Raw genomic sequence first — 60,948 nt, 5'->3', positions numbered from 1 at the left:
GTGAACTATGTCAGCATGCAGAGTATGAAGAATCGGGAGTGAGCAGAGATGAGTGTGATCATGCAAATGTGACCATGACTCTATGTAGGCTAGAGACAGACTAGGGTAGCCCAGAGACTCGAGCGACTAGCAGCAATTCCAGAGCAAGAACCCAAGCCACCCCACCACAAAGACTACTCCGGACCCACTCCAAGGGCGGCAGAGGGAGCCACCCCCAGGCACCAGAGCCCAAAACCCCCACCCAGCCCACTACAGAACAGTGCGGCCACCCGGCCAAGGGCTACCGACCCAGACCCCACCAGTGGCCATGCCCCACCGCCACAAAGCAGCCCCAACCGCAGACCCTCCCACAACCCCACAGGGCCGGACATAGAGCTGTCCCCACAGTGGAGCAGTCCAGATAGACACCACAGGAAAACACCAGGGACCTGCAGCCAGAAGGCAGCCCCCGCCAATATCCTACCCCCAAAACAACAAGGTCACAATCTTCCACCTACACTAAGTTTAAGCTCAACCTTTTAAGCTTAAAACTTAAGCTCTGTCCAAATGTTTCCAAAGGACTTCTTATTGCCCAGTTCTAAACCGTCCATGTTTTCCTTTTCAAAGTTTTCCTTTTTTTTTTTTTTTTTTTTTTTTGTGATGTTGGATATTGATCTTCATCTCAACCTTAGTTTTTTTCCCTCATGTATCTATAAGATTAGATAGGTGTATGGCATTCTGATAATACATTGCTGCAGTTCCATCAGAAAAAAAAACTTGAAAGCTATTAGATTACACTGGCAAAACAAAAATAATCAATAATGAACATTTTCAGTCCTTGGGACTTCTTATGACAGGACACTTATGATGCATCTGCAATTAATTTGCTATTCTAGGCCCATTTAACAGTGTATTTATTCATAAGACAAAAAAGAGGCTACAAAAATGTGTTGTTTTTTTATGGCAGAATTTGTCTACATTATTCAAAATCATGATCTTGTGTTAACTTCCTTAGAAAGTCAAACTACTGGTGTGGTTGTTTCATGCACCATGTGGGAGACCAGTGAAGAATGGAGACCAGAAATTCACAAAGTCCCTGTCCATATGCTTGAGTTTAGGGCACAACCAATCTTGCTTTCTGTCAATCCTGGTTTATGAAGAAAAAGATGATTTTGGAAGGAAGATGCTTTTGGTAAACCAGGCACGGTTCCATGGCCTTGTGTCTGTCAGGAGACTCCGAAGAGACTGCAGACAGATTGTAAAAATGGCAGCTGTTCTCACGATCAGTTTGATATCTAATCTGCATGGTACTGCCAGGCTGACAGCTGACACATCATTCACTATAAGCGGGACTCCTGTAGGGGCGGCACTCAGATGTAGTTCTGTATAATTTTTTTTAGAGCAGGAAAAAGTGTGTAAAGTAATCATGTACTCCCCCCAGCATTAGTTCGTCTTTTCCGAGAACCTTATGGATCATTCAACCATTTAAAAAAAGTGTGATCCTTTACTATGCCCCATTCTCTGTTCTCCTCCCTCCAGACAATGAACAGCCACTATTGGTGGTCTAAGTTCTCAATGATATTTTCCAAATATAGACTAAAGAGTAACAAACAGCTAATGTTTCTTCTTAGCTTATGAAAAACAGTTAAAGCATAGTATAAATGAAGCCCTTTGGTTGTAAATAGCAGGCATAGGTGTTGACCACAGACAAGTTAGAAGAGGATATCACATCTCTAACAACAAGATACAAAGGATGCACTTAACCTCTTGGAAGCCTGTACTCTTAATCAATACTTGTTTCTTTGGGTGTGGAAAATTTGTATGGTTGCAGTGGTTGAAGTGGGATTGAACTCTGATGTTTATTATCGATCTCAAAGACAAGCACAGAACGCTCCAAATACATTCTTGTTGGAACCGTTAAATCTAGTTCTGATTCAGATGGGGGTGATGTAGTGAGTAGTAGGAGTCCGTTTAATGATGCATGCTGCAGACTTTTGGAGGAACTGTAGTTTCTGGAGGGATTTGTTGGGGATACCAAAAAGAAGTGAGTTGCAGTAGACAATCCGGGAGGTAACAAGGCTGTAGACGAGAATGGCAGGGGTGTGGGGGGGTGTGAGAGGGGCGGAGACGAGAAATGTTTCTCAAATGAAAGTATGCAGACCGGGTGATACTGTTAATGTGGGAGTGAAAAGAAAGTGTGTTGTCGGGGACGACCCCCAGACTCTTTACCTGAGGGGACGGAAGGACAGTTGAGTTGTTTATGGAAATGGGAAAGCTGTTGGATTTGGAGAGAGTGTGGGGCGTGCCTACCAGGAAGACATCTCTTTTAGAACTGTTGAGTTTGAGGAAGTTGGACGAAAACCAAGAATGAATTTCTTGTAGACAGGTAATAAGAGAGGTTGGAGGAAGTGAAGAGGATGTTTTGGTAGAGAGGTAGAGCTGGGTGTCGTCCGCGTAGCAATGGAAATTAATATTGTGTCTGCGAAAAATGTAACGAAGTGGAAGAATGTAGATAATGAAAAGGAGGGGCCCCAGGACAGAGCCCTGGGGCACACCAGCAGTGACAGTGAAAGAGTTTGATACATGGGATTTCAGTCGAATGAATTGTGTGCGGCCAGAAAGGTAAGAAGTGAACCAGGTGAGGGGGGTGTGAGTGATGCCAATGGATGACAGTCTGTCGAGGAGAGTGCTGTGAGAGATGGTGTCAAATGCTGCTGTGAGGTCAAGAAGGATGAGAATGGATAGTAAACCAGAAGCTGAAGCTATGAGAAGGTTGTTGGAGAGTGCTGTTTCAATACTGTGTAGAGGACGGAAACTGGATTGAAACGGCTCATAAATATTGTCAGTGATAAGATGGTTATGAAGTTGAGAAGCAACAGACTTTTCGCAGATTTTGGAAATGAAGAGTAAATTGGAAATTGGACGACAGTTATTAAAATTAGTGGGGTCCAAGCCAGGTTTTTTCAAAATAGGTGTGACTGTAGAGGTTTTGGTGATAAGGGGAGCAAGTGAGGAGAGGCAGGTTTTAACAAGAGCTGTAGGGATTGGATGCAGCTGACAAGTAGAGGGTTTGGATTTGAGGATAAATACAGAGATGGCTTGGACGAAGGGGAGAATAAAACTGGAGAATGTGGTTATGGGGGATGAGTAGGGGGCGGTGAAGTCCACTCCAGAGACTGCAGCTCCCCACTTGGCCAGGTGCTGGTGAATGTCAGAGATTTTGGAGACAAAGGAAGACATGAGTGAGTTGCATGAGTATTTTACTGATGAATACAGTCTGAAAAGATACAAAGTGACAAACGGTCCAAATGTCAGTAATCTTACATATCAAGCTCAGTGAGATGTTCATTCGATCAGGAGCAAGTCAAGAAAAAAATGATTAGAAACAAATAGATGGCATTAAAAAAAAACCATGCAACTCATTAATATTTTTTTTTATTTTTCTAAAAAGCACTTATATATTCAGTCTCCACAGGACACTAACATTTTATTACAAAACACTGATAAAGATAAATCTGCAATGGCAAGATCATGTAAAGCACAGAGACTGCTGGCCATAAGTCGTAGATCCTGTAAGAAATCATCACTCCTGTATCCATATAAAGAAGAATCATCAGCAACTCCCTTTATTTCCTCCGAACGACCACAGAAAATGAACAATAATAAAGATACTGCAAGTACAAAGAGAAGTATTAAAGAGGGAAGGGTATTGCTGTAGATGGAATCAGATATTGAACCCTTGGTGATTTGGGGCTGAACTGAATAAAACAGAAGCGGAGTGCGTCCAGAAACTGAGAAGTTGATGATGGCTTAAAATGGTGAAATTGTTTAAAGAAGTTATCAAATGAGACAACAGGCCATTAATCAGTTAGTTAGAGAGAAAATGTGAGTTTATGTGAGAGCAGAACAAATACTGAAATAGTTGTCATTGTTAAAGAATTCACAGATAGCATTTGAAATTGATATTCAGTGCATAAATCTTGACCTAATTGCCTTTTTTGTCTGCATTTTGTTATTACACTGTTTATAAAGTATTCCATCCTAATTAGGCATTAATGACATTATATTATTATAATTGGCTTTCAGATGAGTCTCCAGCAATAAAAGATCATTGCTTGCATAATAATTGCAAACAACATACATGAAGATGATTTTAATGATAATAATAATAGCTATTTATAATATAAACTACTTGAGGCATTATTAGATTATAGGCTATATTCAGCATGAGTATTACTAGAGGGGACAGGTGCATCACTGTTATTCAGATTTTTGGATAATTAGATTATTAATTGGCTCTGCTGTAGTTTTGTTGTTTATGTATGTGTGTGTGTGTGTTTGCGATTTGCATTGGCATATTCAACCAAGACCTTTTGACCGTGTTAAAGAGATTACATGAAATATTGTATTATTTGTTAAATATGACTTCAACAATAAACCAACATTTTAATTAATTGTTTTTTGACAATATCAACATGGAACAATATGTCTTTTGGAATGTAGAATTGGATATTGCCAGAAGTTTTTTTTTATTAAATTAGGCATATGCAAAAATTCAGTAAGTATCAAGGATCTTTATATAATGGAGATATTTTCCTTCACATGTGTGTTTGCAATCTTCTGTTTAGTCTTTTTATCCTGCTATGATTTCTCACACTTTCCTGCACTGCCCAACTCGCCTCATTCAAACCCAAAATAGGGCAGGAGTAGGCAGTTTGATCCTAGAGAGCCGCAGCCCTGCAGGTCTTGGGTGTTACATTGCTCTAACACATCTGATTCACATCTGCCTATGGCAGCATAACTAAGGGATGGCTAACCACCCCATATGACTATAAGATTTATTTAAAAGGAAGATTTTAAGCCTGTCTTAAAAGGTAAAGATGATCTCTGCCTCCCAAAACCCATACTGGGAGCTGGTTCCATAAGAGAGGGGCCTGATAGCCAAAGGCTCTGCCTGGGAACCACAAATAAACCTGCAGTCTGAGAGTGAAGTGCTCTGTTGGGAATATATAGAACAATGAGATCTTTGATTTACAATGGAGCTTGGTCATGAAGAACTTTATATGTGAGGAGAAGAATCTTAAATTCTATCCTAGATTTAACAGGAAGTCAATGAAGAAAGGTTTTCATCAGAACTCTCGCTGCAGCATTTTGGATCAGATGGAGGTCATATTTGGGACAGCCCATTAATAAGGAATTACAGTTGTTCAATCTGGAAGTAATGAAAGCATGGACAAGTTTTTCTGCATCACTCTGAGATAGGATGCCCCTAATTTTAGCAATGTTACATAGGTGGAAGAAGGTGGTTTTAAAAACCTGTTTTATATGCCAAAGGACAAATCCTGGTCAAAAATATCTCCACTCACTTCAGTAATGGAAGCCAAATTAATGCTGTCCAGATTAATTAAATAGCTAGACAATTTTGTCCTGAGTTTGTCAGGTCCAAAGACAACAACCTCAGTCTTGTCAGAAATTTAGAAGGATAAAATTAAGAGTCATCCAGGTCTTTATGTCTTTAAAGTATCTTTGTAATCTAACAAACTGATTGGTTTCATCAGGCTTCGTGGATAAGGAAATCTGAGCAGAGAAAGTTTATATCATGCCAGGATATGAAATTGTGAACAGATGCCTAAACAATAGGTGCATGGTTTCCATTTCTATCTCCTTCCTTAATCATTGGTCCACCAAGATGAGGTGTTCTGGTGAAGTCGTTGTTTCAAATTAATCTTTACTACATCAGCAATTTTGGTTACTTCTATTAAAGTGATCTCTCCTTATTGAAATTGCACAAAATTATATAACTGTATTTATATTTTAGTTGGCTGGGTCCTGGAACGGGTTCTCCTTGATTCAACTTCTAACTAAGTGAGCCAGGAGCTTGATTCTACTCAGGGTTCTAGCCAGATACATGATTATGGTATTGCAAAAGCATGCTCACAGAAAATTTATAACAAAGTCCTCAACACATTTGCCAGGTTATTTCAGGGACCTCTTCACAGAGTTAGAACAACATATATGGGTAAAATATTTAACCCTTTGATTCAATATTTTTTGGCTGAAGTAACTCAAGTACACCTTCTCTGTTTCCACTTAACTTCTGAGTTACTTACACTTTACTTCAAAGTATATACTGTATAGTCATTTTCACCTATATTTATAAGACAGGTTTACAAGTTTCAATTCAAATCTATATTTCCTGTTAAAAATATAATGTAATGTTTAATAAGGTTCTAAATTAGATTACATCAAGTTCTTTTGGCATAAGAACTCTCAGAAAGACGTCGGACCTTATTCAACAGATGATTGATGTTTATCTGTTGATAATATCCATCAAACTGACATTTACCCTCTAAACTTTTCAGATGATGTCATTCTGAGTACAGAAGGAAACTGCTACAACGTTTGAACAACAGTTTAAAAGTAATGAGTAACTTATTAGCCTAAACCCTAATGCAATAATGTGCAGTGTGGGGCCACACTACAAGTGCATGTGGAGTTTTTATTTTTATTTAAAAAAAATTTTGAATTTGGCAAAAAATAAAACAAAATAAAATAAAAAATAACAGATCCTTTTATGCTCATGTTTTTAACCCTTAGCCTACCTTTTCAACTTTACAGTTAGTTTAGTTACAGCAGGGTAATATTACACATGTCCAGCAGAGGGCGCGCTGCACTAAACCCTGCCATGCTGTCCGGAAGACCACTGTAAATATTTTTGTGACGTTTCACACACATCCACCCATTAATAAGGCGAACATCAGCAGCTCTGCCCCTTCAGTCCGTGACAGTACTGCTGTTTAACTAACCTGAAAGTGTCCATCTGACAACACAGCTCCTACATCTTCTCTTCCGCCCAGACTGCCGCGTCTCGTTTGGCTCGGTTCTTGCGAGTAACATGCAGAAAAAGAAGAAGCCACAACCGATCCAGCTTAACCCGATTCCTGATGGAAACACATTCAACGGCACCGGAGCCTCAGAGTGAGTGTCGACAATCATATGATCTTTAAATCGGTGATTTTAAATCTGTAACCCAGATTATGTTGGATTAGTGACAACTGCTAAAAGAAAAAGAAAAAAGTGTGCGTGCAAACTCTAATTAGAGATTCTGTACCAGGCGTGCGTGTTAAGTGTGTGTGATGTTGCTGAACAACCTTAGAGCTTCATCTAAAAATCACTATCTTCATTCATACAGAATAATTCATTAAAACATAGTTTGATCCAGTGTTGAAGAAGAAAAATGCCCATTATTATTCCCAGAGCCGATACGCGTTGAGTTGTATCATTTGTTTATAGCTGCATCTACTATTTAAAAGGATGGATTCGTTTAGTTATTTTATTAGGTATTGATAAATGGATTGATCTGTGAGATATCCCAGAATAGTTAGCTAGAATAGTTACTGGCAGTGAGCTTAACAGATTTATTTATTTATTTATTTACATCCATCCATCCATCCATCCATCCATCCCTCAGAAATGGTTTAAATTTGTGACAGTAGGCATTTTTAAAAATCTGCCAGTCCCGATTTTTACATAGGATTTTTGCTACTTGTGATGGATCAGTGGTGGTCAACCGTTTATAGACAGTCATCTTTTTTCTTTAGCAAGTCACTACAAGGACAGCTAATGTAATTCTTGGCTATATAGAGTATTTTCACACTCATTTCCATAATTTATGTCAGTTGTGAGTCACAAATTACTGTTACTAAAGTGCTTCCCTCCATCACCGATCTGGCTGTAAAGTGTGGCTCTTCAATGCTTTTCAGACTGGCCTGTAATAAAATTTCTGTGAGGTTTAGAAGTTTGATGTATAGGCCTGCTTACACCAGTTTAACCTAGTAATGGAGATATAAAACTGTTGTGACACCATGCTCGAGTCTAGTTCAGAGCAAAGAGTCGTACAACAAGCTGGATCAACTGAGATGAGAATTACATAACATGTCACGCTCTGTGAGGGCTACCTCTGTAATGTGTTGTAGAAGCAAAATGGTTCATAGTTTAAACTACATCTGAGGACAAAGCCTGAAGACAAAGAGACAGAGAGTGTGTGTCCAAGAGCAAGTTGCTTCCCTTATATATATATATATATATATGTATATATATATATATATTAATCCACTCTTAACAATTTAACAAATTAATACGTAATCAACATCCTAACTTCAGGATAGAAAACCTCTTAACTTCATCACAAATTCCATTTTATTAACTTTACCTGAGAGCTGTTTTCAAGACGTTGTGTATGACGACAATGTTTGGCGAGCGTCGTTCACATTCCTGCCGTTGCTGCTGAGGGCTGTTATGGGAAGAGGAGCAGTTTGTTTTAGTGAGGCAACAGTCAGGAACTCAGGCATTTGGAATACATGTGTGTGCATGTATGTGTCTAAAAGTACTGCTGTATTAACAATATTGTGTGTTTCATCAGACATGTGTTGTTAACACTACGTATACATTAAATCTTTAATGCCTCCAGAATAAATTTATAAGATTAGTTGTATGGCAGAGGCCAAGGATAGCAGAGAAGAGGGAGGGATCCAGCCTTAGACCCAGTAAACCTAAAAAGAGTATGTTTTATGGGATTATATGCAATGTTGATAGAAGGGATGTAGAGTCATTTTGGAGGTTGCAGTTTGAGATGGTGTTAAATCAAACTCTTGTGTTCACAGGTTTTTTTTTTTCTGTGTGTTTTTTCCTTCACCCCATTGATATCAATGTGGGCTAGCCAACCTTCCTGTACATTCATACACCACAACAACAGCACTGTGAACTACAGCATGAAAATGATTCAGCAGGTGAATCAATGCTTCCAAACACAAACTGTTTACAGCCTTCATGAATCTACAGTAGGATTTTAATGCAGCAAGTGTATTTTAATCTTCAAGATGGGATTATATTATGATGAATCACTGAATGAATGTTTCCGTGACAATGGCTGTGATGGCCCATTAAAAGTCTGGAGCTTTTAAATAACTGCAGATTGATGAGCACTAAGGAACTTCCTCATACTTCATCATATCACCTCCTCTATCATCCACATTTATCAGCTACAGCAGATGCAAAATGTGTTTTAATCCAGCTTCAAGTATGAGCTAAAAGGAATTTGAACTTTTAAGAGTTATGAAGTAGAACATTGCGTTCCATATGTCAGATGTTCTGACATATGGAACGCAAACATCCTAACATTGATTCTATAAGGACATCAAGGAACTACAAAACGGATTCATTTGTGCAGAGCTACAAACTTGCTAGTTTTTTACAAGTTAGAGAATATGAGGATTAAACTGGAAGAACAAACCTTTAATTGCTCCATGTGTGACATAATGGAACAAGCATTATTTTTATTTGGAGTGTTATCTATCACACTGGTAATGTCAAACCTAACCAGCTCAGACAAACCTCTGAATATTCTTTTCTCTCTGGCATGCTTTGCCATCCCTTTAAAATACTTTCAGAGTAATTCCACACCAGATTTTGAAAGGAAGAAAATCATAACCGAGTCATGACTTTTGTTTGGTTGTGTTTCAGGCATTAGAGCAGGTCACATGATAACTGGAGGGTTGACGGGTCAAACCACTCATTCACATGTTGTGTCCTTGGGCAAACATTTCACCCACCTTGTCTCCAGTGAATGAATGTTTGGTGGTGGTCTTAGAGACCGCTGGCATGGATTAGCAGCCATGTTTCTGTAAGTCTGCCCCAAGGCAGCTGTGGCTACACATGTAGCTCACCACCATCACTATGTGAATGAATAATGGACTCAATGCTACATAAATACTGTCTATTATTATTATTATTTTAATTATTATTAACTGCACAACCAAACAGACCTTGATCACTTCAAAGTAATGTGTCTCTCTACTAAACAATACAGTCTGTAGTATTTTTTTAATAACCTTTATTGCAAGTATAAGAGCAGTGTGTGGCTGTACTCTCTTTGTTGCCTAAGGCTATTTTCTTTCACCGGGTGTAAATTTCTCATTCAAGATGCGCCTTGTTACGAGATAGTGAGAAACAACAGTTAAAGCTCCAGGGTGAAGTCCTGCTTTGTAGTCAATCCATTTTCTATATCCACTTATTCTAATGTAGAGTCGTGGGGGGCTCGACCCTATCGCAGCAGCTACTAGGTGAGAGGCTGGAGACACCCTCAACAGGTCGAATTCATTTACGAGTTTTCACTTTGTTGTTTCTCATCAGACTCTTTGCAGGTTTCTCTTATTTAGGGTGATTAGGCCTCTTCTCATCTCTATCACAGCCCTTTTTCCTACTGTTCTGGATTGTCACAGCAAAAAAAAAGTGTTAAGTTATTTACAGAATCCGTTTTGGCCCAGGTCCTTAAAACATTCAGTCAAGCAAAGGAAACATGCATGCACAGTCACAGCACCTCCCCTAACCAGAATCCTGCCATCATTAGTACACCTGTGTGTTTCCTGCTGAAAGCAAATAATTGTCTTTAAAATAAAAACTTAACACACTGGTACTCTTTGTGTGATGACCTCAAGTAATTCAAGGGATAGTATCACCCATCTGGGCAAAGGACACAAGTTTTTAGCAATAACATGATACGGAGCTCCAGTTTAATACCCTAATAAGCAGTCACAGTGAGCCTGCGTGCACGAAGACATTCGGGTATCAATTTCATCACTATTCATGTGAAAATTTGATATTAATAGATTCAGCGTAGTGGTAAAAATCATAGCTGAAATTATAATCAATTTTGAAAAGATAAGGATTAAATTGCTCGTGTTTTAAAACATGATTTTGGATGAGTACATTGTTTGGAGTAATCTGTGCCACTACACAAGATGACTGGATGCTGACACTTCCTTGCAAATGTGTTGCATAATGGTCGTGGATGAGCTTAATCCAATCAACAAGCCTCTTACTGAAACCAGACTGTTGTAGACTGGTGCAAAAGAATTGCCAGTTCAGCTTGCCAAATGCTTTCACAGTGTGAAATGGCTGGCGGCCTTTGGAAAAGTGCACAAAGTGGACCACATAATGCCAGCTACGTCTCAAATATCGAGGATATGAGAGGAAAAAAAAAAAAAGAAAACAACGTGATCTATGTACACTTACATAGGAAAATATTTGGGGGAGTCTTGTCATCCCACACAGTATGTCCAGCTTTATTAATGTTAGATTAATTAATGAATACTGACCTTTTTTTTCTTTCCGTTAAGGTACAAATGCTTATCTATTTCACTTGCGATCCATCTTAACACATGCACATAGAAAGTTATGCAATCAAATCCTGAATCAAAACCTTTTTGGGGCTCTATTCTGTTAGATATGCTGTTCACAAACATGTATCCAAACACATGCCTCCTTCCCTGAGGTGCTCGAAGGCAAGCAGCAGAGATATTATCTTGTTACTGTTGTGTTCTGCTGTATGTGTCCTCGTATATTGTGTGGATGGAGCACAAAAGGCCGGCGTCGTGCTCACTTCCTCCTGCACCTGAATGGGTGGGGGTGTGTGTGTTTTAGGTTGCTCTTCTTCCAAGTATCTCTCGCCTCCTCCACCTCCAGCTCTCGTCGACAAAACGCCCACGCCACCCACATCCAGCTGAAACTCAGCACTTCGTCTCCATGGATATGCAGGCCTGCTGTCAAAAATAAAACCACTTAACCCTCTCTTTGCTGTGTGAAGCTGAGTGGAGAGGAGAGTGCCTTGCTCCAGTTGCTCTCCAGTGAGTTGTGATTAAGTGGCAAAGGAAAAACAAAACAAAAATAAAAGACATTACCAATAAGCTAGATGAAAGCCATAATGTCACCTGGTAATTTTATTATAATGCAAATATAGCAGATGACTTGTAGGCCTTTTGAAAATAATCCCTCTTTAGCAGGTGACGATAGAAGAGACATCCTTTCATTTGATTCAGTGATTGTTGGCGGCTCAGGAAAATGCAAACAGTAAGACTGAACATGAAATTTCACAGAGCAGCTAATTGCTGGTATTTTTGGGTAAAGGTGCAAACTGGCTTTATGAGTCTGTGTGGTTTGTATTTTGAGGCACTGCAGAGGGTATGCAAAAAGTAGAAGGTCAGCAGAAGTCGCTCCAGCATTAACTTCTCCATGAAATGCATTGCCATGACAACAGTGTTCATTTCAGATACATTCTGCCTGTTCTGTCTTTCTGCCGAGGCACATGCTGTCACACTAAGTTTTATCTCATTTCGAAGGATGATGTAATATCTAAAAGCCTCCTCAGAGGAGTCCTTTTGTAAATAACATCTGCAAACTGCTGGATTCAGATACCTTTTTGTCTGAGGAAAATGCATAAAAAGATACAGAAATTGCTGATCTGTCTCTACTTTTTTATCACTTTCTGTGTAAGAACAAACTTGGAGGCGTTGCAGAAAAAGCTAGAGGAGCTCGAGTTGGATGAACAGCAGCGGAAGCGCTTGGAGGCCTTTCTGACACAGAAGCAGAAAGTGGGAGAGCTGAAGGACGATGACTTTGAGAAGATATGTGAGCTTGGGGCAGGCAACGGAGGCGTTGTCTTTAAGGTCTCACATCGACCCTCTGGTCTGATTATGGCAAGGAAGGTAAGCTGTGTATACAGTTTTCAAGATAAAACTACACTTTCCAGCAGAGCTTGTTTAAGCTCCAGTTAGATGTTGACATACAAACAACTTGTCAATGACATGAATGTCATAGCAAACTGAAATTTTAGTAGTTTCTTGGAGTTGTTTTCATACTGATGCAGAATGGTTTTACAGCATACTTCATTTGAAGGGAAAAAAATGCTGCAGATCTTAAAAAGTGAAAATGAAGTGCATCTGATTCAATTGGCTGTCATTCAGTAGGTTATACTTGTACCATGTGCAGGTTTTTGGATACTATTGACAAGCTTCTGGCAAATTTCAGGTGGATTATGTGCAGAAATCCAGCAGATGGTCTTACTATTTCAACATTCAACAAAAATAACCACCACCCTCTTTCATAATGTATATTTTTTTATTAACACGGGCTGACATGTTAAATGCTGCAGTTTTCTGAATCTTGTACTCCAAGGTGATCATGTTATAAAGGTTTGATTGAAAAGCATAGTAACATAAAGTCTTAAAGCGATGATGCCTCATAAATACAGCTTCTTGCATTGAATTTCACAAGGTCGAAACCCAGCGGCAATTCTGTAACGGAATCACAACCTGGAGCTGATTCTGTTCGACTGATTCGGTTCTTTTTCTCATGAATGTGTAGCTCTGTGACAAGCTGCAAATATGTATATATATATATATATATATATATATATATATATATATTATCTCTGTGTTCTGCTGATGGCCTTGGGCATTATGAAGATAAAGCAGTGTTGTGCTCATTGAGGGCTCTTTGAGTTAGCTATTAGCTGCATCATGTTCACTAACAGAAGGCCTTTGCAGTACATAAATATTTTTTACATGTTGAATGTCTTTTTTTTTTATCTGATGCCTAATGTTCTAAATACTAAGTTTTATACTTTAGATGTCCTCACTATGTTGAAAGGTTTTAAGAAAATTAGAAACAAACCAAAATGTCCACAAGAATGCATCATCTGGCATTTTTCTCAAGTGTAAATTTGTTATATGAATAAAAAGTGGAGGTGTCCTGTGTTCCAGCTGATCCACCTGGAGATTAAACCAGCCATCAGGAATCAGATCATTCGGGAGCTGCAGGTGCTACACGAGTGTAACTCCCCTTACATTGTGGGTTTCTATGGGGCTTTTTACAGTGATGGAGAAATCAGCATCTGCATGGAGCATATGGTACATCTTTGTTATGATAGGCCTATCTGTATTTTCCCATCTGCATTCACTAGGGGCTTAAAAAGGAGCTTAAAAAGTTTTTTTTTCCCTCCATTTTGGATGTAGGACGGAGGTTCTCTGGACCAGTCACTGAAGAAAGCAGGGAAGATCCCCGAGCAAATCCTTGGCAAAGTCAGCATTGCTGTGCGTAGTTCCAACACATCTCTCGCCTATTTCACAATAACTTGGTATGGCAGAATATTTCTGTTGCAGTGTCACATAATCTGTCCTCACTATGCAATATCTGTTTTCACAGGTAATTAAAGGACTTTCCTACCTGCGGGAGAAGCACAAGATCATGCACAGAGGTCAGTAACTATTCAATTTACCAATAAATTTCCAAAACAGGAATGAAAATAGTACACAGAGAACATCAAATGCTGACATTTTTAAAAAGATTTTATTTATTCTAATGTGACAAAAACACATTTTAAAAAATATTGGTGCAACAAAAGCTGAATTATGTATTTAAAAACACACACACACACCTGCTGGATAATCTCATTTTAATTGGAAATAAGTTTGTAACTTCCAAGAGATACTGAGTTTCATAGACTTTAATCATCTGCAGTACATAATATATTCCTATACTCCTACACCAAACTGACAATAAGAACCAACATAGATGAATAAGCCCCTGTTGTGTCTCATCACATCACCAGCGTTTGGGCAAAAACTCAATGCAAACAAATTCTTAGTATTTATCACAGTCATAACTCAGGTGTTTAAATGAGTCTGAGCTACTCAGAAATGTCAGAATTTCCATTAATGCCATATTCACATAAAGAGCTCATTCAAAAATAATAAATTAAAATGAAGCTTAATCCTTTGTTAAATTGTCCTTGTACTTTATTTTTATTATTTAAACAGGATTTGAATCTTGCTTATTTTTAATTTTACACCCTTTTTCAAGAAGCTGCCGATTACAAGACTTGAAAAATTGTGCAACTTGTCCTTTTGATCAATTTTTAATGAATAATCTCACAGAGATCCCCACCTTCTAATTATTCACAACATGAGATGCATGTAAATCTTTGTTGCCAGTAATAACATGTTAGCAGACAAGAATTTGCTCTTTGCAGCTTATTGGCCGCTGTTAAAGGTTTGCTGAGTGTTTCTACGTTACACGGTATGCTCGTTTTCAGATGTCAAGCCTTCTAACATCCTGGTGAATTCCCGAGGTGAGATCAAGCTGTGTGACTTTGGAGTGAGCGGACAGCTCATAGACTCCATGGCCAATTCCTTTGTGGGTACTCGGTCTTACATGTCGGTGAGTTAAAGAAGCTCATATAGGTTTTCATATTTCTGCAAGACTCAAAATCATTCAACAACCAAATCACCCGTCTGCACCTTTATAACCGGTATATGTTATAAACTGCCGTTGTAGCAACTGATCAAATCTTTGTTGTACAGCCAGAGCGTTTGCAGGGGACCCACTACTCGGTTCAGTCAGACATCTGGAGTATGGGACTGTCTCTAGTTGAAATGGCCATCGGACGCTTCCCTATTCCTCCGCCTGATTCTAAAGAGCTGGAACAGATTTTCGGATTCCCAGTGGAAGGGGAGGCAGCCTCAGGCGAGTCTTCCCCCAAGCCACGGCCTCCTGGCAGTTGTAAGTTTGTGATGACAGATTTATCCTGAAGGATCTTTTTTTTTTTGTTTTATCATTAACAGATTTAACACTCATGTAATTTCATCACTCCCCTAGCATGCGGACCAGACAGCAGACCTCCAATGGCTATATTTGAGCTGCTTGATTACATTGTGAATGAAGTAAGTTTGGCAAGTATATTCGTTGTACTTTTGTTTTTACATAGCTGTGCCAATGCTACATTAAGTGCTGACCCAAATATTTATTTTCAGCCTCCACCGAAGCTGCCTGCAATATTTAGCTCTGAATTCCAAGACTTTGTTAATAAATGGTAAGAGCAATATTTTCACATATGCTGGCATAAAAATCAGGTTGTTACATAATCTATTTAAAAAAAGACTGCGCTTTCAAAGATTTTGTTTCCACTGCAGCTTGATTAAGAACCCTGCAGAGAGGGCCGACTTGAAGCAGCTGATGGTGGGTATGCCCATTTTACTGCATTTATGCAATCTGAATTCCTTGTTTTAACCACAGTAAGCTTTTCTTTTCAGGTGCACCCTTTTATCAAACAGTCTGAGGCCGAGGAGGTGGACTTTGCTGGCTGGTTATGCAGCACCATTGGGCTCAGTCAACCTGCAACACCCACCCATGGTACCGCAATGTGAGATCCCTCATCTACTGCAAAGCTCATATCACAAGGTCCACTGAAGACCAATTTGTATTGTTCTTAAGATGTTTATACAGAGTAATGTGTTTCAAATTGCACAACCAATAATTGTACATTAAGTGTACAAACTTAAATGCCAAGTTTTATTATATCAGACTATTCTTTGGGCTATCTCGCAGGCCTGCCTAAAAAGCCATCTTTTTCTAATCAAATTTTGAGAAGTGCTGCTAAACTTGTGCTTGATATCGTTTATCCCCTTCCCTCAAATCCTTTTGTTCGCCATATGTTTAAGCTTTGGTCAGTTTATGTGATAACAGTATTGTGAATTAAAAGTCTGAATGACACCGACTCATTTGAAAGAACTTTTATTGAAATCCAGTCTTTGTACTGATTTACAACTTCGACATATAGATTTATGCCTTGGGTTTAGCAGGTGCTCCCTTCTTTACAGGCCTTTTCTTGGGTTTCAGCATCTTGGCCTTGATCTATGGAAAAACCAAATAAGAACTCAGCATCAACAATCATGCTTACAGATTTACATTTTATTCTTAAAGTCTTTCAGAACTACAAGTTACTTACAGCAGGGTCGTGTTTCAGGATGGCAAGACGTCTTGCTGTCTTGGCATAAGGGTTCAGCTTGAGCATTATCTTCAAATTCTTCAGAGGATTCTTCTTCAGTACCCTGCGGTTGATCTTCTTGCTGCAACAACAAAAAAACAATATTTAATAATGTAAACACCTGCTATACACCCACACAAACGATTAACTTCATGGGTTGCTCAGAACTTCCATTATTATCAGGGTTCAGAAACACGGACCTGAAGTGGAAATCATCATAGTTAAGAACAAGTTTTTGTACATAAAAATAAGGGATGATACGCACTTGGGTGCACGAAGTGCTTTCTGGATCTCCTCACTCTTCAAAATCCTGCTCAGGTCTGTGTTTGTCATCTTGTGCATTGGAAGGCTAAAAAAAAAGAAAAAAAAAAAAAAAAAAAAATCAACTTTAATTCCTTAGGAATGATAACAAAAGCAGTAACTATCAACGCAGTGTTGCTCAAGCTCAGAACTTCGTTAAATATCATGTGGTTCAAAAACACGGACCATGAAGTGGAAGCTCATCATTGTGACAGATATGAAACTCAGCGTATTGTACATGTGCTTCACAATAATACCAATACTCACTTGTAGCCCACCTTCATGGTGGCAGGTTTACGCCAGGTGCCGTACAGTTCATCCAGCTTACGGAAAGCACTTTCTGTCCAGATACAGAACCGCCCAACATGACCACCAGGAGCGAGCCTCAGGAGGTTCAGTTTGTTCACGTTCTGAAGAGTGATGCCTGAATCACACCATGCAACATAAAAAAAATATACAAACTTATGAACATAAGTATGTGAGCCATTACTGTGTCATTGTGCAGAACTTAATAGGCTGTTCGATCCATTTAAATTGAGTCAGGTGTGCTGGAGCAGGGAAACATTGAAAACCTACAGGACCAAACTGAGTAGCCCTGATGTAAGCCACACATATTAAGGCATGTTACCAGATCACATCATGATATCCATTTGCTTTCCATTTTACTACATTTCGTGTGAACAGATATTTCACCTGGAATATTCCTGAAAGCTTTGGTTAGACCGGCATCCTGGTTGTAGACAATGCACGGACCTTTACGCTGGATGCGTCTACGATTCCTCATCTTACCCTTACCAGCACGCATGCGCTGAGAGGCATAGACCTGAGAAAACATTTATATCAGTTTAAAGAACGAACTAGAAATAGCTTATAAGAACGAGCAAAAAAAAAAAAGTAACATAAGTTAAAACGATTTGCAATTAATTTCAAAGTAGGCAATATTATTTTTTAAGACTTAATTCCACAAGGCACCAAAATTGGGTGCAAAAGGTAGCAATTTACCTTTTACTGAGCATGTGCTGTTTCTACTTTAAATGTTTGTTAGTCTTTTAGGTGGATGAAACAGCTTAACTGAAGTTACTATGTACAGAATGAGCTGCAACTACTTTCATGTAACCTATAAATTTCCCTCGAGTGATTAATTTTTATTCATTTAGTTTGAAAAATACATAAGTGTTTTATACCAATATTTTAGACCCACTTATTTCACCTTTTTGATGTCATTCCAGGCTTTAAGCTTCTTCAGCAGAAGCACTGCTTCCTTGGTCCTCTTGTACCCCTCAACTTTATCTTCAACAACCAATGGGACCTCAGGGATTTCCTCAATGCGGTGTCCTGAAAAGCACATGGATATCACACAGATATCTACACACAAACTGAGGAGGTGCCCATTACCTGAGCCTGCTCAGAATTTAACACACATCAATTCTCTACGACAGCTTTATGACAGCAGGCAACTGTCACTGTTCATAGAATCAGACGCAAATTACACCATCAAAGCAAGTCAAACTTCAGATAAATAAAATCAGCTTAAGAATTTGACTACACACATTTTTTGTGCTTACCCTTGGACATCACAAGAGCAGGAATAGCCGAGGCAGCCAGGGCAGAGCAGATTGCATAACGCTTCTGGGGTGTGTTGATCCTGCGGTGCCAACGGCGCCAAGTTTTAGTCGGGGCAAACATGCGACCACCACGACACATCTAAACCTAAGTCAAGGAAGTTTGACAATGAAGTAAATGTATACTAATGGACTTGATACCTGCTCAGACTCCATGTTCAACAACCAACTGTGCCAGTATATGACAGTAGGCATTCTGTCACTAGTCACAGAGTCAGACGCAAATTACACCATCACAGCAAGCCTGCTTCTTTCATTTCTAAGTAAATCATAAACAGAAAATATGGAGCTTCAACTCTGACGAAAAGGATACATTTCCAAAGGCACCCTGGCCAGAGCGGTGAGTACCGCCACCTCTCACACGAGGAATACGGGCCACAGCTCTTCCTGTTCCCCAAGACTCTGCACTTGTCTGGTGACCTGAAATACACACAATAATGCACCTCTACTACATTTATCCAAGACTAGATTTAAAGACAAGTGACCTTATTACCATTAAATTATGAGACACACTGATCAAGTAGGCTAGACAAATGTACTCACCTGCCAGCTCGCTGACTGCATATGGCTGGCGACTGTTCTTGCGCATGTTGGTGTGCACAAAATTCACAACATCAGGGCGTATTGGGGCCTTGAACACAGCTGGCATTACTACATTTTTGCCTGAGGATTCTCCTTTCTCGGAGTAAACCGAGATCAGGGGTCGGGCACAGGCCTAAAGAAAAAAATAAATAAAAAGGAATCCACAAATCAATTTTCTATACATCACACATTGCAGAGTTCTCAAGATAATACATGTAATCAACAGCATGTCTGTAACCAAAAGAAAAATGACTTAGGTACGTCATGTGTAACATAAACTGCTAAAAGGGGAGATTTAAAAAAAAAAAGCCAGGTAGAATTCACTAATGTGAACTAAATTCTACAGGTTAAGGGGGTCATTTGTTCAAATGATGTGACCCTGGACGTTTTTAATTAAAATCAGCATCAAATAGGAGCATCTCGGCATTAGCTTAGCGAGATTCTGTCTTTATGGCTTAGCAAGCCCTTATTAAAATTAAAATTAAAATAGCTTCAGGAAGAAACAAACTAAATTAACTCCGCCATATAAAACATATATCAGCTCCGAGTATAATTTAGCCACTATCACAACACTCCACCTAATCTTTTGTGAGCAACCGCTACAGCGGCAGCTACACGTGTAACTGCTGGTTAACACTACTTATACTACTCGTCCAAAATGGCTCCTCGTGTTAGCTTCGCTAGCCAGGAGCACTCCTTTCAATGCTCAACTGAATTTAGACATGAGGTTTCTATAGAGAGAAATTACAGACGTATCAGTGATCTAGATGGACTACAGTAAACCTGTGAATGTTACAAAGGACAAAAACAATGATCGATGTGTGATTTCTCACCATTTTCGGTGTTTAGTTTTCGGCTCGCCGGGAACCACGCTCCACACGCTATGGCGGCCACAGTGAAAAGGAAGTTGGTGGGTCACCCGTAACACTTTATGCCTCCGCCTTTGAAGAGATCACTTCCGGTAAAGACATAATTTCATTTTGCTTAACATCTTATAACTACAGATTATATCACTTGAATTAATGTAAAATTTAACTAATAAATATTGGGAAAATATCCATGACTAAGCTTAAAATTTAAAACTGGTTGATGTAGTTGGGACTATTTCTTTACTCCATGATGGCGCAACGTACATGGAAGAACCGAAATACTTTTCTCTTATTTTATTTATTTATTTATTTATTTCTAATGTATGTATTTTAAAATGAAAATATATTGTCGTCGTAATAAATATAATCCATACAACCTTTATGAATAAATAAATTAATTATGTTTTATCAAGATTTGGTTTGTATATAAAACGACCTATGAACTCATGTCGTCACCGTCTGTGTGAGCGCGGGACTGTCAAAACATAACAGGAGAGTAAATTTTAATCCATCCTTCAAAGTTATTTCAGTCTGCATATTTTGCACTATTTTATCTACACACTTTGCGCTGTACCCGACTGGCCTACATCTATATTTGCCATGGGCTCAAAGTTGATATCGAGTGCAAGGGAGTTTACCACTATTCTTCGGTAAGTTGTATAGCGTTTGTATATTACGTAACGTTAGCCCTTTTTAGCTTACGTGCGTGTATGTGGGATAAGTTAATAAAAATGGAAAGTACTTCATTAATCGACCTATCTTCCTAAAGTTGAGTTATGTTCTGCTGCGTTGTTGGTCTTGTTTTGGTTTCAGATCTCTACAAGATGAGGAAAGCAGGGATTTATGCACATATAGGGTAATTTAATTTTCCTTCAAATAATTTGTTACGAGCAGTTATATCTGTTTTATTGCCTTTTTTTCTTTTTCTTTTGTATGATATGGTAACATTATGGCGTCGACAACTTTTGTCTATAGGAAAACATCCAAATCTTAAAGATGAATGGAGCCAAATTCACAGCGGTGAATATGTATTCTAGCTGCCAGACGATTTTCATCTGTGAAAAAGCTGTGAGTAACATATAATCCTATCACACATTAACACCACGAGGATGTCTAAATATGCTATGGAAACATACACTTGAGACCAACCACATATGACCATTTTTTTGTACACCATAATATTTATATATGCAGTGTGTCAACATATAGCTAGGACAAATAATATTTTCAGACAATTTGTGATCTGATTATTTACAAAAAACAGATTCAAATTCTAATAATAGGAACTGTATGACGAATGTAGGCTTTGTATAAAATATTCCATCTAAATTGGAGACATAGTTTAGGAACTGATGATGCTCATTACTGTATGTAGATCCTTCTTTTTAAAGGTGTATATGCAAGTGGAATAAGTTAAGTTAAGTTTATTTTTAATGAATTTTTGAGAGAATTGTTGGACGTTAGTGAAAGAGACCTTGAACTAGTGGATATTGCTAAAGAATGGCATTCCCCCTTTGTGACTCTTTGCTGAATTATTGGTGCAGAAAGCTAATGTTGTTATTTTTGGGGCTGTTGTCTTCAGCAGGTGAAGTGCTGAGCCATTGGGCTGAGATCAAGTGATTTACTTGAATATGGCACTTGTTAAATAAATTAAAAAAAAATCACAAGGGCATTATAAGCAATCATAAGCTATTTATGTATATTGAGCCTATTATCTTTATTTTAAAAAAACTCAAGACTTTTACATGCTACACTGATTAAGAAATAATAAAGGATTAACCAACAACTGTACATGAAATTGCTTTTGAATGAATTGAACAATACTCTACTCACTATTACAGTTGTTTCAGTTTGTATTATTTCTTTATTTTGAACAGTAAGAAACAACAATGATCACCATCTAGTATTCAAAAAGAAGTGGGAAGAAGACTAAGCTTGTTGATTCCCACCCCTTATCCCTGTCAATGTCTTTTTCTTTTAATTATCCTGCTTCTCTACATTTAATGCATTTTCTATACGTGTACAACAAGAACAATAATATTATCAATCCTTTTTGCTTTATAGCAGACAAGATGAATCGGAATTAACAAATTAACATAGCCAAAGGTAGAGCAATATAATTAATACTAGTAATAACAATAACAAAACATCAAAACCTCAATAATAATAATAATACTTATATCATTATTATGAATAATAATAATAATACCAACAACAAAAATAATAGAAATTGGCGTTATAAACAAGTGCCATTCAAAATCCCTTTTCAGCCCTGTACCCTGTGAATATATATATATATATATATATATATATATATATATATATATATATATATATATATATATATATATATATATATATATATATATATATATATATATATATATATATATATTCTTTTAGTCATTCTTAAATTGTTTTATGTTTTTTAGATTGTTTTAACTTACCTACACTGTTCCACAAAAAGAAACACAAAACCTTTTTCTGTTTGTATGAATACTTTTCTTTTTAAAGTTATTCTTCCCTCTTAATGTATAACCTCCCTACCTGTTCATAAACATGTTCTGTATGTTGTGTATTGCCAGCTTGTACATAATCAGCACATATGGTCCCTGATTTACTTTTCAAGTTTGCCTCTTTTGTGCTGACCACTGTGATATGTTTTTATTTTAGGTTCCAAAAATAAGTGAACCAGCTGATCAGTCAGTGTCTGACACATCCAACTGTTCGGCCGATGAGGCTGATAATAGTGCTGATATTCTGCAAACAGAACTGGGACCACAGCCACTAACAGTCACAAAAGCAAGGTGATCAATAACAAGATGCTTTAACATTTTATCCAAATAAAGCACATGCTATATGCCAGCAGTGTGTCCAATTAACCTGTTTTTTTTTCTTTGCATAGGGAATTGCTGTCTTTATATACATTATCTCAAAATGCTGGTGTGTCAGAGGTGGACAACAGCTCAGTTTTACACCCTCTGTGGGTACGATGTGACATGTCTGACCCAGCTGGAACAACTTGGTTTGGAGCTGAACCAGTGTGCGCAAGCAATAAAATAATTGGTGTCAAATTGTACTCTATTACCTGTAAAGGTACTACCTCGATACTTCATTCTGCTTTAAATTATTATTAGTAGTAATAATTAACTGAAATTGTCTGTTTTGGCACATTTATCTTTACTAATGGTTTTATGGTATTAGGTTCAACTGTAGACAAAAGGTCTCTCATAACCTTAGAGGAACTAAAACAAGAGCATAAGAAAAGGCACCACCCATCCTCGGTAAGTGAGCGTGTATCTCCTCTTGCTCGTTTGTATTGATGTATACTTTTATGCACTTACATTTTTTAATATTTCCAGATGGGGATTAAATGCAGTGCTAGGTTCAACTTGTTTGGCTCCACTGTTGTTGAAAACACCACCATCGAGTCAAAGAGCAGTGTGTCGGTTGATTTCAAGTGGAATCACGTGGAGAGTGTCCTTGAGATACCACCTCTGTCTTCCACAGCAATGCTTGTATGTAGAAATCATCCACATTCAATTTTTGTTTTCTACAGTGTACTTTGTATATTTTTAAAATTAATTTTGAATATAAAATGAAATACTGAACTTTTATAAATTGTAATAGTGCAGTTATTCAAAATTTAGAGGTTGTGTTATTTTCATTAATTGTGATTGTTACTTTGTTTTTCTCTGATCACGTACAGAATATCAAAGTTGCCAGTGGAGACAGGAGAAGTCCAATGTTTAAGATGTACAGGGAGATAGAGTTTCTTCAGGTTTGTAATTTACTGAAATCTGACATTACAGCAACAATCAGAACGATTAACTAGAAATATCAGATCCCTGTCATTTCAGACTCTTGCTGATGGTTTGAGAACTGGTGAGACTGAGTGGATAGAACCGCTGGAAAGCACATCAGCTGTAAATCTGACGAAGACCTACCTTGAAGGTATCTGCATTCAGTAAAAATCAGTACACTTTAAATATGCTTAGAATTTAACTATTATAGTTACCATCTCGTTCTGTTCTTCTTTCAGAACTTCAAAGCACGACAAAAACAACTGAGGTATGATGGTAAGTGATTTATCACAAATCCATTTCATTCCGGATACATGGCACAGGCGTCTTCTGATTTCTCTTTGAAGACACCGAAAATGAAACCTGAGACAGAAACTCCCATTTTCAACCTTTTCTTGGAAAGAGGTGATTTGGATTTTGTGGAACAGCTGTGGGTTCGGATGAGAAAAAGTAAGTCAGGTTTTCTGTAAAGAAAACTCAGTTTTTTTTTTGTTTTTTTTTTGTGGTGTAACAAGCAGAGGCAACAATGTTTCTTTCTGTTACAGGCGTGACTTCATACCAGGACATTGGAGACTGCCTGAAGATGGTCATCGAAGCCCTAAGATATGGTGACATCAAGCCCTGGGTATGGAATGATGTGTCTTTGGAAAACTATTTATTGCAAATAAAACATGACATTTTGTGGAGTAATTTTGCTTTTTGTTTTTTTTACTTCCTCTAGATTCACAGAGACAGCAGCAGCTCCCTTAGCAAACTCATTCTGCAGTCTTACCACCAGCCGATCGGGCGCGTGTCTCTTACAGGTGTCACCCCCGTAAACATGCTGCTAGAAATGGGTCTGGACAAGATAAGAAAAGACTATATCAACTACCTCATTGGTAAATTTTCAATTAATTCTTAAAAGCTGTGTATAACTTTTACACCCCTATGTATGGGGTTTTTGTGTAACACTGACCTCTGATCATGAATACAAAGCCTGACGTAAAAGGTAAATTATCTTTTTGCAATCTGTTTGTTTCTTAGGTCAGGAATTGACAACTCTGAACCACTTGGTGAGTTTAAAGTATTTTGTAGATATCACTCACAATTTTTCAGCAAAGGACTTGGTTTGTACGGTGGCCGGGAAGAGCAAATTTTACATCTCTGCGAAACAGATTTACATCCACTGCAACACTTTTATATTTCTTTTATATTTTCACGATGTACATTTACATCATAGAAATATTTACATTTACGAAACATAAGTACAATGGCGAAACACTTACCAAGGGCTAGACAACTTTATATTTTAGAAAAAAAACAACTGTACAAAACATGAAACATTTTTACAATCCTTGATGTAAACTTACATGTGCAACTCCAAAACATTTTTACAAAGTTCTGAATACATTGCTGAAACACTTTTACCAACGACAAAGCAACTTTACATGAACGCGAAACACTTTTACAAGTTTACAGAAACACCTAGACAATTTCAGGAAACTCAATTACAAAGATGGGTGTTTCACCAAAATCTGTGACCCATCAGAATCTGTTACCCTGCAGTACGCCTTAGAAGACGAGCAAAGTCTTGAAAACTCTTTTATTGAAGTCTGAGGTCATCTTAATGCAGGTACCGTCACACATTCGGATAGCTATCAGAAATGTGTTTTCAATGAATGTGTTTTCAAGACTTTGCTCATCTTCTAAGATGTACATTCAGAGAAATGAACACTATCGCCCCCTTGTGGTCACAGATTCTGATGGATCACAGATTTTGGTGAAACACCTATCTAGGTGTAGGTGTGTTTCGGTAAACTTGTAAAAGTTTTTCACATAAATGTAAAGTTGTTTTGTCATTGGTAAAAGTGTTTCAGCAATGTATTCATAACTTTGTAAAAATGTTTTACAGTTGCACATGTAAGTTTGCATCAAGGATTGTAAAAGTATTTCCCGTTTTGTACAGTTGTTTTTTTCAAGAATGTAAAGTTTGGCATTTTACTTCTGTTTTGTAAATGTAAATTTGGTTTCTATTATATAAATATGTATCGCAAGAATGACAAAGTCTTTCACTTGATGTAAAATTGTTTTGTACTTCCTGGCCACCGTAAGTTTGAGTGATTTATTCCACAGTGTTACTACCTGAGCACTGAGGTGGATCTGCAGGAGCAAGTGATCCGACTGAGAAAACTGCACCATCTGCTGGAAATCATTGTGACCTGCAGTACATTCCTGGGTTTGCCCTACGACCGGCTCTTCCTTCTCACACAGTACATTGCTTGCCTTTTTTTTTGTTTGTTTGTTTGTTTTAAATGCAGTTCCTCAAACTAACTTTGAAGGACTCAAATAAATGTTTTCATTTTTCGTTTTTATAGATCGTGTTTGCAGCATTATAAAACATCCCCGTATGATGAGGAGCATGAATTCAAACTCCAAATCACACCTGCTCTGATCAGCCATTTCTATCAGAAGTAAGGAAGCCTATTTTTTTTTTCCTTTATGTTAAAAAAAATTAAATCTACTAAAATCTATTTAAATGATGGTCTGAACATAAATTTGCAGTCTCTGTTTCACAAACTCAAGTCTTTGTATAGCATTTGCTGCCACTTGGGGGTAGTCAGAACAACCTCAACTGTGTCGGTCTTTAGCTTTACAATCTCTTAGAAAAGACTTTGGCCAAGTTGACAAATATCTTCTTTGCAGTGGAGTAAAACTTAATAAAATAATAAATTATGTCCAATGCAAGACAGTTTGTCAAATTCTGTTTCTATCATTTAAATGAGGTTTTAAAGGGGAAAAATCCACTATTATTCAGAAAAATACCCCTGTCTTTACTATACTTTCTACATGGCTGTTAAATGAAGAAATGAGTAAGTTGGCATTTTTCTGTCCTTGTATTTTAGCATAGTGTAAGTCATTCAGCAGTAGGTAGTTTGTCTTGTGATCAGATCATATAATACACCGGCAATTATAATCTTTTGCATGTCCACAAGGGGCCATGTGGACCTCTCGGCAGAGGATTTTATGCACTGAAAGTACAGCGTCTGCAACCATTAAAACAAAATAGTTGTATTAATTAAAATTTTTAAAAGAATTTGTGTGGTTAATGATGATTCTATGAGATGCTGAGTTTGGGGTTTAATCATTTTTTTCCAAGATTGTAGTCGCTATCATTGTATTCTGGTTACATTAAAATAATGTGTGAAAAGTCTCGTCTGTGTTTTTATTTTTTCTTTCTTTCTAAGCGAGCATCCACAGCTGTGGAGGGTTGAGTTATTCAGTGGCCACGGTCCTCGTGAGGTGAGGTCAACCTTACAGCTCAGCAGCAGACCGTTGGTGGATCATGTCATCTTTGAAACGGGTGACCTTTTTTTTTAAAAAAAATATATATGAACAATAAATTCCTCAATACAATATAAATGACTTTTTTACATATACCTGCTTTTGTCGTTTAGATTACCCAAAGGAGGACAGCGAGGAACCTGCTTTCTTTTCCACTGTGGTATACTGCAGCCTTGTCATCTTTGCATGAATTTACAATCCACAACAATAAAGGGTGTATAACAGTGAGTGTTGTTAGTTACATTAGCAATGAACAAACATGCCCACTGGACTTAGACTGCTTTATCTGTCAAATATTTCTGTTAGATGTTTTCAGTGAGCCTTTATGTTTGTGTTACTTAACTATTCTTTATCAACATATTAACTACTCAAGATGAAAGTTAAAAGAAATGGAAGACAGTTTCTGCTAAACAACTTGGTTTTATCTCAGTAAAAACACAAATTACAATAGATATATGAGATGTTTAAAGGACAGTACTCCACCGCAGCATTCTAATAAGAACTTGTGATATGTTGCAGGTGTATTCACACTGCTTAAGTGTCTGCTTACAAATTAAATATTATAGTCTAGACCAATGTTTTTTTCTAACACTGTATGCACATCAAATGAATAAAGTTGATAATCTTTAAATTCAGTTCAAAAAATTATTTATCTTCACACATAATCCATTAAATAAATGATGCACTTTTGATGCTTGTGTGTACAGATTGTTTGTATATATGTGTTGCTGTTTGTGATTGTAAACACGCACACTTTCTAGTTCCGCCTCCGCAGCAGGAACATAAGGAGGATGGCACTGAGCAAAATGGAGAGTGTGCACACAGTGGGAACAACGATCTCAGTTACCATCTCCATATGGCTGGTCAAAGGGTCTGCAAAGCACACACATACACACATTAAAAACTCACTAGAATGACCATATAGCTCAGACTCTGAAGCTAGTAATGATGCTCAAGCACAGCACTCAAAGGGTTAATATTTCTCCCCAAAATCAAATAAAATTTGATCTGATTCATTGTGAACACAAGGGATTCCTTACCATGTATAAGTCTTAGAATATTGGCAGCAGTACTCCGCTGTTCCTCTAATAAAAAAAAGAGAAAATACTTAGAGTTGATTAATGATGTTTTAACCCTTTGAGAACTGCATGCACATGCTGGGGAATATTTCAGAAAGCAGCATTTGCAAAGGAACTATCAAACTCCAATCTCCTCAAAATATACGCTATCATGAGGCATCAGCAGACATGGCTCAAAGCCAAGCCAACTTTATTTATAAAGCACTTTAAAACAGTAAGTACTGAGCAAAATGCTGAACATTAAGAATACATAAAATATTTAAAAAGACATCATTTTAATTTCAAATTTCAGCTAAGATATCCATTGATATGATGCTATCTGGCTACATTCATAACTGCTTTATGAAATACTTTGTGGGCAAAAGTTTACTGATGCTCTACATGCTTATCATGGGGTCAAAGCTGTGACATAAAAAAAACGCAGGGTTAATTTTGAGCATGCCAGCAAGATTCAACAGACTGTAAAGAAAGGAACTGATGCACACTGTTTGCAAGAAGCTTTTCATTTTTTTTTTTTTTTTTTTTTTTTAAAGATTTTTAGTGTTAAACTGCAGAAGCTTCAGTTTGTTAGTGACATGTTAAACCACACAATCACCAAGCCACAGAAGAGAAAGCAGTTACATTAAAGGGAGACACGTATCCTCAAGTTCTAAACTTCATCATGCACTGGCCAAACCTTTGGCATTTCTGCATGTTCCTTGGATTTTCTTCTAGCTGGAGGGGCAAACAAAAAAGATACCTTAGATGTTCTGCGAGAGATTCTGGGGACCAGATTTGTATTTTCACCATTTTCCTTTCAACTTATAATTTATTTATGTGTTCTTAAGTGAACACAGAATCATTATCCAAGAGATATGTATCTTTTGTTTACCCCAGCTAGTAGTTTACCTTTTATTACTGACAAATTTCATTTGGGATTTTAAAAGACAAACTGACCTGCGGCTAATAGCTGATTGCTAGAAGAGCAGGTCTCCACTGCGTTCCTCTTCCAGTTTTCAACCTGTTGATGTTTACAAAACAGTTAGAAAGGGAGTGTTGTTTATTGGGCACAGGGAAACAGGTCTCTGAAGCATCTCTCACCTCTCTTTGATTTGGAAATCCGTTGGAGCTGATAATGCGTTTGTAAAACTGAACAGAGGCTTTTGGATAACGAGGCTTGTTTTTGTTCCTGAAGTCCACATAGTACAAACCAAATCTCTCAGAGTAACCCTCATCCCACTCAAATTTGTCCAGCAGGGACCATGCAGTGTAGCCCTTCACATTAGCTCCATCTTTGATTGCTGAGTGGCACACAGAGCAGAGAAAAATGTGATTAGACTTTGAGAAAATTTCTTTTTTTCTATAGTGAGCTCATTCACCTTTCAGCAGCTCATTGATGTAGTCTTTATAATACTGTATTCTCCACTCATCACACAGTTCTGTGCATAACATCTTCTCAGAAACTCCGTTCTCAGTCACATAAATCATTGGGTTTCCATACTGAGTCTAGAAGGGGAAACAAAGCAGTCAGGATGCTAAGATCATTTCAGGTGCAGCTAAAATGTTGACATGTTTGCTCTGACAAATTTGGTCACCTTGACAAAGTTTAGCAGACGTCTGAATCCCCAGGGCACAGAGTAGAGCCACTCTGATCCAGGATCAGGCCACCGTGGGTCAACCAGCTCAGCCAGGTCACGGTCAGTGAAGTAGCTGCTGCTGCTGCTGCTGCTGTGGCCTGATGGGTTGTTTCGCTGGGTGATGTAACGAGTGGTGAAATGACCGATGCCAAGAAAGTCACAGGTCCCCTTAATGTAGCTCTTTTCTTGGGGGGAAAATGTGGGGAGTCGAGACGTTCCCAGTCCCTGCTGAGCACTCTTCCTTCCTATACACACAGTTACAAACAGCAATTAGATAATTAGACTATGTTTAATGCTACATCCGTTATAAGTGTTGAAAATGTAACCTACCAACGAAGTCTTTCATTACTTGAGGGTAATCCCCGTGAAAGATCGGTGTGGCAAACCAGCCCAGGTAGAACTGGACGTATCTCTCAGCTGCTTCAATGTCTTTCTGGTTGCTCATGTCCACCGGCTCACCCCAGTCTCCCGACAGAGAGATACCAACTAGCCCTGCAGATGTGAACAACACACTTTCAGGAAAAAAAAATTGAGCCATCGTTTTTTAATATTTATTTCCAAACTTTTTTTTCTCTTTTACCTTTTTGTTTTGCCCTCCATTGTGTATCATAAGTATGCCAAACTTTAGCATGTGCCTACATTAAAAAAAAAAAAAGATTTACATTTCAGTTAAAAAAAATGTTTCCAAACTTTAATGTGATTCCACTTTTGCAGCTGCCTACCTTAATAATGTGATGTGCAGCTCTGTATGCACCTGTTCCTCTTAACCTCAGTCCAGGAGCATGTTCACCTGTCTCATAGCCCTCAACTGCTACAGACTGTAGTTGGGTATGAAATGGATCATATTATACATTTAGGAGTTTATGTCATTGTGTTGAATAGTTTTTTTTTCTCCTTTCTCTTTTTCTTTGTGTATGTAAATGTTTCTATATTACATTCACAAAGATGTAAACCTGCATCAAGTGTAATTATTCTCTCCCACAGAAAACACTGCTCATGAAGTGCATTAAATGCATCATTTGTAGTATAATTAGTTGCGCTGTACTCAGTTTTAACTTTAAAAATGAACCCCTAGACAAAATTCTGATTCTGTAAATATCGTGTTAAGAGCTAGTTTTATTGTAATATATGGCTGTCTTCTTTATGAGTTTTTTTTTTTTTTAAAGGAAGTGTTAAATGCTGATTGTGAACATACCCATGGATTGTTGAAAGTGATCCAGTACTTTACTCGGTTACCAAATCTCTCAAAGCATAGGTTGGCAAATTCATTGAAATGATTGACTATGCTTATATTCTGCCAGCCACCATACTTCTCTTGTAAAACCTAGAGAGGCAAACAATACAGTATATTATTCTAAAGGCATCAAGGTTAAAGTTGTGGTGGTCAGTAATAATAAGCATACCAACCTGTGGAAGATCCCAATGATACAGTGTAACAATGGGAGTGATTTTGTTCTCCAAAAGGTGGTCAATTAGTTGATCGTAGTACTGTATTCCCTTTTCGTTTATATGGTCGGCTGCAAATGAATGTAGATGATTAACAAATTAAATCACATCTGCTTGTTCGGCTTCCAAAATTCTTGAATTAACAGCAGCCACTCACACTTTATGCCAGTGGGAATGACTCTGGGCCAGGAGATGGAGAAGCGATAATGGTTAAGCTTCAGCTCCTTCATCAAAGAAACATCATCCTGCACAAAACGTACACAGTGAAATTAATTTTTTATTTTTCTGTGTCCCCACCCAACTCCTGCTCTCTGTATGGCTTTCAAACACCCCACCTTGATTTTGTAGTAGCCCTCGCAGGAAGAATCTCCAGTTTCATTTAGTTGGATTTTGCCTTTCTTGTGACTAAACACGTCCCAGATGCTCAGTCCTTTTCCATCTTTGTCCCAGGCTCCTTCTGTTTGATAGGCTGAACTTCCGGCACCCCATGAAAATCCTAAGAAATACAATATCAGCCTGATCAGATAAGGAGGCAAATTTGATACAAGTTCCAAATTTTGCAAGTGTTGTATACCAGCTGGAAAAGTGCCATAATAGAAGGAGCCGTGGTTGTTCTTTGTCCAGTCGAAGTCCTCAGCCGCAGACAGACACAGCACCAACATAAGCACATGGCACGCACTGACTGCACAGCGGGGCAGCATGGTACACCTGAACCTGCAGCACAGTTGCTGTCTCGTTCTGCTCCAGTCCTTCACTGATGTCTGAACACACAAAAAACCATCAGCATCCAAGTTTAATCACAACAAATATGTTACATCCAAGTTAATTAACCCAGATACTTGTAAACAGAGCAGACGAGATATGAAAAAATAGGTGTATTATGTTGAATAAACTGTCATCAGAAATTCTGGAAGCATCCAGTGTGACAGACTGTGGGGGGTCCCATGTCCCAAAAGCAAAGCCAAATGCCTCTTTTCAAACTCAATGAAGTGCAAGCTCATCTTGCTGAGGCAGGCAGATCCTATACAAACTGTGGTTTTACCTCTGTAAGCAAAGCTAATGCCAGAGAGGTGGATATATTTACAGTCCACAATCACATGACAATGTTTTCAATAAACAGAAAATTATGATTATGAAAATCAAATAATTTAACAATAAGAAGGAATTTAAAGCTACTTTCAGCTTTATGTTATCACACTTCAGTCTTATTCTTAAATGTGCATGCAATTAGCTATTATGAGACTCAAATCAGAATATGACAAAAGCATGAAATTATAACCTTACAAACATAACATGCCTGCAGTTATTTATACATTTTAGGCTATGTTGTTTCTCTCATATATGCAAGTTCCTTACGTAAGCATTATTTTCAGTAGTCATCCTGCAAATAACTTTACATGACTCCTGTCAAATTCAGAAACATCCATATCCAGTTACCTGTAAACTTTATGAAGAATGCATATGCTGCACACTTGCAAGCTGAGCCAAAGTCCGTAGGGGAACGGGAGCTCTCCTGGAGCAGCACAGCATGTAGAAAGCTGGATATATCTAATGCAGCAGTCTCTATTGTACATTCCCTGTTGTAGCACCACCCTTCTCCAGAGTTGTCCCTGCTGTCAGTGTTAAAGCTGGTCTTATTGTGAGGCTCACTGTATTGTTTTAACTGTTTAGAAAATGCTGAATGGTTTTCTAGTGGAAAGTGTTTGCACTGCATTACCCATTTGCTTGGGTCAGATTGGGACAAGACCTTAGTATAGATATTGCCCTACTTGAATATTACATCAATTACATCTGAAAATAGAACCGTATCTGGAAAAGCAAGCTACAAAAGAGCACTGATGTCAAACTCAGTCAAGTGAAACATGTACAAAACATTTATTTTGTGCTTTTCATTTCTTTCATTACATTACATACATAGAATCTTCTCATATGGCCCAGCCATACATTTTAAACACATCTCAACATTGGATTTTTTTTTTCCTAAGGTAAACCGTTACTCACCTTCATATCTCCATAATGTACAATATGTCAAGGAAGCTACTTTATCAACACCTGATAACACTTGTCCACTGTGTATCAGTGAGAAATTACCTACTAAATTTGACACATGACTAAGATGGTGAGAAATAGATTACATGCCTTAAATCAGGCAAAGAGAGGGTATTGCAAGCACCGCACATCATTACACTGTAACTGTTACTCCATTTAAATAAACTTAACCCATAATACAAACATGTGTCTGTTTACTTATAAATCACACTCCTCTTCATTAGTGCAAATACAGATACCCCAACATTTTTAGTAATCATCTTCCTCCTCATCCTCCTCAGGCACAAATCCAAGCTCGTCACCATTCTCCTCTTCATCATCTTCATCGTCCTCATCCTCTTCTTCCTCTTCCATTTCATAATCTACGGCTGAATTCAGACGGAGTTTGGTTCGATTGATCTCGCTCTCATCATCAAGATTAACTGGAACCTGGGTAAATGAAAATAAATGCAGAGTACAAGCTCAGCATGTGAATCAAAACGTCACAACCTTGTTAAATGTTACTACACAGTAGTGTGAATTCAAGTGCTGAGCAGTCGATGACACAATGATCTCTTCACACACACAAGTGACATGTTTCAGCAGAGAATATAAATGTATTTGTGACTTTAAAATAAAATAAAATAATAAATAATAATAAAATAAAAATCTGGCTTGACGCTGCTGTGAGGAAACGATGTCTTGGGGATCCGACCACCCCAGGAGCCAGCCCATCCATGGCCACGAAGGGCGCCGCCACAGGAACCGTCCAAATAAGGGCAGGTTGGAGCCCACACCGCAGCTGTAGGGCTGCAGCGCAAGACCTCCAGCCACCCGGACAAGGACGATCCCCAAGGCAACAGTCTCCACTGTGGAGGATCCCCATGAGGAAAAACACTGGAGTTAAAAATGTTAAAAACAGGGACCAAATAAACCTAAAAACAATAAGAACAGATAAAAGAGACAAGAATAAAAATTAATTAATTAAAATACTAAAGTACAAAAAAAAAAAAAAAAAAAAATTGCTAGTGACCCTGTTTATTGTGCACCTAGAAATGTAGTGACTGCCGTTTTATCAGGCATAAAACATGACAATGTCATAGTATAACTATGCCTGCTAAAACATTTGCAGGGTTTTGTTCTGTTCTGTCATGTACAGTGATTTACCTCAGCTTCTAAGGTCGAGCGTTGAGGGTCTTCTCCCTCTGTTTGAGCATTAATGATAGACTTCAAGGCCCCTTCTTCAAACTGAAATACAGTGAAGGGGTCACAGCATAAGCCACAAGCATGAGAATAAACACACACATTGTTATATTATGAATTTACTCACTTTTAAGCGGTTCAGTTGGTCTTGTAACATGACTTTGATTTTGAGGAGAGTCTCCTCTTCTTTCTTCAACTCCTGCAAACGGCTGTGCATGTTTACGGCTGCAGTGGGACCATTCCTCGAGACTAAAGTGGAGAAAGAAAAATCAAGGATTCAATACTGTGCCTGTTTCTGTTTCTTTTACACCAAGTCGACTGCCATGATGAATACGCCTAAAGTCCCACACAAAGTGTCTTTATTAACCCGCACTATTCTCAAGTGCCAGTCTAAGATGTTTCACTTTGCTCCTCTGCCATCTTTTGAAATGTTGTACAGTATAGCATTTCCACCAGCTACCCATAGCTATGGGAGTAATACTGTTATGTTGCGAAAAGGTTGTTGCTTTTGTTATTAAAAGCACAGAGCAATACTAACTGATACAGGTAATAAAAAAGGCGAACATATTCTGGTGTAAATAGTAGCTAGCTGCTAAAAAAAACAGTTTAGTCACATTAGCGAGTTTATAAAGTACAGTTACATACATATATACACAGACCCTACATCAAGATCATTACCTCTGTATATATTTGCCTACAGCTCCATATCAAAATCGAAGTAAGTGAAAAGCAGAATAAAATGTCTCTCAAAGTCTTTGTTTTGAATACTAGCAGCCGAGGTTTACAGTTACAACTACAAGCTACTAGCTAAAGTTTAGTTCCTGTGACGGTTATGCCGTCATTTCCGGTACTAATGCGCTTTCAAGTACAGGCGGAAATTATGCTTTTTCGCTTAATTCGGGGTCGGATGCAGAGTTTCAGGATTTAACAGTGTGAGAATCAGAGGAGCCAACAGTAATACTTCAAACTTATAGCTCTACTATAACTATAAAATATAAATTCATTTATTTTAAAGGCTATGCGTTTCTTAGAACTCTGCTGAAGAGTAGTTTTAAATATGTCAAAATACATATGATTGATATATATATATTTTTAAAGTATATAAGCCACTATTTTATAAATGTCTTTATGACCATCTTTTTTTTTTGGCAAACTGAAGATACTCATGATATGACAAGAATCCTGTTGTATGTTTCTTGAAATACAGAAATACGACCCCACGACAAGTCATAAAAGTAGTATTGACAGCAAAAGGCTGTTGAAATGGCGACATCTGGTGGTAATCCGCTTGTAATTGTAATTGTTCGTGCTGATTACTTTTATTACTCTGAATTATGGGAAATATTTAGACGTTAACAAAATCTAGCATTTTTCCTATATATCTATATGAGGTAACTGCACTTCGTTTTCTGGACTCACTTCGTTTTCTGGACTCAACTGGACTCAAAAGCGGTCTGACTATCACTTAATTATGACGTCCTATTTTGTTTGAATTCGTGCTTGTGTTGTTCTTACTCTCAAATGTAAGTCGCTTTGGATAAAAGCGTCTGCTAAATGACTGTAGAATAGAATAGAATAGAATAGAAAAGGTGGTCTTGAATTAGCCAACATATCTTATGCACGTGCATCCATGCAACAGTTAGTAGTCGGTTGTGCGCCGTCATAGGCCATCCCTCCTTCCAAAGAAAGGTTTGAAGTGGCAGGTGTCAACTTTACGGTGCCAAGAAGCCTAATTTGTAACACATGTAGTTCATGGTGTCAGTCTCCCTTATAAAACACAGGGGTCACCCTGGTGGAAGGCACAGCAACGAGTACTGGCTATCTCACCAGACTGTAAGCTTGGTGTAAATTTGCCTGGCATGACTCCTAATAATAGTTTTATTGCAGGAGAAGCAAGACATAAAGTGAGTGACACTTATGGAATGCAGATTTACACATAAGTTCAATGAATAATTTTACCATTATACCAAACAGCGTGCTGCCACTGCTGTACAAACCACCCCAGTGTTAAAGATAGGCCCTCAATGTTTACCCAAGAACCGGACCTGGCCCACAACAAATAGTCAGCAGTGTTAAATACTGCCTGCAATGTATACAAGTCCCTCCAAATCGTCCAAACCCCGACTACATCAAAAAGGAGCAAGTTAAGTAGATAACAAATTCAGTGGGAACCAAAATAAATCACAGATGGAACCTATTGATGTGAACAAGATCTGAAACGGCTCTTAATCAGTCTTCAAAAACGTTTGAAGAGCCTATTAGGCTCTTTATAGGATTTCTTCACTAAGTCCATCCAGATGTGCTCCATAATAATCACACAGCATGCAGGCACAACTGGAGTTTAATAATATAACCCAGACAATTCAAGAGACATATCCATCTGTGTAATTCCATGAAAATATGAATGCTATGGGATACAGATTCCTCACATTCCCTAGTTTTGGTGTTTTCTTAATTTCTTTTGTGTTTTTTACACTGTTGAGATTATAGTGTTTGAGATAAGGGCGATGATGGGGCAACATCACCAAATTTTTTAAGGTTTTGAGGAAGTCACATATATGTCATGTGTATTTGGATGTACTAGAGCACTAGAGCAAGAACTACTCATATTATAAAAATTCTATAATTGCAATATGTTTTAATTGTTTTCACAAACTGATTATTAAAGTTTAAAGTAAAATTATGTGCTGTTTATTAAATTTGCCAGAACGGGATGGATGGAGTTTTTCTAGTAGCATATGTGTGTAAATACCTTATGACCATCAGGATCGTGAGCTCATAAATCTCATAAATGCCCCCCTACAATATTACATTTAGACAGTTTATTGTGTTGTCTGTGCTTTAGGTGAAAAGCAGCAGCTATCCAGTACAACAGTATGGCCACTAAAGACCCAACTGCACTCCAAGATTGCACGCAGCGATGCAGGTTATGAAATGACAGGCGAATGTCTTTGTGTTTATTTCTGATTCACAACTCTGGCCTGTGCTTTAATCAACAAGCAGCATCTGTACAGTTTTTTCATTACAGTACACCCTGCAGTGTAATCCCAGAATTAATTATTGAAACATAATGGAAATGGAAGGGATCATATGACTCAGACTTACAAGGGGAATCAGAATAACAGAATTTCACCATGCTATGATGTCAAACTTGTCACAATTACACTGAATTAATGCCAGTTATACCAAGTATTTCCTGTTTCCTGCAATGAAAAAGTTTAATAGTGAAGTTTCTATTCTATCGGCTTTTACTGTTTTGCTGCTACTGAAGGAATCATACCAGTCCTTGTAAAGATTGGAATTCATTGACTTTGTGTTAGTCATCTAATGGATTCATGTACTTTTCACTACAGTACTTTACATTTGCTATGTTTTGGTATGTATCCACTTACTGAAACACTAAGTATGCATATAGAAATCCTTGGGAGGCAGAAACTGAATCTGTTTGTCAGAGTAGTGGGGACCTGAAGGATTTGGGGGTCAGATGAAAAGCGCTCTAGGGCGTGTGGCTCAATATTGCAGCTGCCAGCCTCCCAGCACAGACATGAGAGAGGCCCCACCGTGGCACAAGGGTTTTCTTGGAGCCAGTCTCAACAGCTTGGAGGTGGCTAATACTGGACAGTTATCACTGTGCTCCTTAAGAGAGGCAGTTGTTTTCCCCTTGTCATCGTGCAGACAGTCTTGCGGCTACATTGCAATTTCTCCCCAGTCAAAGCTCTCCTTGACAGGGCTTCAAGCTTGTGCTGAAGCTTTGGTGGCAGCTGAGGCTGTGAGCGATGGTCTGCTGTGCTTTTACTACATTTGACTGTGCTCCCACCGTCTGTGGAATGCAGTGCCGGGCACTTTGGATGAGGGGCCTTCCAGAAGGGGTGAGAGGAAAGAGGTGGTGAAGCTAGAGAAGAAGAAGAAGAAAAAAAAGAGGAGGTGACCTTTGAACAATGCCATCAGGAAATTATGACTCAGTTATTAATTGAAGCAGTAAAGCACATAGGGTCCATGACAGGTCCCTTAACTGATCACTCTCTGTTCCTCTCTTGACCAAGAAATCACTTTCAAAATGTTTATTTCTGGGGTGGGAATCAAGAAATGAAGAGGGAGCCCTCTTCATTACAAAACTTTGCTAATTTATAAGGAAGATAAACCCTTTTATTATAAATCTTTTAATGATAGTTGATTTGTCTTATTGGAAAAACATCACAATATCATTAAAGGTTTATACAAAAATGGACAAATCAATCATCAAACCAGATCAAGATTACGGATACCAAGTTAAAAAAAAAAGTTTTGTGAGATTCATCTTGTGTTTACTACTCTATAAACTCCACCCTGCAATGGACTGGCAACCTGTCCAGGGTGTACCATGTCTCTGGCCTAAAAACTACAAGGATAGACTTCAACCCTCCTGCTGTCATACACTGGAATAAGTAGATAAAGACACTAGATTGATGGATGGATGGATGGATGGATGGATGAAAACTAAAAAAAGCTTCCTCACTTTTATCCTTGTGTATTTAAGGGAAGAGATGAGCATGAACCAGATAATGTCTAGCATGGCTTGTCATTTAGTTGTGGTCAACAAGTCCAACAGTACTTTGTTTAAACTTGTTTAAACATAACAGAGTTGCATGATTGGGATGCACTGTGGTTCAGGTCTTATGTGGAAGGTGAAAGGGAAATGTGTGGGTGGGAGTTCTGGATATTTCCTCTTAAGTGTTACAGTGAGGGTGACAGGAGCTCAGGGCGCCAAGAAAAGAAAGGGCTTGCAGGGATGGCCGGGCCTTTGTTCCCAAAGACCTACCTAAACCTTTACATTTCCTGTCCTAAACGCCCACAGACATATTCATGCAATTTGGCACGCACTCACTGTAGGACAAATACATCAGAGTAGATTCGTGGTAATCAACACAATCTTTTGTACATACACAGAGCCATAAAAATATTAATGCATACTTTGGGGGTGAATAAATGAAGGTGCTGCAAGTGGACTGACAGATGCACTTGTGCACAAATATACATACCAATAGATGGGCTGACCATTGCATACAACATCTACTGCTAGAATAAATAAATACATCATGTAGTGATTAGTAGTAATCAATATGTTGGGAAAGGGATAATAGTCTGATTTGCTTTAGTTCTTTGCACAAACTTGATACAAAGTCAGCTGCGTCCCAATGGGCACTCTTGTCACTAAATCAGAGTATGATTAATTATACTGTTATTTACCAGATTAACCACAGCACTGTGGTATGATCCGCTGTGTGTTTCTCATCTATCAACACCAGTGTGTGTGTGTAAGTCAATAACTGGGTACCCACTGCAGCTGTGAAACTGTCCTTTTTTTGTCAACTGAATGGATTATAAGTTTTTAAAAATGTATCAGTATGACTCTTGTTACCGCAAACACTTTCCTTCCAGGCCTTGTCCAAGAAAGCATTTTTTCAGACTAAATTTTAGTCTGTATGTGGCGTTTGTTTTGGTCTTTCTAGAGAGGAATAAATACATTTATTGAGAGTGGAAAAGTTGTGCAACATAATGTGAATACAGAAAAGTAAAAAACAATGGTGGAGGTGCAGTCCTCAGGGATACGTTGGAGTCAGGGAGTTAAAAAAAAAGCTTAAAGTTTGGGAAGATCCTAGTTCTTAATTACAATAAAAAGCTGTTGATTTAGCTTGGGCTAAATGGATTTAGTTCTTCACAGCCCAAGAACACCTAAAATCGCTACACAAGGTTTAGACCGAGATATGAGGTGGTTCCCTCAGGGATGGCAACATGGAGTTTGAGTTTAGGACTGAATGTCTCTGTCACAGCTGAAATTTGTAAACTAATTGACCTCCCATACACAGCGTTCCTGTTTCGCTCCCCTTCCTCTTGAGACTGACTAACAAACCCAGAACTCAAGAACACCTACACCAGACCCACTGACTGTGTAGTATGATTAATTACATTTCCCACTTTTCCTCCCGCTTTCTTTCTGTTGTTCACACTCTTTCAGTCTCCTGAGCATGGTGTACTGGTCCGAATAGTTAACCTCCCTCAGTACTCTAAGTTAAACATCCTTGTAATGTCAGGCCAGCCAGAAGGAAATCCAGTGTGTTTTCCTTTTCTCCTGTCAGTTTTTTCCTTGTGTAATGATTCATTATTAGTTGGTCTCCAGGCTCAGTTTTCTTGTTTGGTAAGCCTTCTCAGTCCTAGGTATCCAATTGCTGGGCTACAGATGTGGTGAAAGATGTTTTAGAGTAAGGTAAAAATAAATATCTATTCAACCCTATTCATCATGACTGAACAGAGGTACCCATGGCAAGCTTTAGTACATTGTGTATTTATACACCTTCACTAAGCAAAGCCAAGTCTAACACCTTGATGCTGAGGGTTGTTGACATCATCACTTTAGATCACTTCTATAGGACTGGGTGGCAGGTCATGATGTTTAGGCTTTTATCCCAGTTGTAGGTGGTAGGGGCCCAAACTGTTTTACCTCTTTATCTAAAGCAAATATTGACAACAGATGTTCTTTATATTTTTTTTATAAACAAACTATGATGTATGTGCTACACTCTTGATTTATAGAATCCTTCCCAATCCCTTTTACTCTTATTTTACTGCAAAAAACTGTAGTGATGCAAGGGTGTCATTCTTATAAAAAGTGGTGAAGACATGGCAGTAGAATGTGGGAAGCCATGTAAGGTTGGTAATTATGGTGTAACAGAAGGCCACAGCCTTGGTTACCAGAGAGCTGATTATACAAAAGTACTCAGCATGAATCACATAATAATGTCAGCCACATAAGTATTACTCTTTCATAAACATCTCCGCAGCTGGAGTACCATCTTAATTGAACTAAGAGAATATCCACTGTGCATGTCAGTCAGCTTGTTCATAACAAAATCACTGCTCTGAAATGTGACAAAACTGAAACTACTTATGGAAGTGTGAGCTAATCTAAAGATATTGAACCAATCTTACATTTAATGAGTTTGTTTAAACTTTCATGACCAATCATGAATCCTTACTTTCCCTTGACATTTACATTTTTATATTTAGATTATTTTGTCTGTGTTAAATCATGTAGATTCCCAGAGTTAACCTGTACTCTGTAGTATGTAGTGACAAGACATGCCCAGGAGTTTAGAAATATGATCACATTTAATCATATTGTTTATCTTAAACCAGCGAGTTAGTTAAACGTGGTGCTGCAGCAATTTTACAGATAGCTTAGGAGAAATTATTCAAACTACTAGTCTACTATTACCTCTAATCACAGCAAACATGTTGTATCTTGGTTATATAATGATTAACGCAAAACCTAAAAAGTCTTGGAAAATGTGTTTAGAAAATACGTTTAACCCATAAGAGCCCGACTTGACATATTTGTCATATACAGTTTCTGAGACATTTTGCTTCAATTTATGGTATAAACTTTGCTCAAAATCCTGTTGAACACAATCTGATACTTGTCTTCTGTCCCCTAATAGATACACAGAAGAACAAAACCATATTATAATATTTTTAACATATCACATGATAATAAATGGTGGACCACCACCCCCTAAAAAGTTATTTTTTTGGTTACATTTTGTTACAGGGCCAAAAAAAGACCTCATATTTAAAAAAATTTGACTTTTCTTACTATTTTTTTCATGGGTTGGACCTTAACGGGTTAAGAAAAACATCTAATTTACCTCTACAATTTTTTTATTTTTAATAAGTAACATAGTTCAGTTCTTAGCAGACTAAATTTGTTAGCAAGAGTCAGTTTATTACTTTCTGTGAAGTCCATTTATAATGAAGTGATGTCAAGATGCAGCCAATATTATAACTTTGTATAACTTTGAACAGGCCCAATGGTGAGAGGAATGTTTGAACACAGTGACAAGACCATTTATTTACAAGTGCTTCCACACTGAGGTCTAGCACCCACTGCCAAAGTACAACTCCGGGAAAAACACAACTGCATGTGAACATTGTTGGGAAAACCTGCTCGCTTTGATCGTCCGACTTGTGAGCATCCCTGATCTCTAGAAACACCACCGATCTTGTCTGATAGCCTGAGTGCACAAACTGAGACATTCCAGACATGCAAACTGCTTTTGACATCGATCACCCTTTGGTTTTTCAGTTTTCACATGCAGTGGGTTTTTCACATGCAGTGGGTCTCTTGCTACAGTATAGTGGGGATAGGGCTGTGGGTTTCCAGCTCTCTCTACAGCAACACAGAATGTAGACATGACTGTTATGTCAGAGGTGATGGGATGTTATGTTAACCTTCTTTTTTATGTATATGCACAGGTAAGCCAGCATTTAAAACAGCTACAGGTATGTTTTGAGTGATCTGTTGAATGTATGCAATCAACCTCAATAATACATACAAAACTAAAAAAAAACTAAAAAACAAAAAAAATAAGCTGTAACCTTTTGAGAAGAGAGAAGTGAAAATAACATTTATTATTGCCAGATTAGTCACTGCATATTAGGGTATGATGTTGGTTTTGAATGGATTCCAGCTCTGCTCCCATTTCTTCAGTGGTTTCATGAAATATGTCCTCTTTCAATTCACAACTAGAGTCTTGAGGAGCACTTCATGTATTAAAAGGAGTAATAGAAGCCCAGTGAATACTCCGTTTCATTAAACAGGCTATGCAGTGTGCCATAGCTGATGTCATTCTACCGTTTCCTGTCATTTTCTAGACAAGCAGTGTTCCACATGCCCTTCTCCAATGTCGGTTCAGCCAGATCCTCTCATGATTGATTCATTTACACTTCATTTGTAGCATTCATCAAAATTCCATTGAATCATGAAACTTAGGCTGACTACAGCCCAAAGTAATCTTACTGCAGAAAAACTCCCCCTGGGAAGAAGATTTTCCCTGTGAACTGATGACATTTGGAAGAAAACAGAAAATCTACCACAAAAATGTTCTGCAGCTATTCAATCCTGAATTCCAAGCTCCCTCTGTTAGGTTTGTCTCTGGCACAAGTATCACTCATTTTCCAACAACTCTAACACTGGAATTGGGATCATTTGGAAGAAGAAAGTCTGTAAAGAGGGATTCTTTTATGTTTCTGTATTTGACTCTCGTTGGTCTTGGATCATGCCACTGGATGCCATGTCAGAAGCAGTGTTTGCATTGATGCAAATGAAGATTAATGCAAGAAATAACACATCAGTAAATTCAGCAAGAACCCTTCCATGAGCTAAGCTCCTTCTGTGTGCATGCATAAGTTAACACATATTCATGACTGCATTAGTATGCTGTCTCAAGTACTCATAGGAAGAAGGTTTTAATCACAAATATCTTGTTTAACTTATGTCTGACTAAAGAAAATTAGAAATTGAATCTTTTATTAGGTCATTGACATTTTTTAAAACTTGTAATAAAAATACTCAAATAAAACATACTTTTGAAGAGACATTAATAAATCAACTCTTTTACATTTCATTGTCACATTACTAGTTGATGCAGGTAATTTACTTTGTGTTTTGAAATAAGATGAATGATTACTGTACTACATGATGTGAGAAGCAGCGGCGTATTCATCCTTATTTCCAATGCCTGAACTGTTAGAAAGTATTCCTCCAGGACTACAGGTTACATTGTGGGGCCAGGGAGGTGTTGTGAAGGGGCTGTGAGGGTGTTGCTAAGCAACAGGGTGGGCAACTTGGCGTAATGAGTGTGGGGCTCAGGAGCTGTCTGCTCAGTGTTCCAGGTCCTGACAAGAACAGACAGGCCGGACTGGGATGGCCTGCATGGAGCTGCCACCACGGCCACCTGCTCACAGCAATCATCACCAGCGCTCCAGCCAGCCACCGATACAGCATACAGACCCAATTAAGAGCTCTGCATGTCCCCCTCCATCCAGCCATCACTAACACTCCTGCAAGTCTGACAAGGCTGCCTTTTTTCCCCTTAGCAAATCTCTAATTAACAACATTGGCAGTGGTGAGGCCAAGCAGTACAGAGCTGCTGAAAGGGGCTGGGACTCTGCTCGGGTAATCAGCTTAAATACAGGTTTATTTCCTGCCCCCTGTGCCTTGCTACTTCCTGCAGAGATTGCATTCTTTTATCTGTTTATCTCCAATTTCCTCTGACTTGTAATGTGTCTCTCAGACACACTGTCACTTCCACTTAAGGCCAGACTGGCTGCTCCAACAATCAGTTGCTTTCAGAGCAGTGATCAGAGTTTTTGGAAGGACATAGCTCTCCACAACATCTCTCTCTGTTTAACTGTTCAGCACCTCCTTTTTCTGTGCTCCCACCTAAGAAAAGGCCTGTAATCTTAGCTGCAGAAGCACTCCTTAACAAAGTTTCAATTTTCTAAAAAAATTAAATTCAATCCCAATGTTCTTTTACTCTATGTCGGGAGCATTAGTTTATAATTTGCTAAGATGAAAAAAAAGCTATTTGAGAAAATTATAGTTTGAAATTACTTTATTATCTGAGCAGGATCAGAGTGATGTGTGCCTTTGTAAAGAGCAGAGGAGGAATAGGAATTTCTTTTCACTCAGGAGGTGTTAGAGTTGGAGATATGTGCAGAGCCAATGGCTAAAATGTCCCTTTTATCCGGTTTGGGACTGACTCCAGACTGTTGCAGGAGTGTGTCAGTCATGTTAAATTGCCAAATATAAAGATGGAGATACTGTAATTTTCAATAGATCAGTTATTGTATGGAACAAATGTTTTTATTCACTTGTGGAATCTGTCACTTGTTTTTCTTTTTACCTTCTTGCTAGTTTAACCAATAGATGTAAATGTCAGAACAAATAGCTTGTTCTGTCCACATGTTTCCCAACCAGTGCATGATTGGAAAGAATCAACCCTCTTGATCCAGAAAAGCTGAAGCTTTGTGGAGAAAGAATGGGTGGGTATTTCAGAGGTTACCCAGCAGAGGGCACTGTTTATTACACAGGGCATCAGTTCATCCTGTTTGCTAAAGGACGTAGGTACAACATCAAGCACGTGTCAATGTTTTAGAGGTCATTTTATGTTATATTTCTCCATCAATACAACTTTTATGGGTTCCAGTAACCAGGAAGTATTTGTCTTTAAATTAGTGTTCCAAACATTTTGTTTAAGTTGTTTAGAATGTAGCATTAATTTGAGCTGGATAAACCCACAATACCTTAGGTGTAGCTGAAAGGCTTCATTGGGACTAAATCAGAACAAACCACTTGAGCAATACCTAGAAACTTGTGTTTTGCCCTGGACTGAGTCTGCTCTTGCACAGGCATCAGTTTCAGTGTAGGGGGTACAACAAATACCCAAACTGGGAGATTTGGGATGTGACACTGAAGGGGGGAAAAGTCTAGCATTAAGGTTCTCTCTTTACCTGCATTAGGTCATTGGCTGAAAAAGGGGAGGGCGTCAGTCATCTCCAAACCCCCTGAGCTCTGTTAGCCCCCTCTTGACAGATTGTTCTGCACATGCAGATATTTTCTGTTGCGAACAATGAATTGTAGAACCAAGTTCCCTAGCCTGGCTGTGAAGAGAGGAGGGAGAAGAGAGGGGAGAAATGATGAAAGAGGGCTGTCATTTCGCCGGCTGCCCATGGACTGGCATGGTCTACTCGGGTGAGTCTGGTCTCCAGAGCCCTCGTCTCAGTTATCCCTCAATATCCCTCTTTCTCTCTCTGTGGGGCCTGTACTACTCTGGATGAAATTTCAGCAGAGGTATGAGGGAATGGTTCATGGAGTTTAGCACCTTCTTTAACACAGGCAAAATAAATGACTTCTCCAATACTCTAATTGGTGGCAGTTTGATGATCAAGTATCACTGGCTTTCAGGGATGAAGCACCTCGTTGTTTTGCTACAGCTCCATGAAAGAGCCGGTCTGTACTTGTTTTTAAAGTAAGGAGGGAAAAGCACTTGGTAGTAGGTGGTCTGCCAAGTCCTGTGAACTGTCTCTTTTCCATGAAGTCAAAGTAAAGCATTTGACATTTCAAGTAAAGCCTGGCTCGTGATCTTCCCACCTATAAATCCCTCCCCTTGGCTAGGATCACAGTGTGGATTTTGAATCAAATTAATGCCTTAAAAATGATTCAGCTACTATCTCACTATATCCCCATCCCTTTGTGGGTTACTCTCTAGCCCTCTTTAGTCTGCCTAGTTTCGCTAAGGTTTACCAAGTGTATGTGAGCCAAGAAAACTGGAAGTAACACCTTCTCCATGAGTACATAATTAACCTGTTTTGAGGAAACTGTGTGAGATTTGTTATCCACACATTTCTCATTAAAAGTGCAGGACTGTAAAAAAACATTATTTATTTAATCTTTTTTTCTTTTTACTTTTTACCAGTTTTTCTCACATAGAAGCTTCTCTTTTTGCTGTTGTAAAATTACAGTTTTTATTTCTAATTGTCATGAGTGGAATGCACTGATATTACAGATCAGTCTGTACCTCAGTTGTAGTATGAATGAAACCATAATCATGTCTGCACATTCAAGTACTGTTAAACCCATGCACATCTGTTCATGCACATGAGTCTGATGGCGTCGGCATGATGTAAGAAGCCAACTGTGAATGTAGATGACCATGTATACTTTTCTGCTGACCTAATTTGTAGTGTGGGTAGCTGTGGTTGTTTGTTGACACATTTGTCTGGATGAGATGTCAGCCACGTCAATAAATCAGGGAACAGCACAGTCTCATTCACAAAATGATCTTTCAAATTATCCAACATATTTTTCCCTCTTGAGGAAAAGGTAATTTCCTCACCAGATCTATTAATCCATACTAGAATAAGCTTATTATGCTGCCGTGTGTATAAACTGTGGTAAGTAAACTCAATTAATGATCAGTGATTTAGACAGCTTGAAGATCAACTGGGCCTGTGACCAACACAGGCTGAGCTGGAGTGGTAGCTAAAAACAGCTGCTTACTTATTATCTTTTTAGAAAAATCAGATATATAGCACTCTACAGAACTTTAGCAAAAAGTCACGAGGAGTGAAGAACGTCATGTTGCATACAGGTTTTGTTTATTATTATTTTAATTTAAAACCAGAATAAGATGTTTTAGTTTAAGAACATCACATTTTTGTATGGTTTAAACTGGTCACATGAAAGTTTTCAAAGTAGATAACTTTCCAAAACACTGCTCTTCAGTTAGAAATAAATACAACTTTTTTTTGCATAGCCTTAGAAATTTTCTCAGTGTGATTTGTGCAAGCTGGGTTTTGAGCAGTTACCTAACAGAAAACGTATGCACGAGAAGGACAGTGGTACAGTAGTGTCAGTGTGTTATTGTACTGCATGCCTTATGGTTAAAGCATGTCATTTTCCATCACTTTCCCAGGTTAGCTCTGTGTAAGGCTTTAGGCTGGCCTGCTGTTTACAATACCTCCCCTTTAGCCTGCTGCTTCTCAATGAAATTTCTATTTATAGAGGCCACTGGCGTGCAGAGAGTCATCTGCTTGTTCTGAATGAGGTCTGCCGGTTTTGACAAGGTTAGCTGGATTAAAGCATTGGAGGGTGGCTGAAGGACAGGTCACAGATGCTTGATAGACTGAGAAGACTGCCTGTCTTTATTGTGTGATGGTCAACGTCTGCATGGTATTTAGTTAAATAAAGTACAAATAATAAAACTGAGTTAGCTAAATATTTGCAAAAGAGCCAAACTCTAGTTTAATCTCTTTAATGTGGCATTCAAACACAAATCTCCACAACACCAAGTTTGTATTCTGTTCTTGAAAATTGGACATCAGCATAAAAAAGTGCCTGTTAAAGTCAGGCTTTTGGCCACTGCATATTATTGTTATATTTTTTATTTAATCCTGCCCTATTGATGGCTGTATGGTCCTGACTCAGCCAATGGCTAAGAGAAAAACTGCCATTCTTCAGTCAAAGGGTAAACTTTTCTAAAATAGAAGAGTTAATAAAATATGTTTCCCAGAATGCAGAAGGTTTTTGGCTGATTTCTTAAAAGGTTTATTGTTGCACCTTTGGACTTTGTGGCAAATATTTCTGCTTTCCCCTTTTTTCTGTCTTTGTTTCAATTCCTTGCTGTCTGATAGCATTTCCCAAATACTGGTGCTGCAGGCAAATTGCCTGCTCCATTGTGTTGTTGGCCTCTCTTTGAACCTGGACAGCTATAAACATGGCTAAGTGCACTTCATCAGAGGCAGTTTTGCAGGAGGACAATACTGTGACAGGAATTTGTTGTACACTGTGCACTGTTACACACTGGAGCAAAACGAGACGAAATAAGAGTCTGGAGGAGGCACTTGAGTGCAGCTCAGTTACTCCAAATTCTCATCCTTAAATCAAGTCTGTACAGGGATGTCACTACTAGCAATACTGGCAGCTACTAGTGATAAGAATTTATAGATTTTAAGCAGATTTTCCTTGGTTATGATACAAAACAAAGAGAAGAACATAAATTACTAAATTAACCAAAGCTTCAACAAATAGAAAAACACTTCATCACATCAGCATGTTAGTTTTTTGGTTATTCTTGCATCAAAACTCTCTGGTCTGCTCAAATGTATCAGTGTATATTGTTACTTTGGGAAATAAATAATATGTTGGCTTTTATACTGAAGGACAGCTGTGTATGAGTAGTCTATGGCCAGTTGCAGATTTTTTTTTTTCTCTCATTTTCAGAGAAATGGCCAACTTACCCAACTAATCGTTCATGTTTTTGTTTAAAGTATTTGCACATGGCTTCATCCTGGTCTGTTTCATGTTTACTAAAGTTCAAGTTTGCCCACATCACCAACATGCAATAGCCTGGGAATCAGATGTATTTGAGAGTGCACGTTTATTTTCTCTGGCAGAATGTGACTGCTCCTGTGACTACTTTTTACACAGATTTCTACTCAGTCTTGCCAAGAACAGGCCAGTCACAATTATTAACAAAAGGGGATATGTTTGGATAACTGTGCAGAGGAACAAAAATGCTTTGGTTGATATTTTTCCTACATTTATGACTTTTCATAAGTTTTGCAACTTCAAATAGTAGTAGGTGTAACAACCAGAGGCAGTTTGGTTTGGAGCTCATTGATAACTCCCCTCAGAACCTAAAACCTAATAGGTTACAGATTAATTTTCATTTGTGGATTTGTCTGGCAATGCTTGTGCAGTACCTCTTTTCTTTTTTTCATCTGCAACCATTACTGCTTCTGTTTTTCCAACACTGCTAAGATCTTTGCTAGACTTGATGTTATGTGTAGCTGAGTTACAGGAAGGAGCATAACATCTGAAAAATGTGTGTGAACAAAGATAAATACAACTGGCATAAACTAACCAACAGTATTGTTGAAACACTTCATGAGAGATCAGCAATTTGTCTAACATTTTCACATGAATAGATTTGCAGTCATAAAGGGAATAACTTTATCAGATTAATTGCCCAGACCTATTTAACTGTTTATCCCTCTCAGTTTCTTCATAAATATTTAATTTATTTAATATATAAGATTTCAGTGAATGTAAAAAAAAACAAAAAAAAAAAAAACAAAGAATGCAAGACATATTTTATGTTACATTACAAGTGCTGCTATCAAGTCTTACTCTTATGGTACCATCCAAAGGTTTAAGCCTGAGGCCATGTACAACACATAAACACACGCATACAAACAAACATGCACTCAGAGAATCTGCCATTGTCATCATCTGCCTCCCATGTTCCTCTACCCTCGGGCAGTGTTCAGCCAAATCAAAACAGAGATCTGATCTTTCTCTCTTTTAATATCAAAATGGAGCCTCCTGCAGATCTCCGTAAGCTGCTGATTTGGTTTCAAAGATTTGGCCCTCTATCTCCTTAGCATCTCCCAGAAAAACATTGTCAATGTGTGGTCAGGATAAGCTATGTTGGGATGAAGTGCAAATGAATGCCAGTGTGGTCATGTTTGGACAATTTAGTAAGGCTACAGAGGAAAAACCCTCAAAGTCATCCAAACATAAGGACTCCTAAACCTCTCAGCCTCTCACGATCTTAACTCAGGGTTGGATGACAGACAGTCTCTGAAATGACTTAACAGGGATTGTACTGCAGTGCTGTTTAACAGTTATGCTGCAGCAATCAGTATTTCTACAAATTCTTTATAACTCTTAAGTTCAGCTTTATCTGTTGATATACTCTGTGCACTGTTTGTTCTTTACATGTGTTTACCTGTTTATTTATTTTGTAGCATTCCAGGTTTTTGCTTCGTCTCTGAAATCCAACCAACAGCAAATCTCAACCATTACAATAAACTCCTGTTGTTTAGAGACACAAGGGGTCCTTCTAAAGTACACACAGATGCAAATAGGAACACATAAATATGCACTTATTAACTAGTAGAAAATATTCAGTTGATCATGTATCAGCTCTACCTCAAACCACCTTGTTAGAGATGTAAGACCTTCCAGTCAGAGGAAGCTTTACTCAGATCAAAGACAGTTTCATTTAAGACTTCAGTTAAGGTCTGAACAACCCTTGACTCATTTTCCACTCTCTAATTTTTCTAATGGCTGGGACAGGAGGCTGGGAGCAGAACAGCCAGCTCTGCACTGCTCATTAGCTCTAGCACCGCCGCCTGTGCTGCATTTAACTTAATAATGAGGCCAAATTAACAGCAGCCCTGGCCTTGCTCCAGGTGCATTGTGGGTGAGAGTGAGGGTTAGAAAGAATGGAGGGAGAGTACCTGGTGAGCTGAGGGGGTTTAAACAAAGCGAGGCTGTAATGACTGGAAACACAACATATTAGGACGGCCTTCCTAGCAAAGCTGGGGGATATGGCCAAGAAATTAAATCTACATTTTTCTTGTTCTGATTTTATTTTTCTTTATATAAATTTACGATAGAAAGAAATTCAAAATAGTCTCATTACTAAAAACTGCATGCTGTCATACAGGAATACTGCTATGCTGCATTGCTTACCTACAAAAGAAAATGTCAAAAGATTTAGTATACTCCAGCATTTTCTCTGTAATGTAATATAAGCTCTGGCAACTTTTAATAAGCTTTATTCTGAGCAAATTATATCCATCGAACATCCATCGTCCATCAAATATTGAATTGATTTACTCCAAGTAAGCACAGGACAACATGACAAATGTGGACAGAACTGATTTGTGTCTGTAAAGGGTGGAGGAGGGTTATTTGTGGATGGGTGGAGGAGAAGTCCTCATCTCCTGATGTGTGGAGGCTACATGGCTGTGGTCATCCACCAGCTCAACTGTTTGTTAAAGTGAGTGCTGCCAAGGGCTAAGTGTTAATGAATCCAAGCAGCCTGGGAAAGAGCACAAACAAACCAGGGCCGTGCATGGCAGACACTTTCTTTACTCTGTATACGCCCTTCGTCATGGTTCATTTATACTGCAGTGAGGACAGCATCATTAGGGCTGTGTGTTGATTTACAGTGTGTATTAGTCTTGACAGCTTTGTTTCTTATTCTTGACTGTATAATAGCAAAGATCTATGAACCTCTGCTGAAAGAAAAGAACCGATTCAGTTTGTGCTTATTGTGTAGATGAAACTGAACAAAGTAATAATAATAAAACAAATAATCGTTTTTCAGTGTCCTCAGAGTGTTTGCAATCTGCAGAAATCATCTTAATGAGTGCATGCTCTATGGCTCAAATTATTCAGTAATAAAGACTGAAGATATGAATACAGATTATGAAGCGGCCGCATGTTGTTGAGAACACAGAGTGAGTTGTTTGTTCACCTGCTGAGCGCCATTGCAGCCACTAACCTCAAACATGAGCTGCCGCTGATGTCTTGTCATGTGACTTCTTCTTTACAACCATACCCCTGATGTGAACCCTGACCTTGTGACAAGGCTTTTGCTAATTCCCTCTGCAGTGCATTCAGGAAACGAGTTCCCATTTTCTGTCTCACATTAACTCAGTTTCGTGACAGGATGCTCTGAATTTAGAAAACCATGTAATTACATAGTTTGAGAGTGCTGCTGTTGTAATGACTTGGCACACTGTAGATTGTTAATGCAGTGCACAGACCAGAGGTGACAGGACTGAGGCATACATCGGGATTTGATTTGGTGTTTGCGTTTGTTTTGCTGTAATTTAGTCTGACTAACTTCGGAGAGGAAATGACCATGCATGGATTTAAGCTTTCTTGTGTATGTGCCCACACAAAAAAATGCAAGAAACACATACGGACTGTGTGCAGAATTTCTTTGTTTAATTTATAATAAAGAAAATGATGGTATTGGACTCATGTAACTGTGGTTTAGCTTTTTCTTTGTGCTAGTCATGTATATTTTCCATGACCTGGTTTTCATTTAGCAAACAGTCTGGCTAGTTGCAGGTAACTGGACAATTTTCCCCTTTGGACAGACCCCCCCACCCCCCCGATATGTAAAAGTAGTTTTTATTTAAGCTTTTGATGATTCACAGTAAAATGACTTAGAAACATGTTTCCCTGGGTAAAACGCAGCCTTCGACTATACAATATTACAGGTGTTTCTAATTACTAAAAATATATAAAGTCATTTGGCTCCTCTTTGGAAAACACAATATAAGTACTATTCATCAGTCATTTTAATCAGTCAGTCCATTTTAGCCTTAGTGTTAAGTTTCCTTTTAGTGGGTTTTCTTTTCTTCTCATAGTATAATTTGAGTAAAATTTACATATACTCCTTTTTTGTGTATTTGACCAGGAAACCCTGTACTCTATAATTTCTTTGCATTCACCATATCCCAGCACCCTGCATGTGAATAATCAAAAGTCTATGTGAGTGTTTTTGTGCTTTTTAAATAAAGCACCTTGTGGCTGAACAAAGGAAGCACACTACTGTTACTTGCATAGAAAGTTAATGAAAATATTCCAAATTGTTAAGTTTTTTGTTTTTTTTCTAATGATGCCAGAGTGACAGCTGATAGAGATAGCTAAAGCGTTGACATGACAAAGCCAAGCTGCTTTGTTCCCAATCTTGACAAAGCCTTCAAATGGATGTTTATGTAACCAAGTAGGTGCAATCTGACATCTCCTTAGTCCACTGAAAAGCCTCCTTGTGTTAAGGACTGCACTCTGACCAGCACTGACAATATTTCGGTAGGGCTTGGATTGTGTCACCACACTAGCTTTAGCTAAATTCTCAGGGCCACAGGAAGAATTTTTTGCAGCTGAGCTTGGCACCAATCTCTACCATTGTATACATATTTGTTTCAAAAGCACTGTGCATGGAATACTTTTCCCTGTGTCAGCAGTAAAGGGCCATTAGAGTTTGATGTACTGATATCACAGTGCTGAGTCCATCCACAGATTTAGAGAAAATTTTCACTTTAACACAGTCAAATCTCTGGCACTCATATGAGTGTGAGGTTGGTAGCAAAATAGCAAGTTAAGGAATTTACACAACATTAAAGGACTCCCCTTTCTACTCAGAGTTAAAATAATGTTGTTCTGGATATAATCATCCAATTAGGGTGAGGGAGGCATTGCTTGGCTGGGACAGGGATCAAATTTCAAAGATTTGTGTCTGCCAGACTCCAAACTGATGAGAAGATAGTCAATACTTAGAGCTCAAGATTACGTGCAGGTTCAGAGAAAAACATGCCTGTGTGCCTGTATGGTCATGTGCAACTCTAAAATGTTGTCCCAATTGTATGGAGGACATTATGCAGATTGTACATTTCAAAATACCATCTGAATTCTCTCTTTTGTTGCAATGTGATATTAATTACTTGAAGAAGTTTTCATTAATTTTCAGTGCTAAATATTTTGCAGACTTTTGATAAAATTAGGTTCTGATTTATCCAAAAAAAAAAAAACAAAAAAACCATGCTCAATCCAGGAGCTATTGTCTGCTTGCAGCCACAAATCTGGCTTTGTTGCACTTTTTTCCTCCCTCTATAAAGCAGTATCATACATCACTTTTGATGTTCAAGGGCCAAGGGCAGCATAATTGGGTCATGTACCATCATCCAGTAAAAACACGCAAACATTGCAGGCCACTTCTCTACTTTGTAATTTTTGAGAGAGTGTGTTTGACCTTCCTTTAGTGCATACAATATGTATACGAGAGAGGAGGAGAGACATCCTGCCACTGACACGTTTACATGACACTGGGCCTGCAGAGTGTGAGAGGTATGGCCTGATGGCAGCAGTTCTGTCTGAGTAATTACAGGTTTCCTGGTGGATTTAACGTCCCAGAAATCCAGTCTCCACACAAGGCCACTCTCATATATCATTATATGGGATATACTTGTTACACCATCATAAATGATGGTATAACAAGTAAAAAATAAGAACAGAAAATACAGATTTACTACTAGTATGTTATGTTGCACTATACTCTCATGATATGTCACTGAAGAGTGTTACAGAATGAAAAATTATGTCATGACATTTCATATCCAAAAAGTCAAAAGTTAAGTTCACTGCGACATTATAGTATACCTTTAATTAAATGTATTCAAGGTCTATGCGATATCTGTTTATTTAGCCTTAACAAAGATAGAAGTACATACATCCATGTGGCAGTTCCAGTCTCTTCATGAATTATCCATAAATATATGGTAATGTGGAAAAATGGATCAGAAGCTTTCTAACAATAATTTACTAAATATATCTGTGTCAGTGTATCAGTTTGTACATGCTGCATCTAGGGGACAGAGGGCCTCTTGCAATGGTGACGCACTAGGCACCAGAGATGTTTGGGTTCCAGCCTTTCCTAGGGAGCCGACTGACGTCTCCTTGCTTCCTTATCTTAATGAGCATTAACTGTTTCTGCTCTGTGTCAGCTGTGCAGATCCAAAGAAGGGACAGGAAGGGAGAAAAAAAAGCAGGGGAGTCTAACTAAGAGGGCAAAATAGATAGTGAAGGAAAGAGACAGAAAGAGGGCCTATGATAGAAAAATTCCTAACAGCTGATAAGAAGAAAAAGGAGATCCAGTTTACCGCACAGATAGGGTAGGAATGTGCGACCATATGATGATGATGACTGGATCCATGACTACACTACCCCTATCTGTACCTGCCAAGACACATCACCACTGCTTGCTAGCCAGAACAGTTTTTTTTTGTTTCTAAAAATGCATTGGATTTAATATGCTCCTTCATGATGGTGCCTTTGCTGTTTCTGATTTTTGCACAGCAACATTGTGGACCCATAATTATGATACTGCTATAATGCTGAGTAGTCTGTCCAAAATCACTATTTTTACTGTTTTGTACCTCACAGCTTCGTAATATTGTGGTATATCAAATATAATACATGCCAACTGTCTAATTTTAGCATGATTGGTATGCACCACAAACTTCAGGGCTAACTGAACTTTTCCTTGGGAACACACAATTTCATATGAATTATTGTCTTTCAGCAACAGCAAAGAAATGGACATGAGAGGAAATAAATTCAACTCAGACAGTGTGGAGTACAGCCAGGCAGTCGGAGAGGGCATTTTAGCCATGCAACTGAGCTCCCAGCATTTTAATTTACAATAAATCAGAAAGCATAGATGTTCTCTAAAAAGGCCAGCACATACACTGTCTCTCGGTCAGAGACAGAAAGAAGGAGCGGGTTGGGGCAGATTGTGTTAGTGGAAGCCAAGGTTGTGTGTGGATCAGACTCTCGCTCAACTGTCTCCAGAGGTAATCAAACAAGCCTGTGCGGTTCATTATTTCGTCAGTTGACTCAGCAGCAGAGAGCACTGGCGACACAGCCATTTACAGGGAGTCTCCACTGATCCAGCTTAGCAAGGCTACTATAAGGGTGGCCGGTCAGCTGCAAAAGCTAAGTATTCCCTGTCTTGATGTGCTGCTGGTGACTTAGCTTAGAACAAACCTGCTGCATTTTATTTTCTCACTGAGAAATTAGCAATAATTATCTAAAAGTTTTGATCTTAAAATTCAGGATGGAAACTTAGAAAATCTTACTTCATTCAGTTCTCATTCACATTTCTGATCTCAACATTTTGCAACTGAGTCTTTGGATGCTGATTGCTAGAGAGAGATTGGAGAGTTAAGGAGGGTCTGCAGGGTCAAGGTCTTCATTGTTTGTTCTCCTCTTTGAATATGGAGTCTTGTGTTTTGACCCCAGACTACAAGTAGACTTACAGTCGACAGGAAGAAACAGGACAGATACTCAGCATCTGAACTGCAATTACCCAACCTTTCAACTGAGAAGGAAAGTCAGGAAGATGGAGACATGTAGTGAAGCACGTCCTCGCTACAGCAAGATAAAGTCTATCATGTGAAAAACAAAACAAAAAAAACCAAAATAAAACAAAAAAAGATAATCCACAAGTCAGATCAGGATTGTTGTGCATGTGCTAAATGTGATGACGTAACAGCAGCATTATATATTGAAATATGTAGAGATTTGCCATGTTTTTCCATTCTTGCAAATCTCTTTTCCCGAGCAGAGAACTCTTGACAGCAGTCTGCCTGCTCAGACGCCAGTCTCCACACTATCATCAGGGTGTGATGAAGCAGATAGTGCGGGGATCGCTCACAGCTTCACAGCGAGCAGTCAAGCGTGATGATATGGGTGGAGTTGAGGGTGTGGAGGGAGGTAGTGGAATGAGGGAGGGAGGGGGAATTCAAAGATGGCTAGACAGTTTGCAATCTGCTGTGAGAAACAGACAAGAAACATTCAATCAGCTGGTGTGGAGAAGACATAATGGCACCAGCAGAGCGCCAGCAAAGCACAAAGCTGGCCAGAGGCATAGGTCAAAAATGTTATCACTCAGCCTTTGGTCACACATAATCTCTATCTCCATCATCAGGGTCAAGTCATTGTTTCCTTTGTCTGGGTCTGAATTGTGACCCAGTGGACAAACAGGTTTAGGTGGAGTACTAAGCCTATGGCTTGTTTATAATATGTACTGATATATTTTTTTCCTCTCTATCTTTCTTTTTTTTTTTCTTAGAGACAGTCTAGGCACCATGTATTACATGAAGCATCCACTGTTGCCAAGCGGGCCCAGAAGCAGTCAGAGATTATAATTTAGTATGTCTACTATGCACTTCATTGTTTTGTCAATTGCCTTAGTAACAGAGAGCATACGCAACCTGGTCATTAACAGAGAGTCTCCTGTGACTTGGAAGTCAGTATGATATATTAAAAAGAATAGAAAGAAAAAGGAAAGAAAAAAACAATTAGCATCTACTGTCTATATGATGAAAAGGCTGCAATTAATTTCTCAAGAGTACTCCAGGTAAGAAAAGACAGAATGCACTCATAATGTCTCAATGTCAGTGTAATTTATGACTTTTTGTCACTTAATTGTAACATTGCTTCAGATGCACCTGCCTAGTTCACATGAGAGGCTGTTAAATTAGCAGAAGGCTGCTTAGGTGTTGAGTATGTACACTTTGATAGTTAAAATGTTGTGAATCAGCTAATTGCAATGATAATTTAGAAGGTTTGCTTGAAAGAATCAAATAATGCTATAAACCAACTGGGTTATGCTGGTACTTGGCATAACTGAGTCAGTCAGAGCTGGTATAAAATGAGAGCTAAAATATTCCTAGCATGAGATGGAAGAAGAAAACTTACAATAATGGGGTCACTGCTGCGCTTTATCAGAAGTGGCAACAAACAAAAGACAAACAATGAAAAGCTTGTACTGTGCATTTGAATGCTTTTTTTGTTGTTGCTGGGCTTTTTTTTTTGTTTGTTTGTTGGTTTGTTTGTTTTTGTGTAAATTACATTGATATCAACTTAACATTAGACTGACCTGCTGTCAAACAGCTAGCAAGCTCCTTCCCCAATTACGAACTTATGGTCGTTAAAACTATACCATTCCCCTCTAAGTTATGCATACAAGTAATTGAAAAATTCCACAGAGACCTGACATATCAGTGTAACAGCAGGAATCCTGGAGCCAGTGTGGAAGTGTAAGCTAATCTTGAGTCATAACGGCTGTCATACTCTGCTGAGGAGCTTAAAGCAGAAACCCACCATCCAGTGGCCTCCTTCCAGTTTCTTAACATGTCAGGGAATTCCCAGTAAGGGAGTCATTCTAATCACGCTTTCAACATGTGGTCACTGTCGCAAATTACAAAGACAGGATGGCGACAGTCTTACATTGGACAGAGGACAAAAAAACAGCTCAGTGTCAGCTTAACTATTTCATAACTAAACATCGTCCTTTTGATTTCCTGAGGTAGCTTCATTGTACTACTACTAGATGTCCAAGATGACAAGGATTTATATGGAAATAAGTAAATTATAACTTACTGTGGCAATGACAGTATATGGGAAAGCAATTGGATCTGAGACTGGATTTTGGTCAATACTTCTCTGTCATCCCTAAATTCCAGGTTAATATGAATAAGATTAATAAATTACTGATATAGGTTTAACAAAATGCTTAACAATATGGCAACTGATAATAATTAGAAATAAAAATGCAAGTAATTAACAGATTAACAAAGTTTTTTTTTGTTGTTTAATTTGATGTTGTATCAAATTTGCCTGCTTTAATTTACATAACCTCAAAAAACTAAGCTATGTGTCTTTTTTTCTTACTGTTTTTAACATTATCATAAGTAACATAAGCAAAATATTTCTTAAATATATATTCCTGTTACTCATATTTATTATTAAATTTAATTCATAGATGATATATTGTGAAGTTTTAACTAATTTAATTTCAATCTTTAAGTGTCTAAGTGTGTCTTTAAATGTTGGTCTGTGCTCTCTGCTATAATAATATAAGAGAATCTAAAAGGATTTTAGTTTTGTCTTCACATATCACACGGATATTCATAGATGGTTTAACTGTCTCACAGTTTGTGGGCTTTAGATGCCAACACACAAAATAACATGTATTTTGCACTGAAAATATATCCAAACATCATAGAACTATGAACGGATTAGATTATTTTAGAGGGAAAAAATGCGCTTGGGTAGATAACTATGCATGTCATGTCGCTGACCTTTCAGCTAATTGAGGAGTCCCAGAAACCATAATATAAGAGGGGCCAAAAGCAACTTTCCAGAAAAAAATCTTTTTAAAGTTTTTGTAGTCTTCATGAAGAAATTGTTAAAATCTACCACATCAGTTTTCATCAGGTGTCCAACAGGAGATTGTCTTTTAGTAACATGTCAAAACCTGAAATTCTCCATATAGTCCTCACTTACTGGGTGACACTGGAGCTAAGCGTGCAGGAAGCAGGACACTCCCTCTTTGCTGGATAGTTACTTGGTCCTACCAGACTTTGTAGTGAACACTGACTTGATGATATTTATGTATTTTTCTGTCCATCTTATCCCAGCTTTTTAGTCTTTCATACAGCTATCCTGGATAACAGATAGAAAAGCTCAGGAACGCATGAGTTCAAACAGGTTAAGTCAGAGTGCATCCTCATAGTTTCTTGCCGGTTCTAGTTGCTAGGGTAGCTTCTAATTAAAGTAAACAGTGAGTAAATCGCTTATTTTTATTAAGTGCAAAGCATTACTGGTGTTTCTACACTTAATCTCCAATTTGGTCTGATGAGTCCAACTGGTGGAACAGGTATGATGTATCTTAGATGGATGGATCAAACAGTTCAGTATGCCATGAAAATTCTGCAGGGTTACCTTCCTTGATACTTGACTTGAGCCACTACCTGCAAGTGTGGTCTCTCTTTATTGTTTTGCACTGTATTCTCTCAAAACAGAGGGATTATCTTCTCATCTAATTATTGCATATCAAAGCTGTGTAGACACACAGTATTTGAAATTGTTACCTGCTCAGCATAAACACATGTTGATCAGAAATGTATCCACAATCAAAAGTGAGTCATCATCAGATTAAGGTGGTTCTGACAAAAAATAAAATAAAAAAAAAGATTTCAGATTTCAAATTTTTTTTTAGTTAAACTGAACATAACCTTAAATTTCACACAAACTTGTGCTTCCATAGTGCATTTCTGCGGTAAAACATTTTCTCGCTCTGTAAAAGTATTGATTTCATAATATCCTTCGGGCATCTTCATGCTGTTATTTAACATATTTACCAAGCTCAGTGATCACAGCAACATCTTGTTCTTCATTCCTTTGGTGTGCCATAAAAGGGTGTACTGTATGTTTGTGTTGGTATTGGCATGAGTCCTTGTCTGTATTTGTAAATGTTTCTGCCTTTCAGAAAGCACACTTGATCATGATTGTGTAACACTGCAGCACGGAGGCAAGGAAATCAAAAACAGATGTGGCCTCTTGAGTTAAGAATAAGGGGGTGGGAGGGGGGTAGTCTTCATTGTTAAGGGGTTGGGGGGTGTTGCATGGGAAAAACATTCCCCCATTATTGATTGCTGATCCTCTGGTATGTTTGGACTACCAGCATGGCACCAAAGGATAAGATGACAAACTGAAATGAAAGGGGAAAGTTGTCAGAGTTCATCAGCTTGTTTTTCTAACATAATTCTTGTTCAGAACATGTGCCATGATATAATACCTCCCTTTTAACTGTAGGTTAGGGCTATTAGTAGCATGTTCTGACATATTTCAACTGTGCAACATACCATCTTTGTAGCTTTTTCATTTAAACCAACACTGACTCATATT

The 60,948-nt window shown here is 38.3% G+C and overlaps 5 protein-coding genes and 4 non-coding genes across 9 annotated transcripts; 2 read left to right on the top strand and 7 right to left on the bottom strand.

Annotated features, from left to right (window-relative positions):
- Positions 1–6,729: 6,729 nt before the first annotated feature.
- map2k1 (mitogen-activated protein kinase kinase 1) lies at positions 6,730–16,367 on the top strand. Its single transcript, XM_041997086.1, has 11 exons — positions 6,730–6,957; positions 12,311–12,521; positions 13,578–13,724; positions 13,830–13,907; positions 14,020–14,071; positions 14,909–15,033; positions 15,177–15,375; positions 15,472–15,536; positions 15,627–15,685; positions 15,786–15,831; positions 15,906–16,367. Exons 1-11 carry the CDS (start codon positions 6,875–6,877, stop codon positions 16,017–16,019), a joined length of 1,179 nt encoding a protein of 392 aa, XP_041853020.1. The 5' UTR covers positions 6,730–6,874; the 3' UTR covers positions 16,020–16,367.
- A 3-nt stretch (positions 16,368–16,370) lies between these two features.
- Positions 16,371–20,079, bottom strand: rpl4 (ribosomal protein L4). Its single transcript, XM_041997087.1, has 10 exons — positions 19,977–20,079; positions 19,105–19,276; positions 18,875–18,981; positions 18,505–18,643; positions 18,150–18,274; positions 17,633–17,762; positions 17,207–17,363; positions 16,905–16,988; positions 16,601–16,721; positions 16,371–16,506 (listed from the first exon to the last, which is right to left on the bottom strand). Exons 1-10 carry the CDS (start codon positions 19,977–19,979, stop codon positions 16,435–16,437), a joined length of 1,110 nt encoding a protein of 369 aa, XP_041853021.1. The 5' UTR covers positions 19,980–20,079; the 3' UTR covers positions 16,371–16,434.
- Positions 16,797–16,863, bottom strand: LOC121648247. Its single transcript, XR_006011934.1, has one exon. It is a non-coding gene; the product is annotated as a small nucleolar RNA SNORD18 (small nucleolar RNA).
- Positions 17,081–17,151, bottom strand: LOC121648248. Its single transcript, XR_006011935.1, has one exon. It is a non-coding gene; the product is annotated as a small nucleolar RNA SNORD18 (small nucleolar RNA).
- On the bottom strand, positions 18,342–18,441 carry LOC121648249. The gene has a single exon (XR_006011936.1). It is a non-coding gene; the product is annotated as a small nucleolar RNA SNORD16 (small nucleolar RNA).
- On the bottom strand, positions 18,704–18,802 carry LOC121648250. Its single transcript, XR_006011937.1, has one exon. It is a non-coding gene; the product is annotated as a small nucleolar RNA SNORD16 (small nucleolar RNA).
- Positions 20,080–20,455: 376 nt separating the features above from the next.
- Positions 20,456–27,833, top strand: zwilch (zwilch kinetochore protein). The gene is made up of 18 exons (XM_041996739.1): positions 20,456–20,662; positions 20,826–20,868; positions 20,988–21,080; positions 22,686–22,819; positions 22,918–23,108; positions 23,217–23,296; positions 23,375–23,530; positions 23,722–23,793; positions 23,873–23,966; positions 24,055–24,083; positions 24,163–24,265; positions 24,361–24,440; positions 24,537–24,693; positions 24,839–24,867; positions 25,928–26,064; positions 26,170–26,265; positions 27,040–27,155; positions 27,250–27,833. Exons 1-18 carry the CDS (start codon positions 20,613–20,615, stop codon positions 27,324–27,326), a joined length of 1,737 nt encoding a protein of 578 aa, XP_041852673.1. The 5' UTR covers positions 20,456–20,612; the 3' UTR covers positions 27,327–27,833.
- A 10-nt stretch (positions 27,834–27,843) lies between these two features.
- Positions 27,844–33,284, bottom strand: lctlb (lactase-like b). The gene is made up of 15 exons (XM_041998065.1): positions 33,279–33,284; positions 31,852–32,038; positions 31,613–31,773; positions 31,435–31,522; positions 31,239–31,348; positions 31,027–31,155; positions 30,554–30,649; positions 30,412–30,466; positions 30,162–30,323; positions 29,790–30,076; positions 29,574–29,700; positions 29,296–29,495; positions 29,152–29,215; positions 28,177–28,221; positions 27,844–28,009 (listed from the first exon to the last, which is right to left on the bottom strand). The coding sequence occupies exons 1-15, from the start codon at positions 33,282–33,284 to the stop codon at positions 27,894–27,896; spliced, it is 1,833 nt and encodes a 610-aa protein (XP_041853999.1). The 3' UTR covers positions 27,844–27,893.
- snapc5 (small nuclear RNA activating complex, polypeptide 5) lies at positions 33,139–35,348 on the bottom strand. Its single transcript, XM_041996741.1, has 4 exons — positions 35,187–35,348; positions 34,636–34,757; positions 34,473–34,553; positions 33,139–33,755 (listed from the first exon to the last, which is right to left on the bottom strand). The coding sequence occupies exons 2-4, from the start codon at positions 34,723–34,725 to the stop codon at positions 33,576–33,578; spliced, it is 351 nt and encodes a 116-aa protein (XP_041852675.1). The 5' UTR covers positions 34,726–34,757; positions 35,187–35,348; the 3' UTR covers positions 33,139–33,575.
- Positions 35,349–60,948: the final 25,600 nt, after the last annotated feature.

The sequence above is a fragment of the Melanotaenia boesemani genome, chromosome 10, assembly GCF_017639745.1.
Source record: "Melanotaenia boesemani isolate fMelBoe1 chromosome 10, fMelBoe1.pri, whole genome shotgun sequence".
Taxonomy (NCBI): domain Eukaryota; kingdom Metazoa; phylum Chordata; class Actinopteri; order Atheriniformes; family Melanotaeniidae; genus Melanotaenia; species Melanotaenia boesemani.
This window is presented reverse-complemented; position numbering and strand designations above follow the sequence as displayed.

What these genes read in the sequence shown, in the direction of transcription:
- snapc5 (XM_041996741.1), bottom strand. Translation starts at nt 34,725, where the DNA reads ATGCACAGCCGTTTGCAGGAGTTGAAGAAAGAAGAGGAGACTCTCCTC. An exon ending in ACCAACTGAACCGCTTAAAA is followed by an intron (nt 34,554 to 34,635) that starts GTGAGTAAATTC and finishes ACTGTATTTCAG; the next exon opens with TTTGAAGAAGGGGCCTTGAA. An exon ending in GCTCGACCTTAGAAGCTGAG is followed by an intron (nt 33,756 to 34,472) that starts GTAAATCACTGT and finishes TCATTTACCCAG; the next exon opens with GTTCCAGTTAATCTTGATGA.
- rpl4 (XM_041997087.1), bottom strand. An exon ending in CCTGGAATGACATCAAAAAG is followed by an intron (nt 17,763 to 18,149) that starts GTGAAATAAGTG and finishes ATGTTTTCTCAG; the next exon opens with GTCTATGCCTCTCAGCGCAT. An exon ending in AGCTTTCAGGAATATTCCAG is followed by an intron (nt 17,364 to 17,632) that starts GTGAAATATCTG and finishes GGTGTGATTCAG; the next exon opens with GCATCACTCTTCAGAACGTG.
- lctlb (XM_041998065.1), bottom strand. An exon ending in TTATGGCACTTTTCCAGCTG is followed by an intron (nt 31,774 to 31,851) that starts GTATACAACACT and finishes TGTATTTCTTAG; the next exon opens with GATTTTCATGGGGTGCCGGA. An exon ending in CATTCCCACTGGCATAAAGT is followed by an intron (nt 31,349 to 31,434) that starts GTGAGTGGCTGC and finishes ATTCATTTGCAG; the next exon opens with CCGACCATATAAACGAAAAG.
- map2k1 (XM_041997086.1), top strand. Translation starts at nt 6,875, where the DNA reads ATGCAGAAAAAGAAGAAGCCACAACCGATCCAGCTTAACCCGATTCCT. An exon ending in GTACTCGGTCTTACATGTCG is followed by an intron (nt 15,034 to 15,176) that starts GTGAGTTAAAGA and finishes TTTGTTGTACAG; the next exon opens with CCAGAGCGTTTGCAGGGGAC. An exon ending in CCGACTTGAAGCAGCTGATG is followed by an intron (nt 15,832 to 15,905) that starts GTGGGTATGCCC and finishes TTTTCTTTTCAG; the next exon opens with GTGCACCCTTTTATCAAACA.
- zwilch (XM_041996739.1), top strand. Translation starts at nt 20,613, where the DNA reads ATGGGCTCAAAGTTGATATCGAGTGCAAGGGAGTTTACCACTATTCTT. An exon ending in GGGAGATAGAGTTTCTTCAG is followed by an intron (nt 23,794 to 23,872) that starts GTTTGTAATTTA and finishes CTGTCATTTCAG; the next exon opens with ACTCTTGCTGATGGTTTGAG. An exon ending in GTGGGTTCGGATGAGAAAAA is followed by an intron (nt 24,266 to 24,360) that starts GTAAGTCAGGTT and finishes TTTCTGTTACAG; the next exon opens with GCGTGACTTCATACCAGGAC.